This window comes from Salmo salar, chromosome 21 (genome assembly GCF_965601325.2).
Source record: "Salmo salar chromosome 21, fSalSal1, whole genome shotgun sequence".
Taxonomy (NCBI): domain Eukaryota; kingdom Metazoa; phylum Chordata; class Actinopteri; order Salmoniformes; family Salmonidae; genus Salmo; species Salmo salar.
The window spans coordinates 49676035-49732827 of record NC_138311.1 but is presented as its reverse complement, the minus strand read 5'-3'; the positions used below and the strand labels follow the sequence as shown (position 1 = coordinate 49732827).

At 42.4% G+C, this 56793-nt stretch overlaps 1 protein-coding gene across 3 annotated transcripts; it reads right to left on the bottom strand.

Annotated features, from left to right (window-relative positions):
* Positions 1–42309: 42309 nt before the first annotated feature.
* Positions 42310–46281, bottom strand: LOC106582430 (claudin-10). Of its 3 annotated transcripts, none has more exons than XM_082967223.1 (6): positions 46113–46281; positions 43671–44203; positions 43302–43463; positions 43129–43210; positions 42858–42965; positions 42310–42746 (listed from the first exon to the last, which is right to left on the bottom strand). In XM_082967223.1, exons 2-6 carry the CDS (start codon positions 43900–43902, stop codon positions 42545–42547), a joined length of 786 nt encoding a protein of 261 aa, XP_082823349.1. In that variant the 5' UTR covers positions 43903–44203; positions 46113–46281; the 3' UTR covers positions 42310–42544. The 3 variants fall into 3 exon arrangements, with proteins under 3 accessions (XP_082823349.1, XP_014021011.1, XP_045560831.1); XM_014165536.3 differs by having other exon boundaries at positions 43671–43970; positions 46113–46266; XM_045704875.2 differs by having other exon boundaries at positions 43671–43970; positions 46122–46243.
* Positions 46282–56793: the final 10512 nt, after the last annotated feature.

Here is a 56793-nt window from a genome sequence, read left to right as displayed (position 1 = left end):
AGCACTGTGAGGCTGGCTCTTGTATGATAATGATGTGACAGTAGCACTGTGAGGCTGGCTCTAGTATGATAATGATGAGACAGTAGCACTGATGCTGGCTCTAGTATGATAATGATGAGACAGTAGCACTGTGAGTCTGGCTCTAGTATGATAATGATGAGACAGTAGCACTGTGAGGCTGGCTCTAGTATGATAATGATGAGACAGTAGCACTGTGAGGCTGGCTCTAGTATGATAATGATGAGACAGTAGCACTGTGAGGCTGGCTCTAGTATGATAATGATGAGAGAGTAGAACTGTGAGGCTGGCTCTAGTATGATAATGATGAGAGAGTAGCACTGTGAGGCTGGCTCTAGTATGATAATGATGAGAGAGTAGAACTGTGAGGCTGGTTCTAGTATGATAATGATGAGACAGAGAGAGATAGAAAAGAGGGAGACATAGCGTTAGAGAGCAAGAGCGAGAGAGGCAAGCTCTAGCCTTATATTGTGTGAGATGTAGAGGGCTGCAAGACAGGCTTGTGTGTGTGTGTGTGTGTGTGTGTGTGTGTGTGTGTGTGTGTGTGTGTGTGTGTGTGTGTGTGTGTGTGTGTGTGTGTGTGTGTGTGTGTGTGTGTGTGTGTGTGTGTGTGTGTGTGTGTGTGTGTGTGTGTGTGTGTGTGAGAGAGACTTTCTCTCCCCTGTTAAATTCTATGCACTGGAGCCTGTGGGCCTTGCTCTCTCTGTTGATGGAGTGTGGGAGGAGAGACACACTCAGAGGTGGTAATGGGTTTGCACTAAAAAGGATGTCGCACGAAGCTTACTTCATTATTCAATGTTTTAATTTGTTTTTACTGCATCAGGGATAGCGTACAGAGATGTTTCTGCTTTACAGACGTTTTCACTGTGTAGGTACAATTTTCTTTTCATTCAAAACAATATTTGTAAGGAACTACCGATGAGCAACAGGTGGTTCTAATCAGGGTTGTCACTCACCTGCCAATCAGGGATGTGGCTTTTCTGCTATACCCGTATACAAATGAGTCATAAAGAGATACAGAACTATAGGGTATGGGAGCGGTCATGAATCAATCGCCCCCAGGTGTCCGCTCACCTAAATACATCACATCAATTCATGAGATTCATGAGCCTACCACAAAGAGAGACACACTCCCCTCCTCAGCAGTCTGTTACAGAGGACGACACCGTTTGACTGACATCAAATGTGCCCTGCATGATCCAATGAGTTTGGACAGTGCCTGGTTTGATAAAAACATGCCTGTTCTGTCCTGCTACCTATTATTTTAATTCATATAGTGTTTTTACAGTGAGTTTTTACAGTGCTTACACATGGTAATGATTTCAGTGTTTTTATACTACTGCTGTTGTACTACACACTATCAGATCACATTTAGGTTAGATTTTGCCCCTGGTATGGATATTGAATAGAATCTGGATGCAGCACCTTCAACTGCACTTCGCTGTATCGCATTAGTGGAAACCAAGACTGTTCTCATGGCAGATCTGCCAGTTTTGACCAGCAGAAGTGACTTTTTGTAGGAGTTGTAAAAATAATTATTTTACCTTTATTTAACTAGGCAAGTCAGTTTAGAACAAATTCTTATTGTCAATGACGGCCTAGGAACAGTGGATTAACTGCCTTGTTCAGGGGCAGAACGACAGATGTTTTATCTTGTCAGCTCGGGGGTTCAATCTTGCAACCTTTCAGTTGCTAGTCCATCGCTCTAACCACTAGGCTACCTGCCGGTTAGGAGAATGTACACAGCAGGTAAGGAGAAATAACGTGGCAGGTTAGGAGAATTAACATGGTTAAGAGAATTAGGTTAAGGTTAGGAAAGGGGTTGGGGTTGATTTCCATTACTACAATGCTGCCTGCACTTCTATCCCATGGCGGCTTCTGGGGCATCCAGTCTTCTGCAATACTCTGTTCACATGCCATGTCCAGAATAGATCCAGTTAGTCAATACATCCCAGAGGTCTTAGTCAATGACTATCCCAGAGGTCTTAGCCGTCTCAAGACTGAGTCCAAAAACAATTTGCCATTAGCAGCCGAGTGGGGATAGACAGGAGCTATTGCTCTAGAGGTGTTGTGAGAGACTAATTATCTGCTCTTTATTTGACATCTGCGTAGGAAAACAGAAGGGGCCCTATAAAAGTTACAGCTGCCTTCGGTGGTTTTCTGCTGGAATCAGTTGATTACTCTGGAGAAGTGCCAGCAGGAGAGCAGCTTTCTGCTGTAAAAGACACAAACAAGTTGATCTGATTTTGGATGGTAATTGGCCAGCCAAATGACCGCAGTCTCCGTAACAACCTTTCAAATAACGTTTTACACATCGTCTCCTTTCCTCCGCTCCGGACTGCGTGTTCTTCCATAGAAATGGATGGAATAGAACTGGTGTCCCCATTCAAGTCAATGATGGCATGATGTGTGAACTGGCGGCATTGTGAGTGTACCCATAGGAGGCAAAGCACAAAGTAAACGCTAGGTCGAAGGATTAAGACAACGGCGTCACAATAATGCGGAGGTCCTACCACTCTGAATTTGTATATTTTCAAAAACTTCCGCATGGAATTATTGCAATGATTGTATTTTTACCTTGTTTTTTTAACCTGGAGTAAAAGCAGGAAGTGTACCCATCAATCTGTGCTGTGATTTGTTGATTCAACTCAACTGAAATTATTTCAAAAATATTCAATTTGGATGAGCGTTCTACATTACCGTGGAAATGATTGCATCACAATACCAGGCAGCCATTGCGGGTGTACCCATACAATTGGGTACCAGTCAAATTGTCATTGTTACAGGTTCCAAGCCCTGTCTATTTATTGTCTGCTACAACACCTTGCTTGTTTCAGCAAGGGGCAACAAAGTTTCATCACGTTGTTAAGTCCATGTTATCGCAGAAACGGACTCAACCGCACAAATGCCTGGCTGTCCCGTCTTCAGTCAGCTGTTTGTTCAATTTTTTTTCATGACATTCTTCGTCCATAACCGTCGATTACATGGTAATTCTGTCCCCCTCCACACACAGAGACACACGCACAGACTCTCTCTCTCTCTCTCATTTAATTCAAAGGGCTTTATCGCCATGGGAAACATATGGTTACATTGCCAAAGCAAGTGAAGTAGATAATATACAAAAGTTAAATAAACATTAACATTTCATATTATGACTATCTATAGTGTTGTAACAATGTGCAAATAATTAAAGTACAAAAGGAAAATAAATATGTGTTGTATTTACAGTGGTGTTTTTTCTTCACTGGTTGCCCTTTTCTTGTGGTAACAGGTCACGAATCTTGCTGCTGTGATTGCACACTGTGGTATATTGTAGTTCATCAAAATTGGATTTGTTTTCAAATTCTTTGTGGATCTATGTAATCTGAGGGATATGGTCATACATTTGGCAGGAGGTTAGTAAGTGCAGCTCAGTTTCCACCTCATTTTGTGGGCAGTGTACACATAGCCTGTCTTCTCTTGAGAGCCATGTCTGCCTACGGCGGCCTTTCTCAATAGCAATGCTATGCTCACTGAGTCTGTACATAGTTAAAGCTTTCCTTCATTTTGGGTCAGTCACGGTGGTAAGGTTTTCTGCCACTGTGTATTCTCTGTTTGGGGCCAAATAGCATTCTAGTTTGCTGAGTTTTTTTATTAATTCTTTCCAATGTGTCAAGTAATGATCTTTTTGTTTTCTCATGATTTGGTTGGGTCTAATTGTGTTGCTGTCCTGGGGCTCTGTGGGGTCGGTTTGTGTTTGTGAACAGATCCCCAGGACCAGCTTGCTCAGGGGACTCTTCTCCAGGTTCATCTCTCTTTAGGTGATTGCTTTCTTGTGGAAGGTTTGGGAATTGCTTCCTTGTAGGTAGTTGTAGAATTTAACGGCTCTTTTCTGGATTTTGAAAATTAGCGGGTATCGGCATAATTCTGATCTCCATGCATTATTTTGTGTTTTAGGTTGTACACAGAGGATTCTGCATGCAGAGTCCCATTTTGTGAATTCTTGGTTGGTGAGTGGACCCCAAGACCTCACAGACATTAAGGGCAATGGGCTCTATAACTGATTTCAAGTATTTTTAGCCAGTTATTAATTGGTATGTCGAATTTTATGTTCCTTTGATGGCTTAGAAGGCCCTTCTTGCTTTGTCTCTCAGATCGTTCACAGCTTTGTGGAAGTTAACTATTGCGCTGATGTTTAGGCCAAGGTATGTAGGCCCAATCCTGGCAACTGGGCCTTTTTTGGAACACCATTTTTTTTTGTCTTACTGAGATTTACTGTCAGGTCCCAGGTCTGACAGAATCTGTGCAGAAGATATACGTGCTGCTGTAGACCCTCCTTGGTTTTTTGACAATTTTAACCACACACACTTGTTGTTTGTGTACATGGATTGTATAATGTTGTATGTTTATCCCCCAACACCACTTTCCATCAATTTGTATAGAAGACCCCCATGCCAAATTGAGGAAAAAGCTTTATTTGAACTCAATAAAGCATGAGAAGACTTTGCCTTTGTCTTGGTTTGTTTGTTTGTCAATTAGTGTGTGCAGGGTGAACACGTGGTCTGTCGTACAGTGATTTGGTAAAAAGCCAATTTGACATTTGCTCAGTACATTGTTTTCACTGAGGAAATGTATGAGTCTGCTGTTAATGACAATGCAGAGGATTTCCCCAAGATTGCTGTTGACGCATATCCCAAGGTTCTCAGTCATTGGTTCCAAATATTGGGGAAGATACCAGAGTTGAGGATGATGTTAAAGAGTTTAAGTGTAACCGAATGGAATTTGTGGTCTGTATATTTGATCAATTTACTGAAGATTGGAGGGTTTGTATTTTCTCCTGTAGTTCATTCAATGTAATTGGTTAAACCAGTGGGTTCTGGTAGTCTTGTTTTTGTTGTTTGTTCTTTGTTATAGAGCCAAAAAGACTGGAGAAGGGATTTATCCATACATCTCTGTTTTGGATAGATCAAATCAAATTTTATTAGTCACATGCGCCGAATACAACAAGTGTAGACCTTACAGTGAAATGATTACTTACGAGCCCATAACCAACAATGCAGTTTAAAACAATTAAGATAAGAATAAGAAGTAAAAGTAACAAACAATTAAAGAGCAGCAGTAAAATAACAATAGCGAGACTATATACAGGGGGTACCGGAACAGAGTCAATGTGAGGGTGCACCGGTTAGTTAAGGTTATATGGACATGTAGTTAAAGTGGCTTAAAGTGGCTATGCATAGATGATAACAACAGAGAGTAGCAGTGGTGTAAAAGAGAGGGAGAGGGGGGCAATGCAAGTAGTCTGGATAGCCATTTGATTAGGCGTTCAAGAGTCTTATGGCTTAGGGGTAGAAGCTGTTTAGAAGCCTCTTGGACCAAGACTTGGCTCTCTGGTATCGCTTGCCGTGCGGTAGCAGAGAGAACAGTCTACGACTAGGGTGGCTGGAGTTTTTGACAATTTTTAGGGCCTTCCGCTGACACCACCTGTTATAAAGGTCTTGGATGGCAGAAAGCTTGGCCCCAGTGATGTACTGGGCCGTTCGCACTACCCTCTGTAGTGCCTTGCGGTCAGAGGCCGAACAGTTGCCATACCAGGCAGTGATGCAACCAGTCAGAATGCTCTCGATGGTGCAGCTGTAGAACCTTTTTGAGGATCTGAGGACCCATTCCAAATCTTTTCAGTCTCCTGAGGGGGAATAGGTTTTGTCGTGCCCTATTCACGACTGTCTTGGTGTGCTTGGACCATGTTAGTTTGTTGGTGATGTGGACACCAAGGAGCTCTCAACCTGCTCCACTGCAGCCCCGTTGATGAGAATGGGGGCATGCTCGGTCCTCTTTTTCCTGTAGTCCACAATCATCTTCTTTGTCTTGATCAAGTTGAGGGAGATGATGTTGTCCTGGTACCACACAGCCAAGTCTCTGACCTCCTCCCTTCAGGCTGTCTCATCGTTGTCGGTGATCAGGCCTACCACTGTTGTGCCATCGGCAAACTTAATGATGGTGTGGAGTCATGCCTGGCCGTGCAGTCATGAGTGAACAGGGAGCACAGGAAGGGACTGTACACACACCCCTGATGGGCCCCTGTGTTGAGGATCAGTGTGGCGGATGTGTTGTTACCTACGCTTACCACCTGGGGGCGGCCCGCCAGGAAGTCCAGGATCCAGTTGCAGAGGGAGGTGTTTAGTCCCAGGGTCCTTAGCTTGTTGATGAGCTTTGAGGGCACTATGGTGTTGAACGCTGAGCTGTAGTCAATGAATAGCATTCTCACATAGGTGTTCCTTTTGTCCAGGTGGGAAAGGGCAGTGTGGAGTGTAAAAGAGATTGCATCATCTGTGGATTTGTTAGGGCGGTATGCATATTGGAGTGGGTCTAGGGTTACAATAATTATTTTCTAATACCAAATGGCAGCACATATTGTACATTTTCTCATACACCTGAAGAAGCACATCAATAATTCATTCTTCAAGGGGCTATCAAGTTTTCCTCATAAGAGGTTTGTGTCTGCACAAGTCCATACCTTACATGGCTCCAGCAGCAGACTGAGAAAGAGAGGTTCTTCTGGGGATACAAGATCCTCTTCCTGGATGTTTTCTTCCCCCTGGCTGTGGACAAAATCATATTTGTGGACGCTGACCAGGTAATTGACTAGTGATACCAAGATACTGCTGTACAAATAAATATAATAGGCTTTCATTGTAAATAAGAATTTGTTCTTAACTGACTTGCCTAGTTAAATAAAGGTTGAATAAATAATAAAAAATACCTACACAGTTTGAAAATGTAATTTTATAGCGCTGTTGTGTGTGCCATTGAGAATGTCCACCTGCCACTGGATTTGCATTTTTACAATGTTACTATTGCGTAGTAAGAACATATTATTAGCTAATTCGTACCAGCTTGACAGTTATGGTATCCTCCTTTTTTTTCATGGTATCGATATTGCACGAAAGTTATTCGCAGAAGAGATGAAGGAAAATACAGTTCAAGGAAAATGTGTTCCCTCTCAATGTATTCCACAGAATAAATGCATACATTTGAAACGTTTTTGACAGTGGCTTCTTTGAGTCATGTATTGACTATCCAGAAAATGCATCAATTATTCCTTGTTCTTCACATAGAGTAACAACATGGTCCTCAGAGGGAAAAGTGGACGATGCAGCAGGATGAAATCGTCTCTGCATAAATGAATTATGTTTTCAGATAAAACATTCCTTTTATCGCAAACACTCACACCAGAATATTTACTACAGAATCACACCACTATAGTCTGCTTGGGGTTGGTCTTCGTTGACACGTTGTGTTATTCGTTGTATTCTATGAGACGGAACCAAGAAAGCCATAGAATATGAATGTGGAGCACGACATTGAAGAGACTTCCATAAGAGATAAAATGTGTTTACTTGAGTCGCATTATTTATGGCCCTGTATCCGCATTACTGATCTATGAGGGGCAAATTACAATTTAGGAATTAATGCCTTTCCTACGCACTTACACACTATGCAATTCTCAGTATTTGGTATTCAGAATTACCTAATTCAGTCGCATAATGCGCTCTGTAGGTGTGGCTACCTAGAGTGCTCTGAATACATTTCACTCAACCTTTGAAAACCCTCCCAGTTGCTGGCCGACAGATTTTCAATCAAAAGGGTTTTCAAATACAATGTATATTTTAGTGTACCTTTAAGTCGATTTCAATAGAGTGTACCTTTAATCCCTTTAAATAGTGTACTTTTTAGTCCCTTTAAACACAGTGTACCTTTCAGTCCCTTTAAATACAGTGTACCTTTTAGTCCCTTTAAACACAGTGTACCTTTCAGTCCCTTTAAACACAGTGTACCTTTCAGTCCCTTTAAATACAGTGTACCTTTTAGTGTACCTTTTAGTCCCTTTAAATACAGTGTACCTTTTAGTGTAACTTTTGGTCCCTTTAAATACAGTGTACCTTTTAGTCCCTTTAAACACAGTGTACCTTTTAGTGTACCTTTTAGTCCCTTTAAATACAGCGTACCTTTTAGTCCCTTTAAACACAGTGTACCTTTTAGGTAGAATTTTGTTGACAGACTAGACTATATGGAGAGAACGGCTTCAGAATATTAGGAATCAGTGAAAGAAAGCCATCTAAATATATGCATATTCGTCTCTCAAATCCACCAATTGGTCGATTTAAAAAAATACTCTGATCTTGTAGGTTATTTAGTGTCATGTCCTGACCATAGAAGCTTTTATTTTCTATGGTAGAGTAGGTCAGGGCGTGACGGGGTTTTGTCTAGTTTAAATTTTCTATGTTGTTATGTTCTAGTTTCTGTTTTTCTATGTTGTTGTTTTTGGGGATGATCTCCAATTAGAGGCAGCTGGTCATCATTGTCTCTAATTGGGGATCATATTTAAGTAGATGTTTTTCCCACCTGGGTTTGTGGGAGATTATTTTGAGGTAGTGTATGTTTCTCCTCTTCGTCACGGTTTGTTATTTTGTTTAGTAGTTTATTTGTATGTCTTGCATAGTTTCACAGTTATAATAAAATGTGGAACGATACACACGCTGCGCTTTGGTCCCATTCTTCAGACAGACATTTAGTCATTTTAGTCATTTAGCAGATGCTCTTATCCAGAGCAACTTACAGTAGTGAATGCATACATTTCATACATGTTTTTTTTTTTTTTTTTTTTTTTTCTGTGCTGGCCCCCCGTGGGAATCGAACCCACAACCCTGGCGTTGCAAACACCATGCTCTACCAACTGAGCTACAGGGAAGGCTGACATGACATTTAGGTTTAGGAAAGTATTTATGAATCACAAAAAACAGGTGTGGAGAGCCTTTACGCACGAAAGAAAGACAACGCTGGTTTGATTCTGAATATTGTCACATTCAGTTCTTCAACCCATGGTAATGTTGGATGATTACTGTACATATAATTATAATAGGGACAATAGCGTACAATAGTAAGGTACAGTTCTTTCAGAAAGTATTCACATCCCTTGACTTTTTCCACATTTTGTTGTGTAACAGCCTGAATTTAAAATTGATTAAATGGAGATGTTTTTGTCACTGGCTTACACACAATACCCCATAATGTCAATGGAATTATGTAAAAAAAAAAAAAGAATAAAGAAATTCATAAATTCATTTAAAATGAAAATCTGAAATATCTTGAATCAGTAAGTATTCAAACTCTTAGTTATGGCAAGGCTAAATTAGTTCAGGAGTAAAAATACGCTTAACAAGTCATATAATAAGTTGTATGGACTCACTCTGTGTGCAATAATAGTGTTTAACCTGATTTTTGAATGGTTACCTCATCTCTGTATCCCACACAAACAATTATCTGTAAGGTCCCTCAGTCGAGCAGTACATTTCAAACACAGATTCAACTACAAAGACCAGGGAGGTTGTACAATGCCTCACAAAGAAAAGCACCTATTGCAGACATTGACTATCCCTTTGAGCATGGTGAAGTAATTAATTACACTTTGTATGGTGTATCAAAGATACAGGCGTCCTTCTAACTCATTTGCCAGAAGGAAAAAGCTCAGGGATCTCACCATGAGGCCGAAGGTGACTTTAAACAGTTTAATGGCTGTGATAGGAGAAAACTGATGATGGATCAACAACATTGTAATTACTCCACAATACTAACCCAATTGACAGAGTGAGAAGAAGGAAGCCTGTACAGAATAAAAACATTCCAAAAACATGCATCCTGTTTACAACAATGCACTAAAGTAATACTGCAAAAAATGTGTTGTGTTTGGGGCAAATCTGATACAACACATTACTGAGTACCACTTTCCATATTTTCAAGCATAGTGTTGACTGCATCATGTTATGAGTATGCTTGTAATCGTTAAAGACTGGGGAGTTTTTCAGGATAAAAAATAAACGGAACGGAGCTAAGCACAGGTAAAATCCTAGAGGAAGCCTGTTTCAGTCTGCTTTCACCAGACACTGGGAGAGGAATTCAAATTTCAGCAGGACAATAACCAAAAGCAAAAGGCCAAATCTACACTGGAGTTGCTTACCAAGAAGACAGTGGATGGTCCTGAGTGGCCGAGTTAGTTTTTACTTAAATATGCATAAACGTCTATGGCAAGACTTGAAAATGGTTGTCTAACAATAATCAACAACTAATTCTACAGCGCTTGAAGAATTTGAAAAGTATAATGAGCAAATAATATACAATCCAGGTGTGCAAAGCGTTTAGAGACTCACAGCTGTAATTGCTGTCAAAGGTGATTCTAACATGTATTGGCTCAGTGGTGTGAATACTTCATATATTTGCAAACATTTCAAAAAATATGTTTTCACTTTGGCATTATTGGTTATTGTGTGTAGATAGGTGAGAAAAAAAATTGAATCCATTTTGAATTCAGGCACAACAAAACGTGGAATACGTCAAGGGGTATGAATACCTTCTGAAGCACTGTATACCCTTATGTATTGGCTACATTAAGCATGGAACTGTGTGATGACATGGCCAAGTATTGCGCCATTGTGTCAGGGGTTTCAAACTGTTAGGGCTTGGTATGCGCTCAGCTCCATAACGATTTGATCAGCCGTCATGTCTTTTTTTATATTATAAACTGTTGTTAATGATCCTCAGCAGCAGCCACAACACGGTGTTTACAGAGGAAGCAAATTTATGTAAACTAAACAATGGAATAGTAATATAGGCTGCACCAACTGAAGGGAACTAACAGTAAATTGGCAGTTGAATATGTGTGATTATTAGGCCTACTGACAGTCGATACTGATAGTGGCTATTATTTAATATGATAGAAATACGAGACAGAGAAAGCTGGGGTAGCCTTTAATTAACACATTCGAGAGTGCCCATCCCTGCAAATTAAAGACTGTACATCTTAAATTCTGTAGAATGGCAAAAGATTTCATAAACTTTACTGTGGGAAAGTTGATATGTTGATATGCTTCAATTTGCTGCTATATGAATTTTTTCACATTTGTCTCCAGCGATTATAAGGTCAAATAGATCTTAAACAATCGTCATTTATATTTACAATTTCCGAACGAATTACTCATTTACCGACAGTCGTGGCTAAAAGTTTTGAGAATTACACAAATATTAATTTCCACAAAGTTTGCTGCTTCAGTGTCTTTAGATATTTTTGCCAGATGTTACTATGGAATACTGAAGTATAATTACAAGCATTTCATAAGTGACAAATGCTTTTATTGACAATTACATGAAGTTGATGCAAAGACTTAATATTTGCAGTGTTGCCCCTTTTCAAGACCTCTGCAAACCGCCCTGGCATGCTGTCAATTAATTTCTGGGCCACATGCTGATTGATGGCAGCCCTTTCTTGCACAATCAATGCTTGGAGTATGTCAGAATTTGTGGGTTTTTGTTTGTCCACCCGCCTCTTGAGGATTGACCACAAGTTCTCAATGGGATTAAGGTCTCGGGAGTTTCCTGGCCATGGACCCAAAATATCAATGTTTTGTTCCTCAAGCCACTTAGTTATCACTTTTGCCTTATGGCAAGGTGCTCCATCATGCTGGAAAAGGCATTGTTCATCCCCAAACTGTTCCGGGATGGTTGGGAGAAGTTGCTCTTGGAGGATGTGTTGGTACCATTCTTTATTCATGGCTGTGTTCTTAGGCACAATTGCGAGTGAGCCCACTCCCTTGGCTGAGAAGCAACCCCACACATGAATGGTCTCAGGATGCTTTACTGTTGGCATGACACAGGACTGATGGTAGCGCTCACCTTGTCTTCTCCGGACAAGCTTTTTTCCGGATGCCCAAACAATTGGAAAGGGGATTCATCAGAGAAAAGGACTTTACCCCAGTCCTCAGCAGTCCAATCCCTGTACCTTTTGCAGAATATCAGTCTGTCACTGATGTTTTTCCTGGAGAGAAGTGGCTTCTTTGCCGCCCTTCTTAACACCAGGCCATCCTCCAAAAGTCTTCGCTTCACTCTACGTGCAGATGCACTCACACCTGCCTACTGCCATTCCTGAGCAAGCTCTGTACTGGTGGTGCCGCAATCCCGCAGCTGGATTCTTGATGATCCAATAAATGGTTGATTTAGGTGCAATCTTACTGGCAGCAATATCCTTGCCTGTGAAGCCCTTAATGTGCAAAGCAATGATGATGGCACGTGTTTCCTTGCAGGTAACCATGGTTGACAGAGGAAGAACAATGATTCCAAGCATCACCCTCTTTTTGAAGCTTCCAGTCGGTTATTTGAACTCAATCAGCGTGACAGAATGATCTCCAGTCTTGTCCTCGTCAACACTCACACCTGGGTTAACGAGAGAATCACTGACATGATGTCAGCTGGTCCTTTTGTGGCAGGGCTGAAATGCAGTGGAAGTGTTTTTTTGGGATTCAGTTCATTTGCATGGCAAAGAGGGACTTTGCAATTAATTGCAATTCATCTGATCACTCTTCATAACATTCTGGAGTATATGCAAATTGCCATCATACAAACTGAGGCAGCAGACTTTGTGAAAATGTATATTTGTGTCATTCTCAAAACCTTTGGCAACGACTGTACAGCTCATCTTATCAATAACTCTTATCTATTTATGAATTACAGTGCATAGAGTAGGGTGCTATATCTAGCTTTTTCCACTTGGATCCGGCAGGTTCTCAAGACCTTATTTCTGGTTCTCTCCCATGTAAAAGTGGTGGAATTATGAGGGAATTAAGTCAAGGTCAGAATACGGCGTATCTGTAGACACACCTCTGACACACCTTGATTTATTCAATCTCCACGCCAAATGAAGCTGGCACTGGCGCTGACCAGCAATTCAGCCAGCCATGCTGAACAGATGATGCTCCCCAGCTACAGTGGGCTCCAAAATTACTGGCACCCCTGACTGGCAATGCACAAACAATGCTTAAACAAATATAAACAATATAATTATAGAGATAAACTAAAAATACCAACATGTGAGAAATACTGTACTTTATTAATGTTTCAATGGAACCAACCCAAATAATTTATTGATTTCATTAAAAATCAGTGTCCTCCAAATCAAGGTTTCACAATTAATGGCACCCTTAAAGATTATTGTAAATAACATTTACCAAAATTAAACCACAAATTCAACTGATTTAATTTTATCTGTCTTAAGGAAATATATTGAGCCATTACATCCCTTCCTGTTTCACTAGGGTATAAAAATGAGGTAACACACATGCAATATCCCACTGTCATCCAACACCATGAAGAAAACAAAAGAACTGGCAGTTCAAAAGAGACAGATGGTCGTAGACCTTCATAAATCTGGTAAAGTCTACAAGAATATCCTCAAACGATTGAATATACCACTGAGCACTGTCAGGACAATTATTAAAAAATTCAAAAGATATGGAACAGTTGAAAACCTCACAGGTAGAGGACGCAAATGCATTTTTCCCCCAAGTTAGGAAAGAGGATGATGAGAGAAGCAACAAAATCCCCAAGAATCACTGTGAAAGAATTGCAGGCCTTGGTGGCATCTTGGGGTCACCAGGTTTAAAGAAATCACCATCAGACCCCACCTCCACAACCACAGGCTCTTTGGAAGGGTTGCCAGAAGAAAACCCTTAATTAATGACCCCAAGACACAGACGCAAGCGCTTGGAGTTTGCCAAACGTCATTTAAATTATGACTGGAAGAAGGTGCTCTGGTCAGATGAGACCAAAACTGAAGGTTTTGGTCAGATAAAGCATCGGCATGTTTGACGTCGAAACAGATGCATACAAGGAGAGGCACCTCATACCCACAGTGAAATATGGAGTGGGGTCAGTGATGTTTTGGGGCTGTTTTAATTCCAGAGGTCCAGGGGCACTGGTTAAGATTGATGGCATAATGAATTCCACCAAGTATCAGACAATTTTGGCTGACAATCTGGTTGTCTCTGCTAGAAGTCTGGGACTTGGCCATAGGTGGACTTTCCAACAAGACAATGACCCAAAACATACCTCAGGTCCACACAGAAATGGTACTGTGACAACAAAATCAATGTTCTGTCATGGCCATCTCAGTCGCCGAACCTCAATCCAATCGAAATCCTGTGGGCTGAGTGGAAGAGGGCAGTTGATAAGCGCAAACCCAAGAATGTGAAGGATCTTGAAAGGATCTGCATAGAGGAATGGTCCAAAATCCTTCCAAATGTGTTCCTTAAACTTGTCAAACATTACAGGAAAAGACTCCATGCTGTTATCCTTGCCAGAGGTGGTTGCACTAAGTACCAAATGAGGAGTGCCAATAATTATGAAACGTTGATTTTGGTTAAATGTATTTTGTATTAAATAATTGTATGATTTTGGTTGGTTCCATTGAAACATTAATAAAGTACAGTATCTCTCACATGTTGGTATTTTGAGTTTCTCTCTCTAATTATATTGTTTATATTTTTAAAGTATTGTTTGTGCATTGCCAGTCAGGGGTGCCAATAATTTTGGAGCCCACTGTAGATGCTCTATCCACAAGGTCAGGGCCAGAGCAAGAGTCCACCGCCTGGGAAACTAGCTAGCTGGAATAAAGGCCTACAGCAAATCATGAAATGTTTTATTCCAGCAGGCTGCAAAGCTGCATGGGGCCAACCCATGCTGCATGGGGCCAACCCATTATTGTTTGTAACTTATTTTGTACATAATGTTGGTCTCTTATGACCAAAAAGAGCTTCTGGACATCAGAACAGCGATTACTCACCTCAAACTGGACGTAGATGTTTTTCTTTAATGAGTCCGAGGCAAAGGATATACTGCTTCCCTGAGACCAGGCCCAAATCCCGGTAATTCGTGTGATGAAAAGATGGAAATACAGGGGGCGGAGGTCGGGCTGCCTTGCGAGAATTCGTCGGCGAGAGGGTCAACCGCCTCTACCATCCGTACTATTGGCCAACGTGCAATCACTGGAAAATAAACTGGATGATCTACGATCAAGACTATCCTACCAACGGGACATTAAAAAGTCGTGGCTGAACAACTACATGGATAATATAGAGCTGGCTGGGGTTTCCGTGCATCGGCAGGACAGAGCAGCTACGTCTGGTAAGACGAGGGGTGGGGGTGTGTGTCTATTTGTCAATAACAGCTGGTGCGCGATGTCTAATATTAAAGAAGTCTCAAGGTATTGCTCGCCTGAGGTAGAGTACCTCATGATAAACTGTAGACCGCACTATCTACCAAGAGATTTTTCATCTATATTATTTGTAGCCGTGTACTTACCACCACAAACCGATGCTGGCACTAAGACCACACTCAACGAGTTGTATAAGGCCATAAGCAAACAAGAAAATGTTCATCCGGAAGCAGCGCTCCTGGTGGCCAGGGACTTTAATTCTGGGAAACTTAAATCCGTTTGACCTCATTTCTACCACCATGTCCAATGTGCAACCAGAGGGGAAAAAAAACTCTAGACCACCTTTACTCCACACACAGAGATGCATAGAAAGCTCTCCTCCACCCTCCATTTGTCAAATCTGACCATAATTCTATATACTCCTGATTCCTACTTTAACAAAAAACTAAAGCAGGAAGTACCAGTGACTCGCTCAATACGGAAGTGCTCAGATGATGCAGATGCTACGCTACAGGACTGTTTTGCTTGCTCATACTGGAATATGTTCTGGGATTCATCCAATGGCATTGAGGAGTATACCAGCTCAGTCACCGGCTTCATCAATAAGTACATCGACATTGCCACAGTGACCGTACGTACATATCCCAACCAGAAGCCATGGATTACAGGCAACATCCGCACAAAGCTAAAGGCTAGAGCTGCCACTTACAAAGAGCGGGACACTAATCCAGACGTTTATAAAAAATCCCGCTATGCCCTCAGACGAACCAAGCGTCAATAAAGGACTAGGATTGAATCCTATTACACCGGCTCTGACACTCGTTGGATGTGGCAAGACTTGCAAACTATTACAGGCTACAAAGGGAAACCCAGCCACGAGCTGCCCAATGACGCAAGCCTACCAAACAAGCTAAATGCCTTTTATGCTTGCTTCGAGGCAAGGAACACTGAAGCATGCATGAGAGCACCAGCTGTTCCGGACGACTGTGTGATCACGTTCTCCTTAGCTGATGTCAGCAAGACCTTTAAACAGGTCAACATTCACAAGAAAGTGGTGCCAGACGGATTACCAGGACGTGTACTCAAGCATGCACGGACCAACTGGCAAGTGTCTTCACTGACATGTTCAACCTCTCCCTGACTGAGTCTGTAATACCTACATGTTTCAAGCAGACCGCTATAGTCCCTGTGCCCAAGAAAGCGAAGGTAACCTGCCTAAATGACTACCGCCCCGTAGCACTCACGTCGGTAGCCATGAAGTGCTTTGAAAGGCTGGTCATGACTCACATCTACACCATCATCCCGGATACCCTAGTCACACTCCAATTCGCATACCGCCCCAACAGATCCACAGATGACACAATATCAATTGCACTCCACACTGCTCTTTCCCACCTGGACAAAAGGAACACCTATGTGAGAATGCTGTTTATTGACTACAACTCAGCATTCAACACCATAGTGCCCACAAAGCTCATCACTAAGCTAAGGACCCTGGGACTAAACACCCACCTCTGCAACTGGACTTCCTGACTTGTGGCCCACAGGTGGTAAGGGTAGGCAACAACACATCCGCAACGCTGATCCTCAACACAGGGGCCCCTCAGTGGTGCGTGCTTAGTCCTCTCGTGTACTCCCTGTTCACCCATGACTGCGTGGCCAAAACCATCATTAAGTTTGCTGACAACACAACAGTGGTAGGCCTGATCACCGTCAACGATGAGACAGACTATAGGGAGGAGGTCGCTGCCAGGACAACAACCTTTCCCTCAATGTGAGCAAGGCAAAGCAGCTGATCGTGGACTACAGGAAAAGGAGGGCAGAACAGGCCCCCATTAACATCGACGGGGCTGTAGTGGAGTGGGTCGAGAGTTTCAAGTTCCTTGGTGTTCACATCACCAACAAACGATATTGGTCCAAACACACCAAGACAGTCGTGAAGAGAGCACGGCAACACCTTTTCCCACACTGGAGACTGAAAAGATTTGGCATGGATTCCCAGATCCTCAAATAGTTCTACAGCTGCACCATCGAGAGCATCCTAACCGGTTGCATCACAGCCTGGAATGGCAACTACTCGGCATCCGTCTGTAAGGCTCTACAGAGGGTAGTGCGTATGGCCCAGTACATCACTGGGGCCAAGCTTCCTGCCATCCAGGACCTATATACTAGGCGGTGTCAGAGGAAGGTGCAAAAAATTGTCAAGGACTCCAGTCGGCAAGCAGTACCGGAGTGCCAAGTCTAGTACCAAAAGGCTCCTTAACAGCCTCTAACCCCAAGCAATAAGACTGCTGAACAATTAATCAAATGGCCACCCGTACTATTTACAATGCCCCCCCCCCCCTTTTGTTTTTACACTGCTGCTACTTGCAGTTTATCTATGCATTGTCACTTTACCCCTACCTACGTCACATTAATGGAGAAGGAAATAAATCAGCTTTAAATGATGGCTGCAGACAGACACTGGCCGGAAATGGGCCTGGGTTGTTGTGTTGTGAAGAAGTCCTCGGTCTTCTGACATGGCTGATCTGCTGCAGTGCAATCTACGTCATACACCAGTCATTTTCTTTGAAATCCATGAAGGGGAGTGAACAACGGCACATTTTGGGTGAAAAGACGGTTTGGGATGCACCACGGTACCATTTGACTGTCCACACTTGCATGTTGAACAGTCAATTTAAATGTGTAGAAGGACTCTACTGAATTCCAAAAATGTCTCCATTCATATAAAAACAGTACTGTATCTATGTACACATTGGTCTCAGGAATGGATGACAATGTTCATTACGTACACCACAGAAAGGCGTCGTGTCACTTTGGAATGAACCCTGAACTCTCAACTGTAAGATCCCTGAAGATGCCTGGAGTTGGTGCACACATTACAAAACGTTCATAATTGTGTCAGAAAGAACATTCCTTTTTTTTGCAGAATAAAATCCAAAAATGTATCATTCAGCGGCAAGGAAACATCATTAATCTTTAAGTTGTAGCAGACATGTGGCCATGTAGTTCATTGTGCTGTGGCCATGTAATTCATAGTGCTGTGGCCATGTAATTCATTGTGCTGTGGCCATGTCGTTCATTGTGCTGTGGCCATGTCGTTCATTGTGCTGTGGCCATGTCGTTCATTGTGCTGTGGCCATGTCGTTCATAGTGCTGTGGCCATGTAGTTCATAGTGCTGTGGCCATGTAGTTCATAGTGCTGTGGCCATGTAGTTCATTGTGCTGTGGCCATGTAGTTCATTGTGCTGTGGCCATGTAGTTCATTGTGCTGTGGCCATGTAGTTCATTGTGCTGTGGCCATGTAGTTCATAGTGCTGTGGCCATGTAGTTCATTGTGCTGTGACCATGTAATTCATTGTGCTGTGGCCATGTAGTTCATTGTGCTGTGGCCATGTAGTTCATTGTGCTGTGGCCATGTAGTTCATTGTGCTGTGGCCATGTAGTTCATTGTGCTGTGGCCATGTAGTTCATTGTGCTCACCCTGAAAGTGGAAGGTAACTCTCCAGCGATGATGGATGAAGATTGAAGCATCTCTCTTAGGGCTCACTGGTAGTTGAATTTGAAGACGAAGCCTCTCTCTTAGGGCTCACTGGTAGTTGAATTTGAAGATGAAGCTTCTCTCTTAGGGCTCACTGGTAGTTGAATTTGAAGACGAAGCCTCTCTCTTAGCGCTCACTGGTAATTGAAGTTGAAGGGTCCGGAGCTGAAGGGGTTTTAAAGTCCTGGAAACCGCTGTGGAAGTTCTGATGATGGTGGTGACCTGCCTGCTGGCTCTCTGTGTCCATGGCGACCTCGCCGTGGTCAAACGTCTGCCTCATCTCTGCACAGGCACACAGACACAACAACAATGTTAAAGCTAGAATCCTTAATTGAAACAATAACAGAGCTGTCACTCAGCCTCTGTTTTGGAAAAAGGTTATGGATTGGCCTGGAGAAATGTAACCAATTCCTAGACAACTCTATCAATTCATAGACCAAATTATAGTTGTAATCTTTTTTTGAGGCTATACAGTGTTTGATTACATTTAAAAGTAAAACAAGCTTATACTATTGTTTCTGATGAGGTGTGACAGTTGAACAAAGCTTAAAGGCATTTATAAGTTATATTCTTCAAGAATCAGTGGATATATAACGTATAATAAATAAGTCCCAAAATGGATATAGCAACTAAGGAGTCTAGCTTTATACCACACACCAGAGAGCATCAATGGACTGAGTGGAAGAATTCAGCGTTTTAAAACTGTGAAAGACTATTTCAAAACACAGAGGTCGAGAGCAGTTAAGATGCCTAGACAAGAGTCTAGACAGTTTATATGATATTAATTGAAAGGGTAGGTAGACAGCCTTGAGTCCTTACCAATAGCATGAGACAAGGGTATTGCTAAATCAATACAATTCTAAAGCACAAATTGAATAACCATTGAGGTTTGACCATCCAGCACGAAGTGGAGGAACAAGGGGTGGTTAAGAGAAGGTTAAGAGGAGGTTAAGAGAAGGTTAAGAGGATGATACAATATGCAGAAAGAAGTGCTAGAAGTACACTAAAACTGAAATTGGAATCTCATGACGTATTGGCTTGTAGATGAAGTATTAATATTTCTGCTGCTTTGAAAATGCACTGTAAAGAACTAAGTAAGGGCATAACGGTACACGTATTCATACTGAACAGTGACTGCAAAACCGCAATACCTACTGAACCCTAAAACTTGGGCCTGTACAGAGTTGTGAATGATGACCTGTGGTATTTCAGATAATCACTGGAACAGGCGTAACAGCTGCCATTGGGGAGTAACCCTGGCCCATATGACATTTACCTGGATCAGTGAGCACTTCCTTGTCCTGGGCAATGACAATTAACTTCTTCTCTGCCTTCTCTTCAGAGTCCTGGAAGTTGTCAGGGTGCCATTGTTGCACCATTTTCCTGCAGGCCTTTATGATCTCCTTCCGAGTACTCCTGTGACAGGGTCCAACAGAGGTAATACAATTACATTCTGCTATACAGTATTCTACATGGTCTATACAGTGGTTCCCAAACTTTTTATAGTCCCGTACCCCTTCAAACATTCAACCTCCAGCTGCGTACCCCCTCTAGCACCAGGGTCAGCGCACTCTCAAATGTTGTTTTTTGCCATCATTGTAAGCCTGCCACACACACACTATACAATACGTTTATTACACATAAGAATGAGTGTGAGTTTGTCACAACCTGGCTCGTGGGAAGTGACAAAGAGCTCTTATAGGACCAGGCCACAAATAATATAATAATAATCAATAATTTTGCTCTTTATTTAACCATCTTACATATAAAACCTTATTTGTTCATTGAAAATTGTGAATAACTCACCACAGGTGAAGGGTGTGCGTGAAAGGATGTACATAACTCTGCAATGATGGTTTGTGTTGGAGAGTCTCAGTCTTAAATCATTTTCTCCACACAGTCTGTGTCTGTATTTAGTTTTCATGCTAGTGAAGGCTGAGAATCCACTCTCACATAGGTATGTGGTTACGAAGGGCATCAGTGTCTTAACAGCACGATTTTCCAAGGCAGGATACTCTGTGCGCAGCCCAATCCAGAAATCTAAATTCAATTTTCACAGAACTGCTTGTTGCAATTTCGATGAGGCTCTCTTGTTCAGATATTGGTAAGTGGACTGGAGGCAGGGCATGAAAGGGATAACGAATGTGTCATCCGCTTCGGGAAAGTATCTGCGTAATTGTGCACCCAACTCAGGTGTTCGCTATATCACATTTGACATTGTCCGTAAGCTTGAGTTAATTTGCACACAAAATATATTGCGATGGAAAGACCTGTGTGTTGTCATTGTTAATACAGACAAAGAGCTCCAACTTCTTAATCATAGCCTCAATTTTGTCCCCCACACTGAATATAGTTGCGGAGAGTCCCTGTAATCCTAGATTCAGATCATTCAGGCGAGAAAAAACATCATCCAGATAGACCAGTCGTGTGAGAAACTCGTCATCATGCAAGCGGTAAGACAAGTGAAAATGATAGTAAGTAAAGAACTTTAAGCTCTCAATTAAAAAAAAAAAAGGCTCAATACTTTGTCCCTTGATAACCAGCGCACTTCTGTATGTTGTAAAAGTGTTACATGGTCGCTGCACATATCATTGCATAGAGCAGGAAATACATGAGAGTAACAAAGTTAACCATTTTCACTGTAGTGTCCAAAATGTCTTTCATGCTGTCAGGCATTCCTTGGCATCAAGAGCCTCTTGGTGGATGCTGCAGTGTACCCAAGTGGCGTCGGGAGCAACTGCTTGCTCCCGACGCCACTGGTTAACTTTGTTACTCTCCACTATGTCTCCCTGTCATGACTTTTGCACCATCAGTACAGATACCAACATGAGCAGCAGCTACAATTGGCTACAAATGGCCCGTTAGTGGAATTCCTGAGAGAGAGTAATGTTAATGTGATTGGATGTTAATTATTTGACTAGGCTACCTGTATTTGACATTGTGTTGTTATTTTGCTGAACACTAGATGGTTTAATTGTATTTTTGGCAGTGAAACAAGGCTTCTCAGGCGAGGAGAAAAACTCACCCAAATGTATAGCCCCGTTGGAAAATATAAATGAACTGTTTGAAAATGTGAAGAAAAAAAATATACAATAATGTTTAAAAAATAATATTTGTATTTTTTATTTGGCATACCTCCGATGGCATTACGCATACCACAGTTTGGGAATACCTGGTCTATGACAAGCAGAGCAGGCCACCCCACCTCACCCTACCCTAACAAAACCTATCCAACCCTAACCAACCCTACCACACTCTACCCTCCCCCCTACCCTACCTCACCACACCCTTATCTACCCTACCCCACCACACCCTACCCCATCACATCCTATTCCACCCCACCGTAACCCTACCCTACCCTACCACACCCTACCCCACCTCATCCAACCCAACTCCCCACCTTAACCCTACCACACCCCACCCTACCCACCCCACCTTACCTCACCACAGCCTACCCAACCAACCACCCCTAACCTATCCTATCCTACCCCACCTCAACCCACCACAGCATACCCTACATTACCCTACCCTACCCCACCAAACCCTACCCCACCTTAATCTACCCCACCACACCTTAACCCTACTCAACCATATCCTACCCCACCACATCCTACCCCACCCTACCCTACCCCACCACACCCTTAACCACTCTACCCACCTCATCCTACCCCACCCCACCCCACCACACCCCACCTTAACCCTACCCCACCACACCCTACCCCACCCTACCCTACCCCACCACCACTACAGCCTACCCTACCCACCTAACCCTACCCTACCCCATCCCACCTCACCCCACCTCACCCTACCCCATTACATACTACCCTATTCTACCTCACCCAACCCTACTCCACCTAACCTTGCCCTTACCCCACCACAGTCTTCCATATCCTACCCCATTTCACCCACCCTACCTCACCACAGCCTACCCCACCACAGCAAAACACCCTACCATACCCTACCCCACTCTAGACTATAATTATTTACTCAATAGAAAAAAAGATCTAATGCATTATTGCATTGTGTTGTTATAGCCTTTGTGTGATCCTTTTCCTGTTCCAGATTTTGGAGCTGTGTGCAGCCTGGGGAGCACACTATCCTAGGTTACCTGTAATTTCGTAATCTCATTTTAAAATGTTTTATATTTAACTGTGGGAATAATTCATTGGGAATAGGCTATTATCACTGCAGTATTAGGCCTAATATTTAGTTAATACATTATGGGTTGCATACACTTCTAACTACAGTACCAGTCAAATAATATAAAACTCGTATTTAAATGTAACATTTCAACTACAAACGCTGTTTAGCCTGAGCACCTTTTACATCAAGTCATTGCTTGCCTCGTTGCCCAAGTGGTTTGCAAGTGATTTCCATTTTTCAAATGACTGTCAATTAGTTTGGATCTTCTTTTTCACTGTGCTCATCTCTCTGCCCGTCCTGTGCGACCACTTGCATCAATGTTATCATCCAAAGTGATCACACCATCGCGCGTACTCGCTCTCTCCTTTCAAACTAGGGTAGTAGTAAATAAAATGCTTGAATTAAGTGTACAACAAACTATTGTAGTCTAGCTTTTCCTGGGACACCGTGAAGACAGACAAGAGTCAAAAGTTTGGAAACACTTACTCATTCAAGGGTTTTTCTTTTTACTATTTTATACATTGTAGAATAATAGTGAAGACATCAAAACTATGAAATAATACATGGAATCATGCAGTAACCAAAAAAGTGTTAAATAAATCAAAATATATTTTATATTTGAGATTCTTCAAAGTAGCCACCCTTTGCTTTGATGACAGTTTTGCACACTCTTTCCATTCTCTCAACCAGCTTCATGAGGTAGTCACCTGGAATGCTTTTCAATTAACAGATGTGCCTTGTTAAATGCATTTGAGCCAATCAGTTGTGTTGTGACAAGGTAGGGGGTATACAGAAGATAGCCCTATTTGGTAAAAGACCAAGTCCAGATAATGGCAAGAGCAGCTCAAATAAGCAAAGAGAAATGACATTCCATCATTACTTTAAGACATGTAGGTCAGTCAATCCGGAAAATTTCAATAACTTTTAAAGATTCTTCAAGTGCAGTCGCAAAAACCATCAAGCACTATGATGAAATTGGCTCTGATGAGGACTGCTGCAGAGGATAAGTTCATTAGAGTTACCTGCATCTCAGGTTGCAGCCCAAATAAATGCTTCAGAGAGTTAAAGTAACAGACACATCTCAACATCAACTGTTCAGAGGAGACTGTGTGAATCAGGCCTTCATGGTCGAATTGATGCAAAGAAACCACAACTAAAGGACACCAATAAGAAGAAGAGACTTGCTTGGGCCAAGGAACACGAGCAATGGACATTAGACCGGTGGAAATCTGTCCTTTGGTCTGATGAGTCCAAATTTGAGTTTTTTGGTTTCCACCGTGAAGTATGGAGGAGGTGTGATGGTGTGGGGATGTTTTGCAGACATAGAACACAACAGGAACAGCTTCAGCACACGGGTAAACAACAACATATGACAAATCAATCCCGAAGCAGGGAACAGAGCTTGGGAACAGACAGATATAGGGAAGGTAATGACACAAGTAATTGAGTCCACGATGATCGCTGATGCGCATGACGGGGGGAAGGCAGGTGTGCTGTACTGAAAGTGGCTTGAGTACGTAATGTTGGGGAGTCTGGCGCCCTCGAGTGCCAGAGGGAGGAAGAACGGGAGCAGGTGTGACAGGTTGAGAGAATGCCAAGAGTGTGCAAAGCTGTCAAAGGCAAAAGGTGTCTACGTTGAAGAATCAAAAATGTATTTTGATTTGTTTAACACTTTTTTGGTTATTACATGATTCCATATGTGTTATTTCATAGTTTTGATGTCTTCACTATTATTCTACAATGTAGGAAATAGTACAAATAAAGAAAAACCCTGGAATAAGTAGGTGTTTGCAAACTTTTGACTGGTACTGTATGCTACATGTCTGTCTTTGCGGTTGACTTTGTGAAATTACACACCTGGCCTCCCCACTGTCTCTCAGCTACAACTATTCTTCTTAGCTCTTGGATTCCCAGAAAAAGCTAGACTACAATAGCACTAAATTCAAGCATTTTATTTACTACTACTACCCTATATCAAGGAGAGATGCCAGATTGCTCTTGCTTGCTGAATGTAAAATAGGGGAGTTTGAAAGGAGAGATCAAGAGCGCGTGATGGTGTGATCACTTTGGATGATAACATTGTTGCAAGTGGTCGCACAGGACATGCAGAGAGATGAGCACAGTGAAAAAGAATATCCAAACTAATTGACAGTCGTTAAAAAAATGGAAATCACTTGCAAACCACTTGAGCAACGAGGCAAGCAATGACTTGATGTAAAAGGTGCACAGTCTAAACAGCGTTTGCAGTTGAATTGCTACATTTAAATTAGTTTTATATTATTTGTCATTACATGTCATTGAAGTATTATTTTCAGTTTTCACTATGACAATGAACACACCCTGAGGCACTGAATGGTCCTGTTACCACCTTATTAATAGGCCTACAGTGTTGTAGGATGCGTTACAAAGTTGATTGACAGGTGTAGCCTCCTGCAGAATGATAAACTGTCCATGGGTGTGGATGTCTGCCAGCGTTTATAATTATGTGTAATTGATCATTATAGTTATCATTTTAGTTATCGTCCTTGGTGTGGATGGATCTGCTCAAAATAATGGATCATCTGTGATCACACACAATAACTGAAATGTTAGTCACATGGGATATCTCAATTGGCCCAAGTGGGGGGTGCTGTATCATTCGTGGGGGATGAGATGTTTACTGTTGCCTTGGTTACTATTTAATTCTACATCCTTGACTAGTCTTTGAATGATTTGTAGTGAGCATTTTGTAGTGAGAATGTTGTAGTGAGAATTGTTTGTCTAACATTGCAGTAGAGTACATATCATGGATTTGAAAGTACACAGCTACACTGTAGCTATTCCAGAGACCACAGGTAAGGCTATCATTGACTTGTGTTCCACACAAGGACAATTCCACCCATCTTTTGGTATTTGTTTCATTTGTCCGTTGTTAATATAGTCCCAAAATATTTTGTATGTCAGCTCATCAACTTTTCAAAATATGGCCTGGAGCAGATAGCTACACTGTGTGTGTGTGTGTGTGTGTGTGTGTTTTACTAGAAGAGCCGCAAGTCTTCACAAAAATAGTAAACCGACTAAAATTCTGAGAAGTGTGGACATTTTGCTGGTCCTCACTTGTAAAAAGGCTATTTTAAGTTTAGTGGTTAGGTTTAGAATTAGGGTTAGGGTTAAGATTAGGGGTTAGGGAAAATAGGATTTTGAATGGGAATCAATTGTTGGTCCACAAAAAGTCCTCACAAGTAGACTAAGACGTAGCTGTGTGTGTGTGTGTGTGTGGTGGCACTTGACACCACCACCATTGAATTGCTAGCGGCTTGATTAGCATGTGGCTGTGCTTTAACTCCAGCCAGGGAAGCAGCACACCTATGTATCACACCAGGTTGGACTTCCTGCTTACTGGGGTCCAGACTAGAGGGGGAATGCACCCTCTGCATTTATAATGATATTGCTGTGTTATTTAACAGAAAGAAAACTAGTTAGGAGATAAAATAAAATGTTATTGTATAAGCAATCAGTGTTTCACGGATCATTTAATTCGATATGGACGGACTATACATTGTTTCTCTGTTTCTCTTAATGGTAAAATAGTGCCCTCTACTGTCATCCTACAGAATAACGCATCTGCCTACAAACCCTAGACAACAAACAAGAAAAGCTACTGCCAAGACAATGGCAAACAGCACACCTGACAAGATTCCATTGTTGGGCATGTTGAATGGACAAGCCTCAACTAAGACAGGAAAAGGTCAGATGCCATTACAGAAGAGTTGAGTTCCTTCCTTACTATGTAAAAGTGCTTTATTAAGCAATGCAAAAGTACTATATAAATCCATTCAATTATGAAATATTCATTAGATCTCACCTTCCCCGTACTGTTCATCCAGCAGGTAGGCTGTTCATCCAGGAGGTAACCCTCAACACGTTCACATTCTGAGGGTCAGACTGAAGGACCGGACTGCACAAGAGGGACATCTCCAAACTCAGTCAAAATGCACAAATGTCTAGGTTCCACCTTATAACAATTGGTGTTCAACAATAATTATATTTCAAAAAGCTATATTGTCCTGTCAAATCTACATTAGCTGTGATTTTCGTGACTTGAAGTGTTGGTTGAAGGTGACAGGCAGGCCAGACAGTGGAAGGTGCGCTCCTTGATGTGGCGTGGTTGAAGGTGACAGGCAGGCCAGACAGTGGAAGGTGCGCTCCTTGATGTGGCGTGGTTGAAGGTGACAGGCAGGCCAGACAGTGGAAGGTGCGGTCCTTGATGTGGCGTGGTTGAAGGTGACAGGCAGGCCAGACAGTGGAAGGTGCGCTCCTTGGTGTGGCGTGGTTGAAGGTGACAGGCAGGCCAGACAGTGGAAGGGGCGCTCCTTGATGTGGCGTGGTTGAAGGTGACAGGCAGGCTAGACAGTGGAAGGTGCGCTCCTTGGTGTGGCGTGGTTGAAGGTGACTGGCAGGCCAGACAGTGGAAGGTGCGCTCCTTGATGTGGCGTGGTTGAAGGTGACAGGCAGGCCAGACAGTGGAAGGTGCGCTCCTTGATGTGGCGTGGTTGAAGGTGACAGGCAGGCCAGACAGTGGAAGGTGCGCTCCTTGGTGTGGCATGGTTGAAGGTGACAGGCAGGCCAGACAGTGGAAGGTGCGCTCCTTGATGTGGCGTGGTTGAAGGTGACAGGCAGGCCAGACAGTGGAAGGTGCGCTCCTTGATGTGGCGTGGTTGAAGGTGACAGGCAGGCCAGACAGTGGAAGGTGCGCTCCTTGATGTGGCGTGGTTGAAGGTGACAGGCAGGCCAGACAGTGGAAGGTGCGCTCCTTGATGTGGCGTGGTTGAAGGTGACAGGCAGGCCAGACAGTGGATCGGGCGCTCCTTGATGTGGCGTGGTTGAAGGTGACAGGCAGGCCAGACAGTGGAACGGGCGCTCCTTGATGTGGCGTGGTTGAAGGTGACTGGCAGGCCAGACAGTGGAAGGTGCGCTCCTTGGTGTGGCGTGGTTGAAGGTGACTGGCAGGCCAGACAGTGGAAGGTGCGCTCCTTGGTGTGGCGTGGTTGAAGGTGACAGGCAGGCCAGACAGTGGAAGGTGCGCTCCTTGATGTGGCGTGGTTGAAGGTGACAGGCAGGCCAGACAGTGGAAGGTGCGTGGTGTGAGTACTGGGGCACATATGGCTCTGTCTTCAGTATTGCATCTCCGTACCTACACGTGGTTTTGAGGTAAAAACAGATGTTTTAGTGACATGTTGTCAATACAATTGCACTCTTATACAATGTTCACCGATGACATCACTACAGCCACAGCTATACAGTGCTTTCGGTAAGTATTCTGACCCCTTGATTTTTTTCAAAATTTTGTTATGTTACAGCCTTATTCTAAAATAGATTAAATAGTTTTTTTCCCCTCATCAATCTACACACAATACGCCATAGTGACAAAGCAAAAAGTGTTTTTTTGAAAATGTTGCACATTTTGAAACACTGAAACTGTGATGATCGTCGTAAGGAGTAGACCAAGGTGCAGCATGGTACATGTTCATATTTCTATTTCTTAAACTCAGAACACGAAATCAAAACAACAAACAAAGAAAAATCGACCGTCACTTTCTGCAGGCTATACTGAGCTGTACAAAAACAAGATCCCACACTGAAGGAGGGAAAAAGGGCTGCCTAAGTATGATTCCCAATCAGAGACAACGATAGACAGCTGCCTCTGATTGGAAACAATACTAGGCCAATCAAAGGAAAAAAACAACATAGAAATATAACACATAGAATGCCCACCCCACACCCTGACCTAACAAAATAGAGAAATAAAACGTCTCTCTCAGGTCAGGGCGTAACACTGAAATATCACATTTACATAAGTACTCAGACCCTTTACTCAGTACTTTCTTGAAGCACCTTTGGCAGCAATTATAGCCTTGAGTCTTTTTGGGTATGACACTAGAAGCTTGGCACACTTTCTCTGCAGATCCTCTCAAGCTCTGTCAAGTTGGATGGGGAGCATCGCTTCACAGCTATTTTCAGGCCTCTCCAGAGATGTTTAATCGGGTTCAAGTCTGGACTCTGGCTGGGCCACTCAGGGACATTCAGAGACTTGTCCCGAAGCCAATCCTGCATTGTCTTGGCTGTGTGCTTAGGCTCGTTGTCCTGTTGGAAGGTGAACCTTCGCCCAGTCTGAGGTCCCGAGTACTCTGGAGCAGGTTTTCATCAAGGATCTCTCTGTACTTAGCTCCGTTCATCTTTCCCTCGATCCTGACTAGTCTCCCAGTCACTGCCGCTGAAAAACTTCCCCACAGCATGATGTGGCCAACACCATGCTTCACCGTAGGGATGGTGCCAGGTTTCCTCCAGACGTGACCCTTGGCATTCAGGCCAAAGAGTTCAATCTTGGTTTCATCAGACCGGAGAATCTTGTTTCTTATGGTCTGAGTCCTTTAGGTGCCTTTTGGCAAACTCCAAGCGGGCTGTCATGTGCCTTTTACTGAGGAGTGGCTTCTGTCTGGCCACTCTACCATAACAACCTGATTGGTGGAGTGCTGCAGAGATGTTTGTCCTTCTGGAAAGTTCTCCCATCTCCACAGAGGAACTCTGGAGCTCTGTCTGAGTGACCTTCGGGTTCTTGTTCACCTTTTTGACCAAGGTCCTTCTCCTCCGATTGCTCAGCTTGGCTGGGTGGCCAGCTCTTGGAAGAGTATTGGTGGTTCCAAACTTCTTCCATTTAAGAATGATGGAGGCCACCGTGTTCTTGGAGACCTTCAATGTAGCAGTAATTTCTTGCAGTGGTGTAAAGTACTCACAGTAAGTAAAAATACTTTAAAGTACTACTTAAGTAGTTTTTTGGGGTATCTGCACTTTACTATTTATATTTTTGACAACTTTTACTGCTACTTCACCACATTCCTAAAGAAAATAATGTACTTTTTACTCCATACATTTTACCTGACATCCAAAAGTACTCATTACATTTTGAATGCTTAGCAGGACAGGAACATGGTCAAATTCACGCACTTATCAAGACAACACATGGTTATCCCTTCTCCCTCTGATCTGGTATTCTCACTAAACACAAATGCATCTTTTGTAAATGATGTGTGCCCAGGGCTATCCATACATTTTAAAAACAAGAAAATGGTGCCACCTGCTTTGCTTAATAGAAGGAATTTAAAATGATTTATACTTTTACTTTTGATACTTAAGTATATTTTAGCAATTACATTCACTTTTGATACTTAGGTATATTTAGAACCAAATACTTTTAGAGTTTTACTGAAGTAGTATTTTACTGGGTGACTTTTACTCAAGTATGACAATTGAGTACTTTTTCCACCACAGATTTTTTGGTACCCTTCCCCAGATCTGTGCCCCGACACATCCTGTCTCTGAGCTCTACGGACAATTCCTTCAACCTCATGGCTTGGTTTTTGCTCTGACATGCACTGTCAACTGTGGGACTTTATATACACAGGTGTGTTCCTTTCCAAATCATGTCCAATCAATTGAATTTACCACAGCTGGACTCTAATCAAGTTGCAGAAATAGCTCAAGGATGATCAATAGAAACAGGATGCACCTGAGATCATTTTCAAGTCTCATAGCAATGGGTCTGAATACTTATGTAAATAAGGTATTTCTTTTCTTTTTTGTAATAAATGTAAAAAATCTGTTTTTACGCTTTGTCATTATGGGGTAACGTAGGCTGTAACATAACAAAATGTGGAAAAAATGAAGGGGTCTGAATACTTTCCTCATTCACTGTATTTTGACCAAAAATAGAAACACAACATGTAAAGTGTTGGTCCTATGTTTCATGAGCTGAAATAAAAGATCCCAGAAATGTTCCATACGCACAAAAAAATTGTTTTTCTCAAATTGTGTTCAAATTTGTTTACATACGTCAGTGAGCATTTCTCCTTTGCCAAGATAATCCATCAGGTGTGGCATATCAATAAGCTGCTTAAACAGCATGATCATTACACAGGTGCACTTTGTACTGGGGACAACAAAGACCCCTGCAAAATGTGCAGTTTTGTCACACAACACAATGCCCCCGATGTCGCAAATTTTGAGGGAGTCTGCAATTGGCCTGCTGACTGCAGAAATGCCCACCAGAGCTGTTGCCAGAGAATGTAATGTTAATTTCTCTTCCATAAGCCGCCTCCAAAATAGTTTTTAGAGAATTTGGTAGTACATCCAACCGGCCTCACAACCTTAGACCACGTATAACCACGCCAGCCCAGGACCTACACATCTGGCTTCTTCACCTGCGGGACCAGCCACCCGGACAGCTGATGAAACTGAGGAAATTTTTGTCTGTAATAAAGCTCTTTGTGTGGAAAAACTAATTCTGATTGGCAGGGGCTAGCTCCCAAGTGTGTAGGCCTATGCCCTCCCAAGCCCACCCATGGCTTCGCCTCTGCCCAATCATGTGAAATCCATTGATTAGGGCCTAATGAATATATTCCAATTGACTGATTTCCTTATATGAAACTGTAACTCAGTAAAATCGTTGAAATTGTTGCATGTTGTGTTTATAGTTTTGTTCAGTATACAACCTATGTACTTGAAAGAAAGTAACATATTCCTTCAAAGGATGAACGCTCTATTGCAATAACTTTAACTCTTAAAAGCTTTACCTATGACTCCTCTCCTTACTCAGTGCTGATCCCTGAACCCTTTCCAAAGGATTATCTCCATCCTAATGGTCAACATCTCCATGATAGCAATCTTAGTTCATGTGACATACTTTACGAATAGAGTTGGCTATCGTATTAGGATTTCCTGCTAGCTCAGCCCTGGGATGTGAGTGATGAATCACTGTGATGCATTTAACCATGCATGTGTAATAGACTGCTGAGGCTGCAGGACAGCATGCACCTCTAGCCAGAGCCGTCGACATCATACTGGCAAAATATGGTACAAATAAAACTGTACCGGTCCAAATGCATATTTCCCGGCTCTAACTGTGACTATGTCCCAGCTCTAACTGTGACTATGGCCCAGCTCTAACTGTGACTATGTCCCAGCTCTAACTGTGACTATGTCCCAGCTCTAACTGTGACTATGTCCCAGCTCTAACTGTGACTATGTCCCAGCTCTAACTGTGACTATGGCCCAGCTCTAACTGTGACTATGGCCCAGCTCTAACTGTGACTATGTCCCAGCTCTAACTGTGACTATGTCCCAGCTCTAACTGTGACTATGGTCCAGCTCTAACTGTGACTATGGCCCAGCTCTAACTGTGACTATGGCCCAGCTCTAACTGTGACTATGGCCCAGCTCTAACTGTGACTATGGCCCAGCTCTAACTGTGACTATGGCCCAGCTCTAACTGTGACTATGTCCCAGCTCTAACTGTGACTATGGCCCAGCTCTAACTGTGACTATGGCCCAGCTCTAACTGTGACTATGGCCCAGCTCTAACTGTGACTATGGCCCAGCTCTAACTGTGACTATGGCCCAGCTCTAACTGTGACTATGGCCCAGCTCTAACTGTGACTATGGCCCAGCTCTAACTGTGACTATGGCCCAGCTCTAACTGTGACTATGGCCCAGCTCTAACTGTGACTATGGCCCAGCTCTAACTGTGACTATGGCCCAGCTCTAACTGTGACTATGGCCCAGCTCTAACTGTGACTATGGCCCAGCTCTAACTGTGACTATGGCCCAGCTCTAACTGTGACTATGGCCCAGCTCTAACTGTGACTATGGCCCAGCTCTAACTGTGACTATGGCCCAGCTCTAACTGTGACTATGGCCCAGCTCTAACTGTGACTATGGCCCAGCTCTAACTGTGACTATGGCCCAGCTCTAACTGTGACTATGGCCCAGCTCTAACTGTGACTATGGCCCAGCTCTAACTGTTACTATGGCCCAGTGGCCCAATTGGAGCATGACCATTGACTTCAATGATGAAACTTTCAACACCTTAAACAGTCTCTTAAACCTACTCTTTACTAGTATTTTAAAAAGCAGCATTACAGCAGTATTGTCACGCCCTGACCTTAGAGATCCTTTTTATTCTTTATTTGGTTAGGTCAGGGTGTGACTAGGGTGGGCAATCTATGTTTTCTATTTCTTTGTTAGCCGGGTATGGTTCCCAATCAGAGGCAGCTGTCTATCATTGTCTCTGATTGGGGATCATACTTAGGCAGCTTTTTCCCACCTGTAATTTGTGGGATCTTGTTTTGGTACTGTGCTGTTTAGCCCTACTAAACGTTCCATTTCATTTTTATTTTTTATTTTTTTTCTCTGTGTTCATTTAATAAAGTAAGATGTACGCCTACAACGCTGCACCTTGGTTCACTCATTCAAACCATGATCGTGACCGAAGATCCCACCACAAACGGACCAAACAGCGTGGCCAGGAGGAGCAGACATCCTGGACATGGGAGGATATCTTGGACGGTAAGGGATCCTGGACGTGGGAGGAGACGGAGGCAGCGAGGGAGGAACAACGACGACACCGGGGTTCGCGACCACGAGGGAAGCCCGAGAGGCAGCCCTCCCCCAAAACATTGGGGGGGCACACGGGGTGGTTGGCGGAGCCAGGGTTTGAACCAGAGCCAATTCCCCGTAAGTGCATTTATCTCTTCTGGCAATGTTATGAGGCTTCGGGCAGAATGGTAATACTAATGGAAAATCTATCAGTGATTTTCACTCTTTATCCTTAATGGGCACCTGAAAACTGTCCCTGCTGGGCAGAAGGTGAGCTAACGAGCCATCTAATTAAGCTTGGGTTGTACATGTAACTGCCAAAATAAAGGAAACATCTACAGTGGCTTGCGAAAGTATTCACCCTAATTGGCTTTTTTCTATTTTGTTGGCTTACAACCTGGAATTAAAATGTATTTTTTGGGGTTTGTATCATTTGATTTACACAACATGCCTACCACTTTGAAGATACAAAATATTTTTTATTGTGAAATAAGACAAAAAAACAGAATTTGAGCATGCATAACTATTCACCCCCCCCACACACTTTTTTTCTGGCCACTCTTCTGTAAAGCCCAGCTCTGTGGAGTGTACGGCTTAAAGTGGTCCTATGGACAGATACTCCAATCTCCGCTGTGGAGCTTTGCAGCTCCTTCAGGGTTATCTTTGGTCTCTTTGTTGCCTCTGATTAATGCCAACCTTGCCTGGTCCGTGAGTATTGGTGTGCAGCCCTCTCTTGGCAGGTTTGTTGTGGTGCCATATTCTTTTAATTTTTTTAATAATGGATTTAATGGTGCTCCGTGGGATGTTCAAAGTTTCAGATATTGTTTATAACCCAACCCTGATCTGTACTTCTCCACAACTTTGTCCCTGACCTTTTTTGAGAGCTCCTTGGTCTTCATAGTGCCCCTTGCTTAGTGGTGTTGCAGACTCTGGGACCTTTCAGAACAGATGTACTGAGATCATGTGACAGATTATGTGACACTTAGATTGCACACAGGTGGACTTTATTTAACTAATTATGTGACTTCTGAAGGTAATTGGTTGCATCTTATTTAGGGGCTTCATAGCATAGGGGGTGAATACATATGCACACACCACTTTTCCGTATTTTATTTATTCATATTTTTTTAAACAAGTTTTATTTTATTTCACTTCACCAATTAAGACTATTTTGTGTATGTCCATTACATGAAATCCAAATAAATCAATTTATATTACAGGTTGTAATGCAACAAAGTAGGAAAAACGCCAAGGGGGATGAATACTTTTGCAAGGCACTGTAGATAAGTGTCTTAATAGGGGGTTGGGCCAACACGAGCTGCCAGAGCAGCTTTACTGTGCCTTGGCATAGATTCTACGAGTGTCTGGAACTCTATTGGAGGGATGCGACACCATTCTCCCACAAGGAATTCCATAATTTGGTGTTTTGTTGATGGTGGTGGAAAACACTGTCTAAGCCGCAGCTCCAGAATCTCCCATAAGTGTTCAATTGTGTTGAGATCTGGTGACTGACACACACACACCCTTTAAACCCCCTTTGCTCTTTTGTCACTGAGATCTCTGCTTCTACTGTAGCCATGGTAGTGCAAATGCATTAGGTCCATGTGTTAAAATAATTTCCCATGGGATGTACTGTACTATAGACAGAGCCGCTTCCACTGGACTATACTGACATCTCCTGGCTGCTGCTACACCTTAATTTTTCCATTGAACAAGTCACTTCCAGAGAGTGTTAATTTATGTTTACATTACTGACCACTTTCTTAAAACAGCTCTCTGCTTCATCTAGTCTCCCCTGCTTCTGGAGTAGATTCCCTTTCCCGAAGTCTGACTTGTTGGAAGAGTGAGATGACTGAGAGATGAAATATATATATTTCTTTTCTAGTCTCCACAGATTAATTTATTAACAGTATTTCATTAACAGTAGTTTAGGGCAGTGCACAATTGGCCCAGCATCATCCAGGTTAGGTTTTGGCCGGGGTAGGCGGTCATTGTAAATAATAATTTGTCCTTAACTGGCTTGCCTAGTTAAATAAAGGTTAAATAAATAAAACATGTAATTATTAACAGTCATTTAACAGTAGTTTGTTGTTTCTATAAGTATATGGTGTACTCACCGATGTTTGAGTTGAATTACTTTGCAGTGGACTCACCAATATGAAGTTTAGTTTGAGTTCAATGACTTTGCTCAGGCCATGTAGTTCTTTGGGTCCCCATCTGAGCATGATCAAACACAAGCAATGGCAAAACAAAACAAGAAATATGCTGAACAAAAATATAAATGCAACATGTATAGTGTTGGTCCCATGTTTCATGAGCTGAAATAAAAGATCCCAGAAATGTTCCATATGCACAAAAAGCTTATTTCTCTCAAATATGGTGCACAAATGTGTTTACATCCCTGTTAGTGAGCATTTCTCATTTGCCAAGATAATCCATCCACCTAACAGGTGTGGCATATCAAGAAGCTGATTAAACATCATTAAACGGGTGCACCTTGTATTGGGGACAATAAAAGGCCACTCTAAAATGTGCAGCTTTGTCACGCATCCCAATGCCACAGATGTCTCAAGTTTTAAGGGAGTGTGCAAATGGCTTGCTGACTGCAGTTATGTCCACCAGAGATATTGCCAGAGAATTGAATGTTAATTTCTCTACCATAAGCTGACTCCAACATCGTTTTAGAGAATTTGGTAGTACGCCCAACCAGCCTCACAACTGCAGACGGTGTGTAACCACACCATCTGACCACTTCGTTGGACCACTTCTGTATTGAGCATGTCACTGGTACTTCCTGTTTGAGTTTTTGCTTTAAGCAGGAATCAGGAGGATAGAGTTATGCTTAGGTTTGGCAAATGGATGTTGAGAGAGAACTTTGTATCTGTTTCTGTGTGTGGAGTAAGGGGGATGTAAAGTGTTTTCACCTCAGGTGACTTGCACAGGTGACATGCTGGTAGAAATGATTTAAGACAGATTTCAGTTTCCCTGCATTAAAGTCACCGTCCAATAGGAGTGTCACCTCTGGGTGAGCATTTGCTTGTTTACTTATGGCCCTATACAGCTCATTGAGTGCGGTCTTAGTGCCAGCATCATTTTGTGTTGGTAAGTAGACAGCCATGAAAAATATAGATGAAAACTCTCTTGGTAAATAGTATTGTCTAAAGCTTATCATGAGGTATTCTAACTGAGGCAAGCAGAACCTCAAGACCTCCTTAATATTAGAGATTGTGCACCAGATGTTGTTAACAAAGAGACACAAACCTCCCCACTTGAGCTACCCGACGCTGCGGTTCTGTCTTGCCAATGCATAGAAAAACCAGCTAGATGTATACTACCGTTTAAAAGTTTGGGGTCACTTAGAAATATCCTTGTTTTTGAAAGAAAATCGCATTTTTTGTCCTTTAAAATAACATCAAATTGATCAGAAATACAGTGTAGACATTGTTAATGTTGTAAATGACTATTGTAGCTGGAAACGGCTGATTTTTAATGGAATATCTACATAGGCGTACATAGGCCCATTATCAGCAACCATCACTCTTGTGTTCCAATGGCAAGTTAGCTAATCCAAGTTTATCATTTTAAAAGGCTAATTGACCATTAGAAAACCCTTTTGCAATTATGTTAGCACAGCTGAAAACTGTTGTCCTGATTTAAGAAGCAATAAAACTGTCCTTCTTTAGACTAGTTGAGTATCTGGAGCATCAGCATTTGTGGGTTCGATTACAAGCTCAAAATGGCCAGAAACAAAGGACTTCCTTCTGAAATTCATTAGTCTATTCTTGTTCTGAGAAATGAAGTGATTCATCGAAGTAGCCACTCTTTGCCTTGAGGACAGCTTTACACACTCAAATCAAACTTTATTTGTCACATGCGACTAATACAACAAGTATAGACCTTACCGTAAAAAGCTTACTTTACAAGCCTTTAACCAAAAGTGCAGTTCAAGAAGAGTTAAGAAAATGTTTACCAAATAAACTCAAGTGAAAAATAATAAAAAGTAACCCAATAAGTAACAATAACAAGGCTATATACAGCGGGTACCGGTACCGAGTCAATGTGCGGGGGTACAGGTTAGTCGAGGTAATTTGTACATGTCGGTAGGGGTGAAGTGACTATGCATAGATAATAAATAGCGAGTAGCAGCAGTGTTCAAAACAAATGGAGCGGGAGGGGTTAATGTAAATAGTCCGGTGGCCATTTTATTAATTGTTCAGCAGTCTTATGGCTTGGGGGTAGAAGCTGTTAAGGAGCCGTTTGGTCCTAGACTTGGCGCTTGCCATGCGGTAGCAGAGAAAACAGTCTATGACTTGGGTGACTGACAATTTTTTTAGGCTTTCCTCTGACACCACCTATGATATAGGCCCTGGATGGCAGGATGCATGGCCCCAGTGATGCACTGGGTTGTACACACTGCCCTCTGTAGCGCCTTACAGGTCAGGTCAGATGCCAAGCAGTTGCCATACCAGGCGGTGATGCAACTGGTCAGGATGCTCTCGATGAACTTATTGAGGATCTGGGGACCCATGCCAGTCATCTGGAATGCATTTCAACTAACAGGTGTGCCTTGTTAAAAGTTCATTTGTGGAATTTCCATCCTTCTTAATGCATTTGAGCCAATCAGTCTTGTTGTGACAAGGTAGGATTGGTATACAGAAGACCGAGTCCATATTATGGTAAGAACATCTCAAATAAGCAAAGAGAAATTACATTCCATCATTACTTTAAGACATGAAGGTCAGTCAATGCGGAACACTTCAAGAACTTTTAAAGTTTCTTCAAGTGCAGACGCAAAATTCATCAAGCGCTATGATGAAACTGTTTCTCATGAGGACCGCCACAAGAAAGGAAGATCCAGAGTTACCTTTGCTGCAGAGGATACGTTCATTAGAGTTACCAGCCTCAGAAATCGTCAATAAACTGCACCTCAGATTGCAGCCCAAATAAATGCTTCACAGAGTTCAACAGACACATCTCAACATTAAATCAAATCAAATGTCATTGGTCACATACACATATTTAGCTGATGTTATTGCGGGTGTAGCAACATGTTTGTGTTCCTAGCTCCAACAGTGCAGTAATATCTAACAATTCACAATAATACACACAAATCTAAAACTAAAAAATGGAATTAAGAAATATATAAATATTAGGACGAGCAATGTCGGAGTGGCATTGACTAAAATACAGTAGAATAGAATAAAGTATATACATATGAAATTAGTAAAGTAGTATAAAAACATTATTAAAGTGACTAGTGTTCCATTATTAAAGTGACTGGTGATTCCATGTCTATGTACAGTTGAAGTTGGAAGTTTACAAACACTTAGGTTGGAGTCATTAACTCGTTTTTCAACCACTCCACAAATTTCATGTTAACAAACTATAGTTTTGGCAAGTCGGTTAGGACATCTACTTTGTGCATGACTCAGGTAATTTTTCCAAAAATTGTTTACAGACAGATTATTTCACTTATAATTCACTGTATCACAATTCCAGTGGGTCAGAAGTGTACATACACTAAGTTGACTGTCCCTTTAAACAGCTTGGAAAATTCCAGAAAATGATGTCATGCCTTTAGAAGCTTCTGATAGGCTAATTGACGTAATTTGAGTCAGTTGGAGGTGTACCTGTGGATGTATTTCAAGGCCTACCTTCAAACTCAGTGCCTCTTTGCTTGACATCATGGGAAAATCAAAAGAAATCAGCCAAGACCTCAGCCCAAATAAATTGCAGACCTCCACAAGTCTGGTTCATCCTTGGGAGAAATGTCCAAACGCCTGAAGGTACCACGTTCATCTGTATAAACAATAGTACACAAGTATAAACACCATGTGACCACGCAGCCGTCATACCGCTCAGGAAGGAGACGCGTTCTGTCTCCTAGAGATGAACATACTTTGGTGGGAAAAGCACAAATCAATCCCAGAACAACAGCAAAGGACCTTGTGAAGATGCTGGAGGAAACTGGTACAAAAGTATCTATATCCACAGTAAAACGAGTCCTATATCGACATAACCTGTAACGCCGCTCAGCAAGGAAGAAGCCACTGCTCCAAAACCGCCATAAAAAGCCAGACTACGGTTTGTAACTGCACATGGGGACAAAGACCATATGTTTTGGAGAAATGTCATCTGGTCTGATGAAACAAAAATAGAACTGTTTGGCCATAATGACCATCGTTATGTTTGGAGGAAAAAGGGGGAGGCTTGCAAGCCGAAGAACACCATCCCAACCGTGAAGCATGGGGGTGACAGCATCATGTTGTGAGGGTGCTTTGCTGCAGGAGAGACTGGTACACTTCACAAATAGATGGCATCATGAGGGAGGAAAATTATGTGAATATATTGAAGCAACATCTCAAGACTTCAATCAGGAAGTTAAAGCTTGGTCGCAAATGGGTCTTCCAAATGGACAATGACCCCAAGCATACCTCCAAAGGACCTCAAAGTCAAGGTATTGGAGTGGCCATCACAAAGCCCTGACCTCAATCCTATAGAAAATGTGTGGGCAGAACTGAAAAAGCGTGTGTGAGCATGGAGGCCTACAAACCTGACTCAGTTACACCAGCTCTGTCAGGAGGATTGGGCCAAAATTCACCCAACTTATTGTGGGAAGCTTGTGGAAGGCTACCCGAAATGTTTGACCCAAGTTAAACAATTTAAAGGCAATGCTACCAAATACTAATTGAGTGTATGTAAACTTCTGAACCACTGGGAATGTGATGAAAGAAATAAAATCTATCATAAATCATTCTCTCTACTATTATGCTGGCATTTCACATTCTTAAAATAAAGTGGTGATCCAAACTGACCTAAGACAGGAAATTTTTACTAGGATTAAATGTCAGGAATTGTGAAAAACTGAGTTTAAATGTATTTGGCTAAGGTGTATGTAAACTTCCGACTTCAACTGTATATAGGGCAGCAGCCTCTAAGGTGCAGAGTTGAATTACCGTGTGGTAGCCGGCAAGTTATGGCTATTTAACAGTCTGGAAGGCTTTGAGATAGAAGCTGTTTTTCACCAATCCACCAGGTCCCTCACCTACTTCCTGTAGGCTGTCTCGTCATTGTTAATAATCAAGCCTACCACTGTGGTGTCGTCTGCAAACTTGATGACTGAGTTGGAGGCTTGCATGGTCACAGGGTCATGGGTGAACAGGGAGTACAGGAGAAGGCTGAGTACACACCCATGTGTGGCCCTTGTGTTGAGGATCTGTGAAGTGGAGGTGTTGTTTCCTACCTTCACCACCTGGGGGCTGCCCAACAGGAAGTCCAGGACCCAGTTGGACAGGGCGGGGTTCAGATCCAGGGCCCCGAGCTTGATGATGAGCTTGGATGGTACTATGGTGTTGAAGGCTGAGCTATAGACAATGAACAGCATTCTTACATAGGTATTCCTCTTGTCCAGATGGGATAGGGCAATGTGCAGTGTGATGGCAATTGTATCGTCTGTGGATCTATTGGGGTGGTAAGCAAATTGAAGTGGTTTGAGGGTGTCAGTTAAGGTAGAGTTGATATGATCCTTAACTAGCCTCTCAAAGCACTTCATGATGACAGAAGAAGAAGAAGAAGAAGTTGTTTACCTTGTCCGGGAGCAAGACGTCGGTGTCCGCGACGTGACTGGTTTTCCCTTTGTAATCCGTGATTGTCTGTATACCCTGCCACATACATGTCGTGTCTGAGCCATTGAATTGCGACTCCACTTTGTCTCTGTACTGACCTTTTGCTTGTTTGATTGCCTTACTGAGGCAATCAAACAGTGAGTGATCAAAACAATCTTGAGGCATGGATTCCCATTGGTCGTTGAATAAACCTTAGCACGAGTACTTCCTGGGGTACTTCCTGTTCAGAGGAAACTCTGTGAATCAGGCATTCATGGTCAAATTGCTGCAAAGAAACCACTACTAAAGGACACCAATAAGAAGAAGATACTTGCTTGGGCCAAGAAACACGAGCAATGGACATTAGACCGGTGGAAATCTGTCCTTTGGTCTGATGTGTTTAGATTTTTGGTTCCCACCGCCGTGTCTTTGTGAGACGCAGAGTAGGTGAATGGATCTCCGCATGTGTGGTTCCCACCATGAAGCATGGAGGAGGATGTGTGATGGTGTGGCGGTGCTTTGCTGGTGACACTGTCTGTAATGTATTTAGAATTCAAGGCACACTTAACCAGCATGGCTTCAACAGCATTCTGCAGCGATACGCCATCCCATCTGATTGCGCTTAGTGGGACTATAATTTATTTTTCAACAGGATAATGACCCAAAACACACCTCCAGGTTGTGTAAGGGCTATTTGACCAAGAAGGAGAGTGATTGAGTGTTGCATCAGATTACCTGGCCTCCACAATCACCTGACCTCAACCAATTGAGATGGTTTGTGATAAGTTGGACCACAGAGTGAAGGAAAAGCAGCCAACAAGTGCTCAGCATATGTGGGAACTCCTTCAAGACTGTTGGAAAAGCATTCCAGGTGACTACCTCATTAAGCTGGTTGAGAGAATGCCAAGAGTGTGCAAAGCTGTCATCAAGGCAAAGGGTGGCAACTTTGAAGAATCTCAAATTTAAGATATATTTTGATTTGTTTCACACGTGTTTGATTACTAGATGATTCCATATGTGTTATTTCATAGTTTTGATGTCGTCACTATTGTTCTACAATGTATAAAATAATAAAATAAAGAAAAAGCCCTTGAATGAGTAGGTGTGGCCCAACTTTGGACAATGCACCATGCTTCCTTGTTAACAACATGACCGAGCGGCACAGGTTACTGTTCAATTTGAGAAGGACGAACCTCCCTCACCGCTTTTGCCCATTCACGTCATTGACCATAGACAAATCCACAAATAGTTAAAAAATATATATTTGGCATACCGGTCGTGGGTCACTCTGATTGGACCATTTGTTGAAACCCCCTCCCCCAGAGTTGAGCCATGGCAGCAGAAAAGTAGCAACCGCGTGTCATTCAATGAGGGCCAGAGGCTGTGTAACGTGCACAACTGTAGCTCAGTCACAGTTCTATTTCATTGTGAATTAAAGTCTATATCACAAATTCAATATTTGCCTCTGCTGTACACTAAACTGACGATGATGATTGTTTAATCGATTGAAATGGGGGTGCAATGGAAATCAAGTATGGTTTAAGTTAGGTAGGGTTTCATGACTAAAAACATGATTATTTGTTTGTGATCTTTTATTCACAAATAAAATTTAGGACAATACAAAGCAAACAATGGATAATTTTTTTTTGTAAGAACACAATTGTCAAACTTAGAAGCTACGGAGCTATTATTATATTGCAACTTCACTAACCATTCATTCACAGTCCCCTACAGTTTAAGGATTTACACAGCAATATGGAGAGAATACAGAATAGCTTATTATGTCAAACTGTAGGCTACTAGAGCAGGTCACACATACGCGTTCAAACTGGAGAGTGTCTTGCTACTGCTCCCACTTCTCCTAGTCTCACTGCTGACTCTGCTGGTCTTGGACTCCCTGCTCTCTCCACCCTCTGTGAGTGCTGTTGACACCGGTCTGTACGTCGGTTTAGCTGGAGGTGCCACGTCGGCGTCAGGGAGCTTGTAGACAGGCATGTGTTTATTCTTTGAGCTGTGAAGGTTGGATTTGAGATGGAACCATCAATAGATCCCCTTTATTATGCACATTAATTGAAATCTAGAGCATGTGATTTCTTATATGAAATGCATAGAAAAAACACACCTTGACTGACATGCTTCCTTCCCAGCAAAGACACTGTAAATGAGGCCTCCAATGACCAGTAGGGTGGAGCCTCCCCAGCCAATGTACACAGCTACTCCGATTTCAAACCTGTCAAAATAAGACATGAAGTTGTCCCATGCATTTTCACTGTAAACACCTTACCGTCCCTTATACCATAATAATTGTGAAATGTTTTCATATATTACTGAATACAAAATCTAAACCCCTTTTTAAGCATTTTATCTACATAGAATTGATAAATGTTACTCACTTTTGTGCCCTGAAATTGGGATCCTGAAATTCCGCTCTTATTTTGTTTCCATAATAAGAGAATGCAATCATGGAACACAACCCTGGAACAAGACAACTCGACTGTTAGAGTTCACCCAGGAATCCAACAATCAGAATTGCCACGTAAACATCAAGAAAAATGTAAATGTTTACCAGACACAAGATAGTTCATCCCTCCAGCAAAAGTCACTCTTGCATTTGCAACCTCAGATCCTCCTATCTTAGTGCACTTCATTCCGACTAGGACCAGAATGGCCCCGAAGAATCCCAAAATAATAGAGATGATGATCAGAGCCCGGCACATATGGATGTCCCCTGTCCAGGAGGAGGAAGAAGGAGGTCATGGTTTGGTCATGAAAGTTTAAATTCACATCTGCACAATACCATTGTTCCATAGCCGTATGGTACCTGGGTACAGTTTCCTCTTGTCTCTCGAATAACCAACTGCAGTTGTTTTATTATTTTGACATGCTGTTATAATTTAAAAAAAGACTCCTTCACCCACTTGAATTCTTCACTTACAGTTGAGTCCGAACATCGATGGGATACCCTTGCAATCGGATACTCCAGTTGAATCAGAAACGCAATCCTTCCAGAGGTTGGAGAAGTAGTTTGAACTGGTCAGAACAATGCTTTCTACCTCAGACCAGGTCCATATCTCAGTGGGCATTGTAGAGCAGACCAGGATCCATCCACTCACACAGACCACAAAGCAGCCAATCTCCATGTACATTACTACTGTCCTGTAATTCATGGCTGCCTCTGTGTGCAAAGACACCAGACAGGAGGGAGGAAAGATGGCAGTAGAGCTGTTGCCTGCTCCTGTCAGAACCCAAACGGAGGAGAAATGTGAGCTAGTGTGGAGAAAGACGGCTCACCTTCTACCTCCACCAACCCCCGCCCCTTCGCCACCGGAGTCTGTCTTTGTGTATATCATCACACCTACTTGCTCCACACTGATGGAAGAAGATGCAAGGTGTTTGCTGACCCATGCCATGTTTGTTATTGGTATAATATCCAGGATCCTACCGCCATAAAGTTAGTTTCATTTATGCCTAAAAACACAGGTTTGTTCATGTTATGTCATCGTCATGATTTTCCATAGAGATTTCAAGAGCCTGTGCTGTAGGTTTTACAAAATAGTAAGCTGACCAAAATCTCTGCAATAATGACTCCATTCTTGCTATTGCATATCGAAAGTTTTATTTACATGAATTTATAAAAATCACAATTATATACAATTTCAAACACTACATACAAAGATCACTTTTTTTCAACTTTAACTTCTCTAGGGCCAGTGGGACGATTACGTCCCACCTACGTAACAGCCAGTGAAATCCCGTGGCGCGTTATTCAAATACCTTAGAAATGCTATTACTTCAATTTCTCAAACATATGACTATTTTACACCATTTTAAAGACAAGACTCTCGTTAACCTGTTAGGGCTAGGGGGCAGTATTGACATGGCCGGATAAAAAACGTACCCGATTTAATCTGGTTACTACTCCTGCCCAGTAACTAGAATATGCATATAATGATTGGCTTTGGATAGAAAACACCCTAAAGTTTCTAAAACTGTTTGAATGGTGTCTGTGTGTATAACAGAACTCATATGGCAGGCCAAAACCTGAGAAGATTCCATGCAGGAATTGGCCTGTCTGACAAGTTGTGTTTCATCTTGGCACTTTTTATTGAAGAATGAGGATCTTTGCAATAACGTGATACTTCCTACGGCTCCCATAGGCTCTCAGAGCCCGGGAAAAAGCTGAACGATATCGAGGCAGCCTCTGGCTGAAACACATTATCGCTTTTGGCAAGTGGCCGATCAGAGTACTATGGGCTTAGGTGCGCGCACGAGTCGACCGAATGCTTCATTTTCTTTCGTCTGTTTACCTAAACGCAGATTCCCGGTCAGAATATTATCGCTTTTTCATGAGAAAAATTGCATAAAAATTGATTTTAAACAGCGGTTGACATGCTTCGAAGTAGGGTAATGGAATATTTAGAATTTTTTTGTCACGAATTGCGCCATGCTCGTCACCCTTCTTTACCCTTTCGGATAGTGTCTTGAACGCACGAACAAAACGCCGCTGTTTGGATATAACTATGGATTATTTTGAACCAAACCAACATTTGTTATTGAAGTAGAAGTCCTGGGAGTGCATTCTGACGAAGACAACAAAAGGTAATCAAACATTTATAATAGTAAATCTGATATTGGTGAGTGCTAAACTTGCCGGGTGTCTAAATAGCTAGCCCGTGATGGCGGGCTATGTACTTAGAATATTGCAAAATGTGCTTTCACCAAAAAGCTATTTTAAAATCGGACATATCGAGTGCATAGAGGAGTTCTGTATCTATAATTCTTAAAATAATTGTTATGCTCTTTGTGAACGTTTATCATGAGTAATTTAGTAAATTGTTAGCAAATTCCCCGGAAGTTTGCTAGTTCTGAACGTCACATGCTAATGTAAAAAGCTGTTTTTTGATATAAATATGAACTTGATTGAACAAAACATGCATGTATTGTATAACATAATGTCCTAGGTGTGTCATCTGATGAAGATCATCAAAGGTTAGTGCTGCATTTAGCTGTCTTCTGGGTTTTTGTGACATTATATGCTAGCTTGAAAAATGGGTGTCTGATTATTTCTGGCTTGGTACTCTGCTGACATAATCTAATGTTTTGCTTTTGCTGTAAAGCCTTTTTGAAATCGGACAGTGTGGTTAGATAAAGGAGAGTCTTGTCTTTAAAATGCTGTGAAATAGTCATATGTTTGAAAAATTGAAGTTTTTGTATTTTTGAGGAATTTGTAATTCGCGTCACGCCTATCATTGGATATTGGAGCAGGTGTTCCGCTAGCGGAACGTCTAGATGTAAGAGGTTAAAAAAAAAATAATAATAATAATAAAAAATAAATAATTATAATAATAATCTTAAGAGAAACCTTTAGCAAACCTACCTGACCCACTTGCATGCTTCCGAGGGCTATGGGCTGTGTTGTCTCAAGTGCAGGAGGGCCTGGAAAGGGTCATCACCTATGGCAGCCTGAGCTTGATCCCGACCGAGCGATATTACCAAAACTACAGCTACTACAAGCTGGAACTGCTGAGACTGAAATAGGAGGTAATAGAGAAGTTTAACCCTTACCTGTGGGGATCCAATTTCACTGTTTACACTGACAATAACCCGCTTGTCCATCGGTGTACAGCCAACCTTGGGGTAGTCGAGCAGCGCTGAGTCACACAATTGGCAAACTACCAGTTCAACATCTGGTACCATCCAGAAGGCCACAACATCAACACCAATATCCTCTCTATGCTTCCAGAGAAAGGAGGCAAAGAGATGCCCCAGACCCTGTTCGTTTGAGGGGGACCCACCAAACACATGGCCCTGGAGTGTTTGGCAACAGACCGACGAGACCCTTCAAAATGTCTGAGCACTGTTAGACCAGGGCTAGCCTTTGGACAACCCAGCATGGCAAGCAGCACCCCAGCTCATCAAAACCTTACTACAGGAGTGGAACCTGCTCAAAAAACAAGAGGGGGGAATAGTCAGGCAGGGGCCAGACGAACAGACAGGGGAGCATCCCATCAAGACTGTTGTCCTTCAGGAGGAAATGTCAAGAGGTATGGAAACACGACCACGAAGCACAGTCAATCAAATGTATGTATAAAGCCCTTTTTACATCAGCAGATGTCAAAGTGCTTTCACAGAAATCCAGTTTAAAACCCCAAACAGCAAACAATGCAGATGTAGAAGCCCGTGGATAGGAAAACCTCCCTAGAAAGACAGGAACCTAGGAAGAAACCTACATAGGAAGCAGGTTCTGAGGGTTGGCCTGTCATCTTCTGGCTGTGTCAGGTGGAGATCATAAGAATGCATGGCCATTAAGGCCAGATTGTTCTTCAAGACGTTCAAAAGTTCATAGGTGACCAGCTGGGTCAAATAATAATCATCACTGTGGTTGTAGAGTGTGCAACACGTCAGCACCTCAGGAGTAAATGTCAGTTGGCTTTTCATAGCCAAGCATTCAGAGGTCGGGACAGCAGGTGCGGTAGAGATGGAGAGAGAGAGCGAGAGAGAGCAAGAGTGAGAAAGAGAGAGAGAGAGAATACTTAAATTCACACAGGACACAATATAATTATAACAGACTGACCCTAGCCCCTCGACACATACACTTTTGCAGCATAGATACCCCCGGACAGAGCCAACCAGGCAGGATATTACCCGAACCACTTTGCCAAAGCACAGCCCCCACACCACTAGAGGGATATCAACAGACCACCAACTTACTACCCTGAGACAAGGCTGAGTTTCCGGTCACACCCTGCAGACTTGTTTACGCTGCTGTGCGTTTTTTTGCCGATCTTATTTTGCTACCTGACGGTTTTTACTTTTTCATTACCGTATATTTTTACTTTTTCCTCACTTTTTTCATTCAACTTTTTCACCCCGGAGGTTTTATCTGGACATGGTTCGTCAGGACTTCAAACAGCCGAAGCTAAGTAACATTAACATGATGCCTTCTAATTGCAGTCGTTGTACTAATAATATACAGGAGAACGATCGCCTTACGGCAAGGATAGCTGTGCTGCAAGCCCAGCTTCAGACGCAATCGTTAGGCAAGGGCAATTTCAGTGTAGGAAAGGATGAAACAGCGTCTGTGCCACCAGTAAGTACAGATAGTAACGTTAGTATAAACCCCCTCGCACGGTCCCCGCAGCCGGACAACTTTCTCATGGCTTCTGGAGGGAAACGCTGTAGGAATGCTCAACCGGTGTCGCTTATTCAGCCGACAGAAACTTTCAACCGGTTCTCCCCATTAAGCGAGTCAGAGGCCGAGACTTCTCTGGTCTCTACTCCTCCCGTTGTGGGGTCTGAGACGCCGACGGCTCCCACCATTAGCTCTGACAAATTGAAAACCCTAGTCATTGGCGACTCCATTACCCGCAGTATTAGACTAAAAACGAATCATCCAGCGATCATACACTGTTTACCAGGGGGCAGGGCTACCGACGTTAAGGCTAATCTAAAGACGGTGCTGGCTAAAGCTAAAACTGGCGAGTGTAGAGAGTATAGAGATATTGTTATCCACGTCGGCACCAACGATGTTAGGATGAAACAGTCAGAGGTCACCAAGCGCAACATAGCTTCAGCATGTAAATCAGCTAGAAAGATGTGTCGGCATCGATTAATTGTCTCTGGCCCCCTCCCAGTTAGGGGGAGTGATGAGCTCTACAGTAGAGTCTCACAACTCAATCGCTGGTTGAAAACTGTTTTCTGCCCCTCCCAAAAGATAGAATTTGTAGATAATTGGCCCTCTTTCTGGGACTCACCCACAAACAGGACCAAGCCTGGCCTGTTGAGGAGTGACGGACTCCATCCTAGCTGGAGGGGTGCTCTCATCTTATCTACGAACATAGACAGGGCACTAACTCCTCTAGCTCCACAATGAAATAGGGCGCAGGCCAGGCAGCAGGCTGTTAGCCAGCCTGCCAGCTTAGTGGAGTCTGCCACTAGCACAGTCAGCGTAGTCAGCTCAGCTTTCCCCATTGAGACCGTGTCTGTGCCTCGATCTAGGTTGGGCAAAATTAAAAATGGCGGTGTTCGCTTTAGCAATCTCACTAGTATAAAGACTTCCTCCATTCCTGCCATTATTGAAAGAGATTGTGATACCTCACATCTCAAAATTGGGTTACTTAATGTTAGATCCCTCACTTCCAAGGCAGTTATAGTCAATGAACTAATCACTGATCATAATCTTGATGTGATTGGCCTGACTGAAACATGGCTTAAGCCTGATGAATTTACTGTGTTAAATGAGGCCTCACCCCCTGGTTACACTAGTGACCATACCCCCCGTGCATCCGGCAAAGGCGGAGGTGTTGCTAACATTTACGATAGCAAATTTCAATTTACAAAAAAAAAAAACAATGACGTTTTCGTCTTTTGAGCTTCTAGTCATGAAATCTATGCAGCCTACTCACTCACTTTTTATAGCTACTGTTTACAGGCCTCCTGGGCCATATGCAGTGTTCCTCACTGAGTTCCCTGAATTCCTATCGGATCTTGTAGTCATAGCAGATAATATTCTAATTTTTGGTGACTTTAACATTCACATGGAAAAGTCCACAGACCCACTCCAAAAGGCTTTCGGAGCCATCATCGACTCAGTGGGTTTTGTCCAACATGTCTCTGGACCTACTCACTGCCACAGTCATACTCTGGACCTAGTTTTGTCCCATGGAATAAATGTTGTGGATCTTAATGTTTTTCCTCATAATCCTGGATTATCGGACCACCATTTTATTGCGTTTGCAATCGCAACAAATAATCTGCTCAGACCCCAACCAAGGAGCATTAAAAGTCGTGCTATAAATTCTCAGACAACCCAAAGATTCCTTGATGCCCTTCCAGACTCCCTCTGCCTACCCAAGGACGTCAGAGGACAAAAATCAGTTAACCACCTAACCGAGGAACTCAATTTAACCTTGCGCAATACCCTAGATGCAGTTGCACCCCTAAAAATTAAAAACATCTGTCATAAGAAACTAGCTCCCTGGTATACAGAAAATACACGAGCTCTGAAGCAAGCTTCCAGAAAATTGGAACGGAAATGGCGCCACAACAAACTGGAAGTCTTCCGACTAGCTTGGAAAGACAGTACCGTGCAGTATCGAAGAGCCCTCACTGCTGCTCGATCATCCTATTTTTCCAACTTAATTGAGGAAAATAAGAACAATCCGAAATTTCTTTTTGATACTGTCGCAAAGCTAACTAAAAAGCAGCCTTCACAAATGGAGGATGGCTTTCACTTCAGCAGTAATAAATGTATGAACTTCTTTGAGGAAAAGATCATGATCATTAGAAAGCAAATTACGGACTCCTCTTTAAATCTGGGTATTCCTCCAAAGCTCCATTGTCCTGAGTCTACACAACTCTGCCAGGACCTAGGATCAAGGGAGATACTAAAGTGTTTTAGTACTATATCTCTTGACACAATGATGAAAATAATCATGGCCTCCAAACCCTCAAGCTGCATACTGGACCCTATTCCAACTAAACTACTGAAAGAGCTGCTTCCTGTGCTTGGCCCTCCTATGTTGAACATAATAAACGGCTCTCTATCCACCGGATGTGTACCAAGCTCACTAAAAGTGGCAGTAATAAAGCCTCTCTTGAAAAAGCCGAATCTTGACCCAGAAATTATAAAAAACTATCGGCCTATATCGAATCTTCCATTCCTCTCAAAAAATTTTGAAAAAGCTGTTGCACAGCAACTCACTGCCTTCCTGAAGACAAACAATGTATACGAAACGCTTCAGTCTGGTTTCAGACCCCATCATAGCACTGAGACTGCACTTGTGAAGGTGGTAAATGACCTTTTAATGACGTCAGACCGAGGCTCTGCATCTGTCCTCGTGCTCCTAGATCTTAGTGCCGCTTTTGATACCATCGATCACCACATTCTTTTGGAGAGATTGGAAACCCAAATTGGTCTACATGGACAAGTCCTGGCCTGGTTTAGATCTTATCTGTCGGAAAGATATCAGTTTGTCTCTGTGAATGGTTTGTCCTCTGACAAATCAATTGTAAATTTCGGTGTTCCTCAAGGTTCCGTTTTAGGACCACTATTGTTTTCACTATATATTTTACCTCTTGGGGATGTCATTTGAAAACATAATGTTAAATTTCACTGCTATGCGGACGACACACAGCTGTACATTTCAATGAAACATGGTGAAGCCCCAAAATTGCCCTCGCTAGAAGCCTGTGTTTCAGACATAAAGAAGTGGATGGCTGCGATCTTTCTACTTTTAAACTCGGACAAAACAGAGATGCTTGTTCTAGGTCCCAAGAAACAAAGAGATCTTCTGTTGAATCTGACAATTAATCTGGATGGTTGTACAGTCGTCTCAAATAAAACTGTGAAGGACCTCGGCGTTACTCTGGACCCTGATCTCTCTTTTGATGAACATATCAAGACTGTTTCAAGGACAGCTTTTTTCCATCTACGTAACATTGCAAAAATCAGAAACTTTCTGTCCAAAAATGACGCAGAAAAATTAATCCATGCTTTTGTTACTTCTAGGCTGGACTACTGCAATGCTCTACTTTCCGGCTACCCGGATAAAGCACTAAACAAACTTCAGTTAGTGCTAAATACGGCTGCTAGAATCCTGACTAGAACCAAAAAATTTGATCATATTACTCCAGTGCTATCCTCCCTACACTGGCTTCCTGTTAAGGCAAGGGCTGATTTCAAGGTTTTACTGCTAACCTACAAAGCATTACATGGGCTTGCTCCTACCTATCTTTCCGATTTGGTCCTGCCGTACATACCTACACGTACGCTACGGTCACAAGACGCAGGCCTCCTAATTGTCCCTAGAATTTCTAAGCAAACGGCTGGAGGTAGGGCTTTCTCCTATAGAGCTCCATTTTTATGGAATGGTCTGCCTACCAATGTGAGAGACGCAGACTCAGTCTCAACCTTTAAGTCTTTACTGAAGACTTATCTCTTCAGTAGGTCCTATGATTAAGTATAGTCTGTCCCAGGAGTGTGAAGGTGAACGGAAAGGCTGGAGCAACGAACCGCCCTTGCTGTTTCTGCCTTGCCGGTTCCCCTCTTTCCACTGGGATTCTCTGCCTCTAACCCTATTACAGGGGCTGAGTCACTGGCTTACTGGTGTGCTTCCATGCCGTCCATGGGAGGGGTGCGTCACTTGAGTGGGTTGAGTCACTGACGTGGTCTTCCTGTCTGGGTTGGCGCCCCCCCCTTGGGTTGTGCCATGGCGGAGATTGTTGTGGGCTATACTCGGCCTTGTCTTAGGACGGTAAGTTGGTGGTTGGAGACATCCCTCTAGTGGTGTGGGGGCTGTGCTTTGGCAAAGTGGGTGGGGTTATATCCTGCCTGTTTGCCCTGTCCGGGGGTATCATCGGATGGGGCCACAGTGTCTTCTGATCCCTCCTGTCTCAGCCTCCAGTATTTATGCTGCAGTAGTTTGTGTCGGGGGGCTAGGGTCAGTCTGTTACATCTGGAGTATTTCTCTTGTCTTATCCGGTGTCCTGTGTGAATTTAAATATGCTCTCTCTAATTCTCTCTTTCTCTCTTTCTGTCTTTCTCTCGGAGGACCTGAGCCCTAGGACCATGCCTCAGGACTACCTGGCATGATGACTCCTTGCTGTCCCCAGTCCACCTGGCCGTGCTGCTGCTCCAGTTTCAACTGTTCTGCCTGCGGCTATGGAACCCTGACCTGTTCACCGGACGTGCTTGTTGCACCCTCGACAACTACTATGATTATTATTATTTGACCATGCTGGTCATTTATGAACATTTTAACATCTTGACCATGTTCTGTTATAATATCCACCCTGCACAGCCAGAAGAGGACTGGCCACCCCTCATAGCCTGGTTCCTCTCTAGGTTTCTTCCTAGGTTTTTGGCCTTTCTAGGGAGTTTTTCCTAGGGAGTTTTTCCTAGCCACCGTGCTTCTTTCACATGCATTGCTTGCTGTTTGGGGTTTTAGGCTGGGTTTCTGTACAGCACTTTGAGATATCAGCTGATGTACGAAGGGCTATATAAATACATTTGATTTGATTTGATTCCAGACACAAATAAGAGAACATTTCACTGACCATTTTACTCGCCCTAGCGGGGCTGGTTAGGCTGTTATCCAGAGCGTTGGTGACTGCAACTGTGCTGCTGGAAACAATTTATGTTTTTTTTGCCAACGTAAATTTGTCAGTTACTCTGCGCTCTGGCACACTCAGTCGAGAGTGCTCTGAAATCGGAGTAGATAGCCAGAGCAAATTTACCAGCTACGTCTATCAACGGTTTTCACAGTCACATTCTATTAACAAATGCAATGCAAGTAACCATTTTAAGACATGTAGCTAGCTAGCTCAGTAATTAATTAACCATAATCCCAACTCATGACGTTACTAACCTGCATGAATCTGCAGGTAGCTAACCAACCAGGTTCAATGTTAACTAGCTAACATTAGGCTATAACTACCAAAGCAAATGGCTCTGCGATACGAATAATAAGATCATACCCATACTGTTATCTAGCGAGCCAGCTAGCTAGCTAACAGTGCACTTTAACTTGAAAGTAAAATGACTTTCTGTCAAAATTAGAAATGTGCAATATCTGAAAATGTAGCTAACTAGACTATCTTACCTGTATACATCATGATGGAAGCTTCTCCCTGTCACAGATGCCATGATTGCCCTTAGTTTGAGACAGCTGTTTTCTCCATCTCCTTAGCTATCATACTCTAATTCCACTGATTTCAAAACTCGGTCCTCCAGAAAGTGGAGAGCAACACTTATGCAGTTCTACTACGCAATATATCTAAAATAAAATGCAGGGTTGACCAATCCAAACTCATCTCTCGGCATGTCCAGCACACTCATTATCTCAGCCAATCATTGCTAGCGGGAAGGTTGCTAGCTTTTTCTGTGGCTAAACCAACTAGGCTTGTAATTTAACAATTGTATTTGTATTTACAGATGGCATACCAGTTCTTTATTAAGTTCACATGTTCCAGTAGGCATTTCTGCCCAAAAAAATGCATTTTGATTAAAAAAAATGTATTGCCATTATTGGATGAAGGCAACGTAATGATGGCATGCATGAACATTGTGATCTTACTGTTCAGAGATATAATGAATGGTTGTCATTCTGATAGCACCTTTTTTTCTAAGAGTGTATCTAGAACCTAAAATGGTTTTTCAGCTGTCCCCATAGGAGAACCATTGAAGAACCCGTTTTGGTTGCAGGTAAAACCATTTTCCACAGAGGGTTCTACAAACCCAAAAGGGTTTTACCTAAAACCAAAAATGGTTCTTAAATTATTCAAAAAGCTCCCAACAATCCAAGTATAGATTAGTTTAGATTAGTATAGATTAGAAAGCATAAATCAGTAACATACTGTAACATTTGCAGCTGTAAACCTTGTTAGGGCTAGGGTCTTTTTTTCTCAATTTCCACTTGACTGACATTCCCAAAGTAAACTGCCTGTTGCTCAGGCCCTGAAGTCAGGATATGCAAATAATTGGTACCACTGGAAAGAAAACACTTTGAAGTTTGTAGAAATGTTAAAATAATGTATGAGACTATAACACAATAGATATGGTAGGACAAAATCCAAAAGAAAAACCAACCAGATAATTTTTTTGAGAGCCCATGCTCTTACAATGGAAAGTATAGGGGCATATCGAATTCTAGCTCCCAGGACGCAATTCATATGGCTTCCACTAGGTGTCCGCAATCTATGTTCAAGGTTTCAGGCTTGTAACTTCCAAAACGAGTAAGAAATACGAGTTTTAGTAGCACACACTCTTGGAAATTCGTGTTTGGGCGAGCAATGAAGACAATATAAAGAGTATAAAGAAGGATGTTATCTAACAAAACAACACTACATGTTATAGCTCGAACCCTTTGGATGACAAATCAGAGGAAGATTTTCAAAAAGTAAGTGAATCGCTATTTGTGAATTTATGAAACCTGTGCCGTTGTAAAAATATTTTGATGTGGGGCGCCGTCCTCAAACAATCGCATGGCATGCTTTCGCTGTAATGGCTACTGTAAATCGAACAGTGCAGTTAGATTAACAAGAATTTAAGCTTTCAACCGATATCAGACACTTGTATGTACCTACATGTTTAATAGCCATCATTTTTATGATTATTTCTTGAATTGCATGCCCTCCAGTTTCACCGGAAGTTGTCCCGCTAGCGGGATGCAAAGCCCTAATTAAGTTGCACTTTTAATCTCAATCAGCATAAAGTAGACCTTTGAAATATTAACCTTACTGTAGGATTCCTGATGCTAAAGCAGGGATCATCAACTAGATTCAGCAACGCGCCAATTTTTTCGTGAGGAGATGGTCAGGGAAGAAGCCCAAGGAGATATAATATTTTACTAAAAAATAATCATTTCAAACCTTGCTTACATTTGTACAGCATACAATCATGTGCCTTTCTATAATACGTGAAAATACTTGAACAGATTCCCAAAATTCTAATCACTTGGAGCTGGTGTTTTTACAGCCTTTTATGTCCAACAATGAAAATGTAAATTATTTTTAAAAATCTGAAAACTTGGGGAGCCAAATAAAACCACCTGTGAGCCAAATTCGGCCCGCGGGCAGCCAGTTGGGGAACCCTGCTCTAAAGAGTGAGTGAAGATTTTCCTGGCCGCTCTGTTGATATATAAGCAGTATGCAGCTATGTCTGAGAAGAGGTTTCAATCATACCAGGAAATGTTGATGGAAGAACATTTCTGTCATTTGTAGAGCTCAACATGCCATGGACAGTACTTACCACTGACAAAGTGAAACACGGATCCAGCTATCTGTGTTTCCAGCTATCCGGATAATAAAAATAAAAATAAATCCTCCTTTGATATCTGTGCATTCCATCCAAACAAAGCAAAATATTGCACTGATAACCACACAGTTATCCCACACATGAGCAAACCTCTCACTGCCATGGCAAAGCTAGAATAAGTAGAAGAAGAAGTCAACATTTTATAGATCAGTACAAAGTAACATTTCAAGAGTTCTCTTCATTGGAATAAAGCTACAAACTTCTCTCATTGACAATAATTCAAAGTGATGTTTAAGTATGAGAGAATGCAACAGGATGGGAATCAATTTGCAGAGCTCCTACATTGTAATCTATAGAAGAAACCCTGAAGTCAGATGTTTGAACAGTGTTCTAACATTTGACCGACCACAGCACAGGGAAGTATCTGCAGTTGTTGAAAGCTGTCAAGTCAGTGAAGCAGTCCTTCCACAGGTGGGACCATTGCCAGGCCACCTTGACAATGCAGGAGCCTCCCTGGCCAACTATCTGAGTGATCCTCCAGTAATCCCAGTGTTGACATCAAGAAGCCAAAAACCTGGATCAGCCTTTTACTCATGGTTCAAGATGAGAAATGATGGGTCTGCTAACCCAGTGCTCCTATAGGAGCTCCTGAAGAGGTGTGTGTGTGATGGTTCCAGATGAGAAAGGATGGATGTGTGATTTATTATTATTACATTATTGTACAATTTATATCTATAGGCTACACTGAGGTATTTTTCTCCGTTATTTTTATACTCAAATCAAATTAAATCAAACTTTATTTGTCACATGCGCCGAATACAACAAGTATAGACCTTACCGTGAAATGCTTACTTTACAACCTTTAACCAAAAGTGCAGTTCAAGAAGAGTTAAGAAAATATTTACCAAATAAACAAAATAAAAAAAGAATAATAAGTAACACAATACAATAACGAGGCTATATACAGGGGGTAGTGTGTGGGGTTAGAAGTCATTTGTACATCTGGTAGGGGTGAAGTGACTATGCATAGATAACCTCTTACATCTAGACGTTCCGCTAGCGGAACACCTGCTCCAATATCCAATGATAGGCGTGGCGCGAATTACAAATTCCTCAAAAATACAAAAACTTCAATTTTTCAAACATATGACTATTTCACAGCATTTTAAAGATAAGACTCTCCTTTATCTAACCACACTGTCCGATTTCAAAAAGGCTTTACAACGAAAGCAAAACATTAGATTATGTCAGCAGAGTACCAAGCCAGAAATAATCAGACACCCATTTTTCAAGCTAGCATATA

Coding starts and splice junctions, on each gene's coding strand:
- LOC106582430 (XM_082967223.1), bottom strand. CDS start 43,902: ATGAATTACAGGACAGTAGTAATGTACATGGAGATTGGCTGCTTTGTG. Junction 43,464..43,670: donor ATCGATGTTCGGACTCAACT/GTAAGTGAAGAA, acceptor CCTCCTGGACAG/GGGACATCCATATGTGCCGG. Junction 42,966..43,128: donor CCCAATTTCAGGGCACAAAA/GTGAGTAACATT, acceptor TTATTTTGACAG/GTTTGAAATCGGAGTAGCTG.